Here is a 72089-nt window from a genome sequence, read left to right as displayed (position 1 = left end):
ATGTAACAAAAATGTATTTCATTAATTAATGAGAGAACCAACAGGATGGTTCAAAAAAGTACAGGAGATACTGAAATATTTATAATAACTGAAAGGAAGAATATTGAAAGGATTGCTAAATTACATTATATAAAATAAAACCTTAGCCGTTTGACTAAAATATTTTTATTTGCATCACTATATAACAGTCCTGTATTGCTATTAGTTTTCTACGCCTTCCTTATAAAGTTGTAAAATACCCTAATCAATAGTAAACAGCAAGTTAGACAAAGGTCTACTCGCCTAGAAAACCAGATAATCTGCCCAGGGCAGGCCTGTCAGGGGTCCCCAGCTCCGGGGGCCTCAGACCGCATATCGGTCTGTGGCCTGTTAGGAACCGGGCCGCGCAGCAGGAGGTGAGCGGCGGGCCAGTGAGTGAAACTTCATCTGCCGCTCCCCATCGCTCCCCATCGCCCCCATTACCGCCTGAACCATTCCCCCACCCCACCCCCGGTCCATGGAAAAATTGTTTTCCACGAAACCAGCCCTTGGTGCCAAAAAGATTGGGGACTACTGTGCTGGATGACTCCCAAGCCCGGAATGACTCCAGGGCTTTTTGGAACTCCTTTGGTCCCATCTGCTACTCTTGGACAATTTTTCCTAACTGTCGAGATGAAGGGAAGCAGGGGGATATCAGGCCCAAAGCTGGGCCAGGGAGGAAAGAGTAAGTGGTGCTATCAAAGAAGTGAGGGCCCAGAGATGCCCTGCCGCCCCAGCTGGTCCTCATCTTAGTAGAATATCAGTTTTCAGGAATATGGGCATTTAGAGAAAGGACGGTAGGGAAGAAAACCAGGAAGGGGTTGCTGGTTCCAAGAACCGCCAGATCATCCTTGGGCCCGCCAGGCTCATTCTGGCCCGGGACTCTAGACCCGTGACAGAGCGGCACCAGCACGGGCCTGGCCTCTCTCTTTCCAGGCTTCACAGGCACCATCTTATCTCCTTGACTTCAGGTGGATCCCTCTGCCTTTCTTCCCCAGGCACTGGAAGTGGGGCTCTTATGGGGGTTCCTTAACCCTAGCTGCTCAGAGGGGAACCCCAAAGCCCAGAACAGATCTGGGAGGAGGTCCGGCCTCCTCGGTACACCTCCAGCTGAATGGGGGTTGCGGGGCTCTTGCCAGCCAGCCCCAGGCTGACATCTGAGTGCAGGTGGACCCCTGGGCTCTGGAGACCATGGCTCCTGGGCGGCTGCAGGGCCTTCCTTTGCGGGGAAGGGAAGAAGCCAAGCTGCTTTGCGGGAAGGAGAATGTGGAAAATGTATGTGGCAGAGGTGAGCTGGAACCGGTAAACAAAAGGCCCTGAGAAACCTGGGGTGTGGGGACAGGAACAGCCTAGGCCAGGGTCCCTCCAAGACCAGCCAGATGTACTTTTACAGCTCTGGTCACACTGGGGCAGCCAGCACTGGAAGTAGCTGAATTCTTCACCTCCTGGGCAACTGTGAAGAGAGGGTGATCAGTTCCCCTTGACGCTGGTGCCAGCCGGCCTCTCTCCCAGGGCTTAATAATTCAGGCCTCTCAACCTAGTGGGCCCCAGGCCCGCACCCAGGCTGCGAGCTGAGGACGTGGTGTCTGTTTCCCTGGCTGCCTCTTGCACAAGATCCCGAAGGCTGCTTCCTCCAACTCTGAGCTTATGGGGGGCGGGTAGGTCTCAGGCCAACACTGTCACTGATAAGACCCTCCTGATAAGACCCACCCACCAGCCCGAGTTGTCCTGACTGACCTTCAGCCTTTGTCTCAGCTGCTGCCCTGCTGGCCCCTGGGGGCTGTCCCAGAGCTCTTGTTACCGGTCTCAGGCAGCCACTCAACCCCTCCCCTGGGAGGCTGGAATCACACCCCACTGGACACAGTTCAGAGAAGTGATGTTCTCATTATCCTCCCTCCTCCCTGCCCATCTCCTCAGCTTCCCCACCCCCCTTACTCCCCTGCACCAGCCTCAATCCCAGCCCCTCCATTACCAGACCCGAACTCACTGCTGTGCGGGGGGACCTGCATGGCAGACGGCAGGACTCTGGCCCTCCCCTCACTTGAGACCCCAGACTCTGTTCTGCAACTGTTGAGAAAGACCACAGACCACTGATGTGAGGGTGAGGGGTGATGGTTCTGTGGCCTGAGCCTGTGGGCCAGTAGGGAGGGACCCTGCGGACATCAATCCCTCCGCAGAGGGGTGAGGAAGGGGTGGGTTCCTGGAATTCCTGTCAGATGCCTGAGGCAGGAAAAGTGGCCACTGAAAGAGCTTCCACCCCAGACACAGGCTGGGGCAGAGGGTCCATTACCGACCCGGGTTCTGGGCCTCCCACCATGCACTAAGGACAAGCAGGGGTCTGAACAGAGCAGAGGGGGAGGATTCCTGGGGGTGGAACTTTTCACAGGGAGCTGAAATGGGGCTGTTGCTATAGCAGCAACAAAAACAACCAGCTCACGTGGACCGGGTAAGAAGCCTTCTGCCTCGGGCGGTGTAGTCACCAGCAGAGGTCCTGGCAGGGGCAGTTCAGGGCTTGCAGAGAAACCAGGAAAGGCCTAGAAGACAGCCAGGAGGAATGTGGGAATGCAGAGGAGACGGGGGTCCAGAGCGGACCCCAGAGAGCCTCGTCTCTCTCTCAGACAGCAGGAGCCATCTCAGTGGTGCTGAAAGTAGAAACTCTTTGGTGAGGGACAGCAGAGCACTGCTTTGCTGACTTCGGCATCCAGACAGAACCTGCTGGCTGAGAGGCAGGGAAAACACCTCTTGCACAACCTTAGTTCGTGGCTGAAGTTTTGGAACACCACAGCAGGCCACTGATTCTTAATAAGATCACTTTGATCTGAGGCTGCTCCACAGTTGATCTTATCACTAAGCCTCCTTTGCACTGAGCAGCGGGGTGCCAGGCCTGGGCTGGTCCTTCACATCCTCACCATAGCCTTGTAACCTGGGAATTAGCACCCTGAGACAACGGAGACTCCAAGGTCAAGTTACAATTCCCAAAATATCTGTGCCCATCTTGTGTTTCTGCCAAGCATGTTTTGGACCCAAATATAGGTTGTCACATTTCCATTCCATTCATATGAAAGGTCCAGAAAAGGCAAATCTATAGAGACAGAAAGTAGATTGGTGTTTGCGTAGGGCTGGGGGAGGACTGAAAGGATGGGGACCTAAAAGGTCCAGGATTTCTTTTTTGGATGAAAATGGTCTAAAATTGACTGTGAAGATGGTTGCACGACTCTGTGAATATAGTAAAAGCCATGAATTGTATAGTTTAGATGGGTGAGTTGTATGGTATGTGAATGATACCTCCATAAGCTGTCAGAAAAATATAATTTTGGCATATTTTGACTCACAAGATGATCTGTCATTTGGCAAATGGGGTCTGCATCCAGCCTCAGGTCAGCTGTCCCTTTGACCAGCACCCCTCCTCAAATGCATTTCAAAAGCTCCTGGTACAAAGGGCTGTTGTCACTCACCCTTTCCCTTCCTCCCTGTATTCATGGCTGTCACACGAGCCTCAGCTGTAGCAGGGCCCCACTGAGCTCCATCTGACGCTGCCGCTATGTTTACTCAGGTGGAGGTTACAAAGGCCCGACTGGCATCCGACCTTCCTGTGCTGCCTGCGAGCCTGGAAGGGGAGTGAGCTGTTTGGGCCGTCAAGAACATGACAGGAAGAGAGGAGCAGAGGCTCCAGATGGAGGGAGGACAAAACTGTGGAAGACTCCCTTGCACCCCACCCCAGACTCGACACCCAGAGCTGTGGGCTTGCGCTAGGCTGGTGGTAAAATAAGGCCTTCGTTTCCAAAGAAAAGTCAACAGAGGATCTCTCAACGCTGCACATGTTCCCATCTCAGGGTTGGTGCCAAGGCCTTTGCATGGTCTCCCTAGAGGATAGTGTGCCTTAAGATATTGATTCCCTTCACTTGCGGGGGCCTGGGATGGCCGCAGCTCCTGGGCAGGTGACTTCAGGTTGTCAACAATCTGGGCCAGGGCTCCAAATTTCCTCCAGTTCACGAGAGCGAGCCGGGTTGTACCAAGAGGTAAAGATGGTTGGGTGAAATGGTTGCCTAGATGGGGGATTCTCAAAGGCTGGTCCCAGGACCAGGCAGCATCAGCATCACCTGGGAACTTGTTAGGAATGCAAATTCTCAGGCCATCCCAGACCTATCGAATTGGAAACTCCAGGAATGGGGCCTGGCAATCTGTGTTTTAACATGCCATCCAGGGGAGTCTGATGTACATTAAAGTTTGAGAACCATGGTATAGATTCCAAGGTCCATGAGGCAGAGGCTGTGCCTTATTCTGGTGTGTATCTTCAGCTCCTAGCCAAGTCTGCTGGTATATAGTAAACAATCATGGACAGTTTATTGAATGAATGGTTTAGTTCCACTTGTCACTAACTGCTTCTCTCCAACCAGGTGCCAACCAGGACATTTGCATGCTGATAAAAAGAGAAGGGTGTGGGTATATCTGATAATTTGCTCCAGCTTCTTGTTGGCTCAGTTTGGTCTCTGAATTATTAAGCAGGATTCTCAGCCCATTTCACGTTTTCTTTTTACAGATAAGGCCTTGGCTCTTTGACAATTTTTTTTTCTAATCTCAAGAAACAAAAACACTTTCCATTTGATTTCAGAACCAAGCTCTCCCGCTACATTATCCTGACTCTGAAAGAAAAGGAGGATGCAGCTGGAAGGATGTTTTTACCTTTTCAAGTTAAAATGTACCCATATTATTATACATCTGGTCCCAGGAGAACCAAGAAATAGAGGCCAAGCATTTCTTAGAAATCCTGGAGTGGGCAGGTTACATACAAGGAACAGATCTGCTTCCCCTTAGTGCTCAGTTGGTGGCCAGAGGCCGGGTGGGGTTCCATGCCTTCCCTCATCTGATTCTGAATCACCAGCCGACTTTCCAATTCTCTGGTCCTGCTACCTCCCTCTAATGCTCCAAAGCCCAGATTTCTCTGGGTGCAGACCTCCTGAAACCACCCATTTTGTTACCCAACCCAGTTCCCTTTCTCCTAAACCACATGTATTTCAACTGGAAAGATGCTGGCCTCAGACAGGTCGGGCACAGTGCCAGGACGCTGAGATGCTGTCTATTTCCAGAGCTGTGGCTACCTGCCATTGGCCCTACCCTTACGAGGTTGCCACACTCAACTGACATACACTGACCACTGTCTGGGGCCATCTAACCTCCACCAGACATCCAGCACCTTCCCTTCTGTGTAGACAGGACCCCTGCAGCAGTGTGTAACAGAGCAACCAAGTTGAGAAACTAACTTGCCCTTGTTTTCTGTTGGCCAAAGGCTCATAATGAAAAAATAAAGCATCCCCCTTCCTCCTAATGGATAACCAGGGCTGAAGTCCTGGGCCTTGAGTTCCCCTTGCCCAGGGAGGTGAGCCTTTGTTCTTATCAAGTAGTTAAAGAGCTGGTGGGAGGACTTGGCAGGTAGCTGGGGAGGGGAACAGCCCAGAGTGCAGGAAAAGAAGAGGGGCCTGAGTCATCCACCCTCAAAGGTCTCCTGACTCATAGAGATCAGCACCCCAGGAGTGGTGGTGCCTTGAAGATGAGAGAGAGTGGCACTGGGGGTGGTGGCCTGAGACTAAGAGGAGGAGCCATAAGCCTAGAAGAGATGGTGACAGCTGTGGTAAGAGGGCACTAGGAGAAGCCACCAATGCTGGACTGAAGACAGGGACTCTTCCCAAGCCTGTGCAAGCCCACAGTTCCTCTGCATGCCCACAGGCTGTGGGGACTTGAGGGCAGTGGGATGGAGTAGGAGAAGAAGGAGGGAACCCCAACAAAGAAGAGAGTCTGTCTTGCCTACCAAGCCTAGTGGGCAGGGGCCGGGTGAGATATATTTGTCTTTCCTCACACTTTGGGGATCCTGAAGAGTATTTCATCTCTCCAACAGATAGTAAGCTCCTCGAGACAGGGGGCTGGTCTTGCACTTTTATATTCCCACCCCAGCACTTAACAGTGACAGGCACACATATGATCCAGCAATCCCACTCCTGGGCATATACCCAGACAAAACTATAATTCAAATAGTTACATGCACCCCTATGTTCACAACAGCACTATTTACAATTGCCAAGACATGGAAACAACATAAATGTCCATCGACTGATGAATAGATAAAGATGTGGTGTGTGTATGTATATATATATATATATATATATATATATATATATACACACATAGACACACACACACACAGTGGAATATTACTCAGCCACCAAAAAGAATGAAATAATGCCATTTGCAGCAACATGGATGGACCTAGAGATTATCATACTAAGTGAAGTAAGACAGAAAGAGAAAGACAAATACCATATGATATCACTTATATGTGGAATGTAAAATACTACATGAAAAGAATCTAAAAATAAAGAGTGGATATATGTATATGAATAACTGATACTTTGCTGTACACCTGAAGCTAACACAACATTGGAAATCAGCTATACTCCAATAAAAATTAAAAGAAAACTATGACACAAATGAACAAATCTACAAAACAGAAACAGACTCACAGACATAGAGAACAGACTTGTGGTTGCCAAGGGGGAGGGGTATAGGGGAGGGGAGGATTGGGAGTCTGGGATTAGCAGAGGCAAAGTATTATATATAGAATGGATAAGCAACAAGGTCCTACTATATAGCACAGGGAACAATATTCAATATCCTGTGACAAACCATAATGAAAAAAATATGAAAAAGAATATATATGTATAACTGAGTCACTTTGCTGTACAGAAGAAATTAATACAACATTGTAAATCAAATATACTTCCGTAAAATTAAAGAAACAAAACAAAACAGTGACAGGCACAAGGTAGGTGATGAGTGAGCTGGGAGTATGATCATTTCTATGTGCTAATTTTCTTCCTCCACCTCCTCCCTCTCCTCTCCATCCTCCTCATCCCCCTTCCCTCTTCCTTTTTTCCCTTTCCTTCTTCTTTTTCCTATTCCTCTTCTTCCTCCTCTTCTTCTACTTCTCTTTAAAGCAACTTGTTCAGGTGTAATATATACACATTGGAATGCACCCGTTTTAGTGTACCATTCTATTCCTTTTTATAGACCTATCACGATCAAGTTATAGAACATTTCCATCATCCCTAAACGTTCCCTTGTGCCCCTTCACAGTCAGTGCCTTCCCAAACATGCAGTATCGCTGTTTCTGTGACTGTTTGCTGGAAAACATTCGTGTATTTGGTGTACTTTGGTTTCAGACCTGTTTCTAGCGGAGCCAACAGCCTGGTAGGAGGTTGGTGTGAACTTTGAAGGATCCCAAACGAACCACAAGAACCTGAGGATTGCTGAATGGTCAAATCAGCTTCTCTGGGTTCCCACTGGAAGGAAAAGAAAGGAACCATTCCAGGCAAACTCTACAGAATTATTGTGTGGATATCTTCAAAATGAGAATTCTAACTGAAGGAAGGATGCCTTCTCTGTTTTGGAGAGTGTGACCCACATCAGGCCCCCAGGTTAGGCAGGAGCTCCGCATAGTTGGGACGGGGACCCTGACCCTCAGAACAACTTCTCTTCCATGGCCGTGCCCAGCCCGGCTGCTGAGACGCTCTCAGACCTGACTCTACTCCACCTGCCACCAAGAGCCCTGTCTCAGATTCAAATTTTCTCTCTATGTTCAGGACCCACCTCTGATTATTGTCTTTTCCTCCTGATAATGTGCCCCTCAGCCAGGGCCAGAGGGGTCTCTGCCACTCCAGGAGAATCATACCTGGCCAAGTGGGTGAATCCTGCCGGGAAGCCAGTGCCCAAGATAGTGGCTCTGCCTTCAAGGGGCTCTGAAGTGGCTGCTGTGCAGCCACATCCAGGCTTTATCTTGATTCTTTCATTCATTATTACACGAGCAGCCCTTGTCATTGCAGACAAATCAGAAATGTGGAAAAACAAAAAGAAAACAACCAAACTCCCACCAACTGGCAAAGGATGTGAACAGACATTTCTCCAAAGAAGATGCATAAATGACCAATAAGTATGTGAAAAGATGTTCAACATCATTAGTCATTCAGGAAATGCAATACAAAGCCACAGTGAGATACCACTTCACACCCATTAGGATGGTTATTAACAAAAAAAAAACCCAGAAATTAATGTGTTGGTGAGGATGTGGAGAAACTGGGAAATCTCATATATTGCTGGTAGAAATGTAAAATGGTACAACTGCTATGGAAAATAGTTTTGGCAGTTACTCAAAAAATTAAATATGAGTAAATATGCCCTGGTGGCGCAGTGGTTGAGAGTCTGCCTGCCGATGCAGGGGACACGGGTTCGTGCCCTGGTCCGGGAGGATCCCACATGCCGCGGAGCGGCTGGGCCCGTGAGCCATGGCCGCTGAGCCTGTGAATCCGGAGCCTGTGCTCCGCAACGGGAGAGCCCACAACAGTGAGAGGCCCGCGTACCGCCAAAAAAAAAAAAAGAAAAATTAAATATAGAATTACCATATGACCCAGCAATTCCACTCCTAAGTACATAACCAAAAGAATTGAAAATATATGTTCAGGGCTTCCCTGGTGGCGCAGTGGTTGAGAGTCCGCCTGCCGATGCAGGGGACACGGGTTCGTGACCCGGTCCGGGAAGATCCCACATGCGGCAGAGCAGCTAGGCCCGTGAGCCATGGCCGCTGAGCCTGCGCATCCGGAGCCTGTGCTCTGCAACGGGAGAGGCCACAACAGTGAGAGGCCCGCGTACTGCAAAAAAAAAAAAAAAGAAAAAAGAAAAAATATGTTCACGGAAGAATTGTACTCAAGTATTCATAGCATCAATATTCATGATAGCCAAAATGTGGAAACAACCCAAATTTCCATCAAGTGTCCAATAAACAAAATGTGGCATATCCACACAGCATAATCTTATTTGGCAATAAAAGGGAATGAAGTATTGACACATGCTACAATGTGGCTGAAACTTGAAGACATTACGCTAAGAAGCCAGACATAAAAGGTCACCTATTGTATGATTCCATTTATAGGAAATGTCCAGAATAGGCAAATCCATAGAGACAGAAGAGATGAGTTGTTGCCAAGGACTGGGGAGAGGAGTGACTGCTAGTAGATATAGGGTTTCTTTTTCAGGTAATGAAAATGTTCTGGAATTAGATAGTGGTGATGGTTGCACAACTCTGTGAATATACTAAAAGCCACTGAATTTTACACTTTAAAATGGTGAAGTTTTAGGGCTTCCCTGGTGGCGCAGTGGTTGAGAGTCCGCCTGCCGATGCAGGGGACACAGGTTCGTGCCCTGGTCCGGGAAGATTCTACATGCCGCGGAACAGCTGGGCCCGTGAGCCATGGCCGCTGAGCCTGCGCGTCCGGAGCCTCTGCTCCGCAACGGGAGAGGCCCGTGTACCGCAAAAAATAAAAAATAAAAATAATTTAAAAATTAAAAAAAAATAAAATGGTGAAGTTTTAAAGTGAATACTGAAGTTGATGGTATGTGAATTATATCTCAAACGAAAGCAATCATAAGCTTTCGTTTGAGATATAATAAGCAATCATAAGCACTGAATATTTAGATAGATATTTTTCCAGGTCTATATCACATATATACGTACTTTTTGCAGAGAGACTATATAATATTTACATTATTTGTTAACCTGCTTTTGTCACATAACATTTTTGGAATATCTGTATGTCAATAAATTGTCTACTTTTATGACAACATATATGTTGTCATATGGTTACAACAACCTCTTATTGTTAGATATTTAGGCTGTTTCCAGTTTTTTACAATTTATTGACAGCATCCTTGAATACACATCGTGATTTATATTTTTAGTTATTCTCTTAAGATAAATTTCTAGAGGGAGGACCACTGGATATTTAAGATGTTGAGAAAATAACCTGCCACCCAGAATTTTGTGTGATTTACATGCCCACCCAGAAAGCCCCCAAATCTTCAACACTAGGCACTTTTATTCATTTTCATCTTTGCTTATCTGTACGTGGGAAAGTGGTACCACATTCCTATTGGATTTCTAACCACTTTTGCTGCCTGCTCTTTCCTTTTGCACCAAGACAATTTGCTGCTAAGTTGTCACATTTCATTTTCTAGAGCCCTAACCCTCCTAAGCCATCTTCTCTGTGGTGGGATATCTGTATTTATCAAATATCTATTTATTGATTGAATACCTTTTTATTGGATATATATTTGCTTTATTTTCTTATTTATTGAATATTTTGATATTCACTTTAATATTAAATGTGTCTTTTGTTGTGTCCTAGTTTACTCTTCACAACACCCTGGGTGGTAAGTGTACACCTCCTTCACAGATGACTGAATCTCAGAGATCACTGACCCTACAAGTGGCAGAGCCAAGATTCAAACCCACCACTGTCTCATTCATCCACAAGTGTCCACGACTCAGGACATGGGATCATGCCCATCCTTCCCTGAACTTCTTTGAAATCTCTCCTCCTCAGGTCTAGGGTGCACTGACTATGTACATGTCACATGCTCTTCCCGAGATTTCATGCATAAGCTTGCTGCTCCTTTTTGGCCAGAATTCAATTCCCAGCAACAATTCGCTTGATGTCCCTACATCTGAGAGAGCAGGAGACTCACCCTCAGATGCCCAGGCCCTGAAGCGAGGCCTTATACCCCAAGTCCCTCTGGATGATCATCATTGGAAATCAGCTTCAGCAAAGAATGAAGCTCAGAGCTAAAGGCCCCACAGAAACCGAGCCCCAGGATACCCAGAAAAACAAGAAAGTTTTTGTAAGAGTGAGGTTTCATCTAAATTGTGCCAAAAATGTTGACTCTTCTGGTGCAGTGGGCAGTTTTCCAGAGCAACTCAATTCAAGACCAATGTGTATCTAATAAGAACTTGGCTCCTAAAACACAGAGTTCCTGTAAGTGAAACGAGAGCCGCTGTAGTCTGCAAAGCTCTGCAGAGCAGAGGACTGAGCAGGTAGATGAGGAATCCAGCTCAGCGTGAGGAGCGAACCATGTGCCTGATCCATTTGATCCTCCGACAACATGCTAAGCCAACCACAGTAGGTCATTTTAGTCCCACTTTACAGATTAAGAAGTCGAGGCTCCCAAGTTAAAAGTGACTTGGGATGTCAGGTAGAGCCTGGACAATGCACATCTTCAGTCCCTAGGCCTCATGCCTTTCTGGGACACCAGGAACTGAAGGACACTATTTAACTACGGATTGCTAATCCCCTACCCTGTTCCTGGGCCTTGGCTACAGTCCCTGGGCTGTTCTCTTCATTGACTGACTTCTGGGCACTGGGGCCTTTGGGTTTGGAACCCTACCCTAGCCTCCTCTTAGTATATTTCACTTTCTTCTGATTATCTATTGCTGCATAACAAACCACCCCAACTTCGCAACATAAAACAACCTTTTTATTATGCTTCTGGATTCTGTGGGTTAGGATTGTGGATTTGGTTAGAGCACTGTTAGGGTGTCTTTTCTCCGTAATACCTGGGGCCTTAGCTAGGAAGACTTGAACAGTTAGGGGTGACTCCAAGGGCTGAAATCATCTGGAACTGCAGAGTCCAATAGTAGTCCCTGTGACCACTTAAATGTACATTTAAATTAATTAAAGTCCAATAAAATTTAAAATTCAGTTACTCAGTGGCACGAGCCACATTTTAAGGCTCAAAAGCTACATGTGGCTGGTGGCTACCATATTGGACAGCATAGATATAGAACATTTCCATCATCATAGAAAGTTCTATTGGAAAGCCTGCTCTGGAGGCACCTTCCCTCACATGCTTGGCGCCTGGATTGGGATCTTTGAGTAGAGCATCTACCTACATGAGGCTTAGGCTTCCCACAGCATGGCTGCTGGTCTCCAAGAAGGTGCACCCTGAGGGACAGCATCTGCAGACCAAGTATTCTAAGAGCCCAAAGCAGAAGCTGCAAAGCTTCCTTCAACCTAGCCTTGGAAGTCACATGCATCCCTACTGTCACATTCTATTGGTCACATGAGAGTAGGGTTGCCAGATAAAATACAAATATTACATGGGACATACTTATAAAAAAAAATTCACTGTTTATCTGAAATTCAAATTTAATGGGCATCCTGCACTTTGATGTGCTAAACCTGGCAACCTTACATGGGAGTCACTAAGGCCAGCCAAGTTCAAGGGGAGGAGAGTTAGACCCACTTTTTGATGAGGGAGTGGCAAGGTCACGTTGCAGAGAGCATGTGGGTTGGGAGATATTGTCATGGCCTTCAGAAAATGCATTCTGCCACATGCTTCCAGGTGGGTCCTCATAGAGTTCAGTTCAGAGACTTTCATGGCTCTCCATCACCTAAAAGATGACATTCAAGTTTCGTGGCCTGGGTGGCTAGAATTGGGAGAAAGGATCCTCTTTTATCTATTTTCCCTTTTACTCTGAGCTTTGAGGCCAGCTATATTCAGATGGTAGCTCTAAGCCCTATTGACAATAGGCATTCGTCTCTGCTGACACCATGACCAAAGTTATAAATAATAACAGATACTCCATAGCACCACTGTAGATGATGTTTTTGCTAAAGTGAGGCCACCTGAGGTGACAATGTACTGTGGACACACTGAGTAATCAGGGAACTTTGTTAGGGACAAACGGCTTTCCATCTGGAGCTCCCAAAGGTCCAGCTCAGCAGGAGAGAGTCTCCTGTCCTCACTTCCCTAGAGCCAACATAATGACACACTTGGGCACGTTCTGGACATCCTCAGAATAAAGACAAGGCTGGAGCCTAATTTGTGTCCACCAGCTGTGCTTATTCCTTACACAACAGTTGGTGCTATCAGGTCCTATAGAAATACAAGTGTCCTGTGGAGGCCTGCAAGTGTGAGGCTGGGACTTTCCAGGAGAGGAAGGGCACTCCCAGTGTGAAGCCCTAGTCAGTCTGAAGAATGTATTCTCTCTCTCTCTCTCTCTCTCACCCTAAGTGTCCTGATGTCCTGGGAGTCTGACAGGGAGCCCCATGTGGAGAACAGTTAGGAGCTAGGAAGTCAGGACCTTCCCAAATCAGAAGTGAATTTTATCTCATTAAATCAATTCACGGAGACTCATCATGTATTCTGTGCTTCTTTGCCTTTCACTTGGACATGTGTAGGACCAAGAGGGGAACAGCAAGTTCATCATAAAATGGTAAGTGAAGACAGGATTCTAAACTAAATTATATATAATACAGTCTCAATTCTGTGTAATATCTATATAGGTACCCATACATATATATATATATATATATATATATATATATATATATATATATATATATATTTTTTTTTTTTTTATTTTCTTCTATGTATCCTATAGTCTCTCCAGTGAGCAATCAGTGTATATTACTTTTATAATAAGAAACACATAGACATTATTTTTAAACAAGAAAAAAGAGGAACGAACTATAGACAGAATTCCAATTTTAAAAGAACACCAACAAAAGAACTATGAGTGGCAGTCATAGCTGACTGCTTACTCAGCTGCCATTTCCTCTTCTTTTCTATTAACAAAAACCCCTTTTGATTCAGGGTAGGTATGCCCAATTGAAGAAGATTAATTATAATTTGTCCAAAGCTCTTCCTTTTTGTCAGCAATTGGCCTAAGGGTGGGTACAAAACCCAGTTCTGGCCAATAGAACATAAGTGGAAGTCTGCTGGTGGCTGTTAAGGAAGATTTTACTCTTTGTTTAAAAATAAGAGAGAGAGAGAATCACAAGAGGAAAAAAAACCCTATGTCCTCCTCCTTAACCTTCCTGTTAGGATGCTATCATATGAAGGCAATACTTGGTGCTACAGCAGCTATCTTGTGACCTAGAGGGGAGACACTGATGACATGCTGAGAAGGCAGAAAGAAAAGATGAGAAGACTCCAGGTCTTCAATGACATCACTGAGCCATCAAATTCACCCTTAAACTACCTACTACCAGACTTGCTATATAAAATAATTTCTGTATTGTCAAGGCTATTTTAGTTGATATTCTGTTATCTGCTGCTAACTAAATCCTAAATAATATTCACTATCAGGAGATAAGGTTAGAAACCAGGAGTTGAGGATATATTCAGATGGTTAAAGCTACTAGAAGAGCTAGGGTAAAGCCATGTTGAGTGGGGCAGGTCAGAGATGATATTCAAAATATTTGATAACTGGTCCATTATGGACACAAAACGAAAGAACACTGGCCCAGTCAGAATGGATGCCAGCCATAAATAATGATATGCCCATGCCAACGTGTCCCAGCTGAATATCAGCCCCAGCACAGTTACAAAAGGCAAATCAGGAGACTCAATCAAATCTATGTTTAGTGTTGAATTTGCTTAGACCGGACTCTGCCCACAATGTGCCTCTTTTGAAAGTCCTAGCTCTACCTTCTGAAGCTATGCCTTCTATCAGCTTAAACTGAATCAGTGGCTGGTTCAAGTCCAAAGACAGTGCCCGGAGTTGTCAGCTTATACACTGAAGTGCTATTAATGTGGCTGAGCTGGTGGTGGTTTTGAATTGTTCGTTGTTTTTTTTTAATTGAAAAAGTAATACATGATCTTGGTATAAAAATACAAACTCTTAATAATAATAAAAAGTGTGTTTCCCTTCCATCCTGCCACCCCCAGAGATACATTATTAACATTTTTTGCATACATTTGTATGAATTACACAAACACATATCTGTACTTATATATCTATGTCCATATATTTTTATTTTTAATTTTTTAATTTTTATTTTTTTGCGGTACGTGGGCCTCTCACTGTTGTGGCCTCTCCCGTTGTGGAGCACAGGCTCCGGAGGCACAGGCTCAGCGGCCATGGCTCACGGGCCCAGCCACTCCACGGCACGCAGGATCTTCCCGGACCAGGGCACAAACCCGCGTCCCCTGCATCGGCAGGTGGACTCCCAACCACTGCGCCACCAGGGAAGCCCTATGTCCATACATTTTTTTAACACAGACATGCATTTGGACTTTGTTATTCCCACTGTCTCTTAGAGCTTGTTCCATATCTGCATATAAATCCACTTCCTTTTTACAACTGTGTAGCATTCCATTGTATGGATGCTTTGTAACTTATTTAATGAATGCTCAATTGATTAACATTTAGGGTGTCTGCTATTACAAACAATGCTGCAATCCACACTGTATCAGAGTGTTTTAGGATGCAAGTAACCGAATACAGAACTAAAAGTAGTTTAAACCATAAGGATTTATTATTTTACATAGCAAGAGATCTAGAGCTAGGTGGTCCCAGGGTGGGTTAATTCAGAGGCCCAACAATGCCATTAAGGGACCAGATGCCTTCCGTATTCCTCTTGCCATCCTCAGAGTGTGGCATTTTGTGCCCTGGGTTTGGAAGTAAGAGGCCTGCCACGGGTCCAGACATCATATCATCTTCCTACTCTGTTCAAAGAGAAGAAGTCAATTTCTCCTTATACATCTCATTTTCTCCGGGAGGAAAACTTGTCCCAAAAGCCCTTCTGCAGACGCCTCCTCACACGTCATTGGCTGGAACATGCCCATCCAGAAACAATCATTGGCAAAGGGGAATAGAATGACTATTACTGGCTCATATCAATCGAGATTCATCCCCCAGTGCTGGGGAAGGACATGCCTTCCCTGAGTACAGTGCATCCTGGTACTTGAACCAACTCAAGGTCCTATTGGGAAACTAAAAGGCTGAAATGTTTACTGGGTAGCAAACCAGAGGGTTCTCCACTAACACTCTGGTATATACATCTATGTGTATATATGCAAGTATATTCACAGGTCAAAGTCCTTGCAATAGACTTGTTGGGTCAAAAAAGTTTGCTGAAAATGTGGATAGACATCAGTGGATAAGTAGATAAACAAAATGTGGTATATACAGAAAATGGAATATTATTCAGCCTTGAAAGGGACTGAAATTCCAACACATGATATGACACAGACAGACCTTAAAGACATTATGCTAAGTGAAATAAGCCAGATACAAAAAGACAAATATTGTACAATTCCACTTACATGAGGCACCTAGAGTAGTCAAATTTATAGAGACAGAAATGAGAATGGTGATTACCAGGAGCGGGGGGAGGGGAACAGGATGTTATTCTTAAAATTTCAGTTTTGGAAGATTAAAAGAATGCTGGAGTTGGATAGTGGTAATGGTTGCACAACAATGTGAATGGACTTAATAGCATTGAACTGTACACTTAAAAATGGTTAAAATGGTAAGTTACGTAATTTTATCACAATTTAAAAAAAAATGTCGATAGATAGATACTGCCAAATTGTCCTCAAAGAGGCTTTAGCATTTAAATCCCGCAGCCCTAGTACGTAGGGCAGTGCTTGGGTTACCCATAACGTGTTGAACCCAGTGCTAGGTCAAGGGTTCCCAAGTGGTGGCACAGAGGGTCTTGGTGGATATAAAGACCAGCGGTACTTTTATAGGATCAGTAGCAGAAAGGTCCAGTTTTAGAAATAAAAGAAGAATCCCCAGGAGGGGAGGGCTAAATAATCATTTCCTCATCTTCCTGGAGTTTCAGCCACCTCTGGACTTCCTTTCCTGAATCACTTCAACCCCATCATCATGGCACCAAGACTCTGCAGCTCCTCTTTAGTCATCTAAGTGAGGACAATGGTCTAGGGCCCTGCTTCCCCTAAAGAAAAATTATCCAAAAATTGGAAATTCAGCAGAATGATTACTGTATGACCTTTCAAAACCACATGACTCTTGTGTAACAACCTGCCTGTGAGTCATCTGATTTTCTAAGGGATGTTTGACCCACAACTTACAACTGATTAGGCCAGGCTCTGTGAAGTTACGCTTAATGTGTAAAAGAGTGATATGTTTTGCAAATGACTTTTTCCCCTGTAAAGATGTAAATGACATCTCTCTGGTAGAAAAGATAGGCCCAAAGGTGACAGTTTGATTGCCCTATAAGGACATTAACCTCTTTCATATCTAACTCAGCCATCTTATTTTAGCATTCTTCTTTTCACTGGCTGCATATACTTCAGTTTATTCTCCTTTGAACTAGCTTTGTCATCATGCTGGTTCCCTCCTTCGTGAGCTAGATAAATATTTGAGAAGGGCTCACTGTATGCTTGTATGAGAGCTATGTTTTTAACTTCTTGAAAATTATACTTTGACATTCTTAGCCCAGCTGTATCAGGCTTTCATAATGATTTTGCTAAACATGAAAGAAAGAGAATAAACAGAAGAAACTTAAGAAGTATCAAAACAGTCTGGCTTCTGATCTTATCACAGTTAAGATTTTATCTACTTCACGCCTTGCCTTGTCCCCAAAGATAACAAGTAGTTGCTGCAGAAGACCCCAGTGACCCACCTGTGTTTCCTTCCTACCTCCTCACCATCCACACAGACGGGATCATGTGACCAGCTGCCAACTCCAGGCTCTCTGGTACTTCCAATGTTAGACCACGAGAGTGTCAAAGTCTACCACTCAGGTTGGGACTCTGCTTTGAGATTTGGGGCTCGACTCTTCCTCAGACGGTGAGCAGGACTGTAAAAACTGGTCCTGGCTGTGTCCTCCCTCCTCTGGACTCTGGCTGGGATGCTCCCAGGGCCCAACAGTAAAACCACATCCTCACTACGCCTGACTCAGATGTGGGCTGGGAAGTCCTCCACCTCAGGGAGTGGCCCTGTCCTTAACCTTTGCACCTCAATGGTTCAGTCTGTGCCTTCCTAGAGTTTTCCCTCTCGTGGCCACCTCATTCTAGTTTCCTATTCCCACTGAATGCCTATGTCATGCACTGCGGCTGTCCCCTTCTCTGGGTCCTACACCTGGAACCCAGCTCCCTGCTGATTTTGCAGAGCCATCACTTGCCCAAGGCAGCTGGGTGTGGCACACCTTTATAAAGGCTGGAGAGGGGGCCACTTTGTAGCATTGCCAGCCACTATGTTCACATCTGCTATTTGAACCGTTGAGTATTCCTACCCTTTCGAGTGTTTCACTGGCTTCCCCTTCTCAGGCCTCACTCTGTGCTATCTGGACATTAAGTCCTCCATTTCCCTTTCTCTAAACCTCTCCGCCTTCCCTCCCTTCTCTCCCCTGCCCCTCAGCCCCTGCTCCAGGTCTGCCTCTAGGAATTCAAAATTCTTCCCGCCTCACTGGGGAAGACATAGCCCCGTGCATTTGGCCTGGATCTGAGTGAGTGCCCACCTTCAACACCGAGACCAGCCAGGGACTCACCCAGACTGAGAACCATTTCCCCTCAGACAAAATAAGACATTTCTCTAGAACGGGAAGGTGGCAGCAGTTGGTTCTTGTTCTAAAAAGCAAAATTTTCATCTCCCACCACACAAATAAATAGTAAAATGGAAGAAGGGAAGGGGAAATTTTTTCTGTCACATGGCTCTCAGGGAAATTACTCTTTAATTTACCATATTTATTATATATTCTCCCTCTCAGAGCCCAAAAAAGAGCTGAGTTAAGAACTGCCTTTAGGGGACTTCCCTAGTGGTCCAGTGGTTAAGACTCCACACTCCCAATGCAGGGGGCCCAGGTTCAATCCCTGGTCAGGGAACTAGATCCCGCATGCTGCAACTAAGACCCGGCACAGCCAAATAAATATTTTTAAAACAATAAATTAAAGGAAAAAAAAAGAATTGCCTTTAGGGAAGAACCTAGTTGTCCTCAAGGCCGAGGAAATCCTCAGGGCATAGGTCATTTGTGTCCTACCCCAGGCACATGGTCTAAGGGCTCTTAGCTGAACCATAAAATGACAGGGCCCTCAGGAGAAGCTCTGAGCAGCTGCTGAAGTGGTCAGTATCCAAACAGCAGCGTGAAACCTGCTGAGACAGCAGTATATCCTGTGCTGGGTATGAACTCATCATCTCCATCCTTTAGTCAGCAAAGAAATCAAGGAACATTTGAGCAGCCTATTGCAATTTCTTAAAATAAAACTAATTTTGAGTTTCATCAAGGCTTCATTTGCAATACAGGCACACCTCGTTTTATTGTGTTTTTCTTTATTGCACTTCGCAGATAGTGCGTTTTTTACAAATTGAAGGTTTGTGGCAACCCTGCATCAGGCAAGCCTGTCTGTGCCATTTTTCCAACAGCATTGGCTCACTTCGGGTCTCTATGTCACATTTTGGTAATTCTCTCAATCTTTCAAACTTTTTCATTATTATTATGTTTATTATGGTGATCCGTGATCAGTCATCTCTGATGTTACTACTACGACTCCCTGAAGGCTCAGATGATAGTCAACATTTATTAGTAATAAGAATTTCTAAATTAAGGTATGTACTTTTTAAAGACATAATGCTACTGCATGGTTAACAGACCACAGTATAGCTTAAACATAATTTTTTAATGCACTGGGAAACACAAAAAAATTCATGTGACTCACTTTATTGTGGTGGTTTATAGCCCAACCTGCAATATCTCTGAGATATGCCTGTGTTACATATATGTTCTTTAGTTCTTACATTGTCTCAACTTTCACAAAGAGACTTAATTCCCTTTGCTTGAAGAGACTGGCCTAAGAAAGCTCAGCGTTAACCTTTATGCTGACTTTGACTATGGGAGGATACCAGACTGTATTAGTTTACTTGGGCTGCCATAACAGAATACCATAGGATGGGTGGCTTAAACAAACAGAATTTTTCTCACAGTTCTGGAGGCTGGGAAGCTCAAGATCAAGGTGTTGGCAAGGTAGGGTTCATTCTGAGCTCCTTCTCTTGGCCTGTCGGCAGCCACCACCTCACTATGTGCTCTCTTGTTTTTGTGCACACAGGGAAAGAGAGCTCTCTGGTGTCTCTTACAAGAGCACTAATCCCATGATGAGGGTCCCACCCTCATGACCTCATCTAACCCTAATCACCTCCCAAAGGCCCCATCTCCAAATACCATTACACTGGGGGTTAGGGCTTTAACCTATGAATTTGGTGGGGGGCACAATTCAGTCTGTAGCAGGGTCTCAGCCTTTGAGGCAGTCTCTTCAATTCCCAATCACATGATGTGAAATGACAACCAAGACCACGGGTTGCATTTTAAACTCCATGACTAGAAATAGGAAAACATCTTAAAAATTATTACCCTAGTTTCTAAAGTTTTTTATAGACCTCTTCAGGTACTTCATTAGAACAGTAGGTAGTAGGGACTTCCCTGGTGGAACAGTGGTTAAGACTCCGCGTTCCCAACACAGGACCTGGGGTTCAATCCCTGGTCAGGGAACTAAATCCCACATGCATGCCACAACTGAGAGTTTGCATGCCACATCTAAGGAGCCTGCCTGACACAACTAAGAAGCCTGAGAGCCACAAGTAAAGGAGCCCTTGAGCCACAACTAAGACCCAGCACAACCAAATAAATAAATAAGTTTTTAAAAAAGAACAGTAGGTAGTAGTATTCCTTTGAATTTCAAAAGTGTCTGCCAAATGGCCTTCTTCTGAGAAAAAGAAACTCATGCTAGTTACAGGAAGATGACAGTAAGTTCCTCTCTGTGGTGATCTAAAAATATCATAGGATGCTACATGTTAAAATGCATTAAAAATGCAAAATCACTTTCTTTCTACCCTATTATATCTCCATGTATAGACTGTGATCCATAAGAATGCTCTGTCACTAGAAAAGCATAAAAGTCAAATTTCAGCATGGCATTTTTATGATCACTACCAGGAAAATATGTAATGGTAAGATAATGGGTGATTCTTTATCCTTTGGTCTTTTTTTCTTTTGTGTGTGGTTACAATGTTGATTATACAAGCATTTATAGAACAAGAGTAAATAATGATAGCTAACAATGATTGAATTATTAACACGTGCCAGCAACTTGCCAAGTGTTTACATTCTCTACCTCCTCTAATCCTCACAAAGCCTCATGAGGTAGATAGTATTATTATCTATGAAACCACACACCAAAAATTAAATGTTAAGTATTCATAATTGCCTCCTTGCTCTTCGCCTTCCAAGTAGGTAGATTACTTGGAGGACTCTTTCTTTTCCTTGATGAGGTGCTGTTGGGGATAGGAAATGGAGAAGCCAAGAGAGAGGGCTAAACTGGAATAAAGTGATGGAGACTCTGAGGGACTGTAGGGAGCTGGAGATTAAGGGGGGAAGGAGAGGGGAAGGAGAAAGTAAGGACAGGGATGAGGGGCTAGGAGAAGCCTGGGAGGGGCTGGTCGGTGGGAGAGATGGCTATAGCGATAAAAGAGGAAAGTGTCAGGTCACTACAGAGGGGAGGAGAATTTGGGGGAAAGAATAGGATATTTGGAGAGGATTTTTCAAAGTTCTGGTACATGAAATACAACCTATTCCTTTTTCCATAGCTCCAGGAAAACCTCAGTACAAAATCTGCAAGGTTTCTTCTAATCTAAGATACCACTGACTATAAGATGCAATCAATGGCAAGATACATCATTTATGTGCAAGGAATGAAGGAAGGAAAGCTATCAATTACAAGTTCCCATGGGTTGAAAATATGTCCTACTTTCAAAGAAACACAGTAGATTATTCTTTAATCCCTTTGTAGTCAGATTTATGGGGTTTTTTCCCCGTCTTTTTCTAATGTGTCATTATTTGGTGAGGCCAGATCTGAGCTGCCCGGGAAGGCTTGGTTATATTTTAGTTAGACCCATTTCTCAGATGAGAAAACTGAGCCTCAGAGAAGGTAAATTACATAACCCTGGGTTCACAACTAATAAATGGACAGCCAAGATTCCAACCCAAGTCAGCTTGATTCTGAAACCTGTGCTCTCTACTTTTTAAGATACACAGTCAATAGTTGGCCAGTATTTCATTAAATGTGTAGTTGGTAACAAAAATAACTCTTGAATGAAAAAATAATGGCTCTATATAACACCTTTTATATGTTGCTGTGATTCAGAACCTCCTGCCCTATCTGGAGCAAATTGTGAGAAACCATGATTTGGGTTTTGTGGCTCAAGAATTCCTTTCTCTTCTTTTCAAATTATCTTGAAACAAATAAGAGTAGAATGGTCAAATGTCCAAACAGCCATCAGGAGGGTCTAAAATCAAAGCAGATTCTGCACCTCTACTGAGCAAGCATTTTCTTTCCAAGACAATGAAAGGAAAGCCTTTTTGTGATTCACGGAAACAGAAGAACATTAGGCTCCGGGGCTAAGATCTAAGGACAAGTTCTAAATCCAAGACCAAATATATAAAATGTAAACAGATGAGCAGACCATGAACGTGGGAAAATCTGTTCAACCACACCAATAATTACAAAAATCCTGGAATCTCCAGTTCCATAGCAGGTACCTACAACGTGGTTTTCCAACGCTAACTGTTGCTTTTAATAATCTGTGGATCAAAAAAATAATCATCTGGGCTTCCCTGGTGGCGCAGTGGTTGAGAGTCTGCCTGCCGATGCAGGGGACACGGGTTCGTGCCCGGGTCCGGGAAGATCCCACATGACGCGGAGCGGCTAGGCCCGTGAGCCATGGCTGCTGGGCCTGTGTGTCCGGAGCCTGTGCTCCGCAGCGGGAGAGGCCACAACAGTGAGAGGCCCGCGTACCGAAAAAAAAAAAAAAATCATCTGTGGATCATTGCTCCCCCTCATCCTCCATCCAAGCATGCTGTACACCTGGCTTATCAAAATCCTTCAAGGTGGGATCAAAAGCTGCCTTTTTTGTCAATCCCTCCCAAATCCTCTGACAGGACTAATGGCTCTTTTTAGAATCTGCTGTCATAATTCTGATATTCTTCCTCTTTGTTTTATAGGGAGTTGAGGAAAGACCCGTCTCTCAGGCAGATTACTGGCTCTCTCAAGGCAGGTCTGAGGCATCATTTGCTTGTTTGTTGGCTTTTTTTTTAATGAAGTCATGTTTGTAAAGCTTGAGCACAGTGACTAGTGTATAATAGGGGAACTGACTGAGGTCCAGAACAAGGGCCACTGTGAGAGAGTAGAATATGCCACCCCAAATATGCCTCTTTGGTTTAAGGATTATTTTGAGCTCATTATTTTGAGAAAAAGCAGACAGAGGAGAAGCACTGAAAACAGAGTAGAAGTTACCCGTTCATAAGGGAAATTTACGTTTACAAAGGAACTCTCCATTTGTACGGGTGTCTCCCTCTCTGTACCAGGAAAGAGGGTGGACTATAGATCACAGGAGACTTATCAGTGACAAAGGAACAGACTTAAATCTGCATAATAAATCTTACCCTTATTTACTGTACCTTTCCTGGTCACTTCCCCATAACTTGCTTCTCCCACACTTTTCTTCCTTTGTTTTAGCTGAAAATGGTCCTTAAGATCAAGTTCTAGCCACCTCTTTGAGGTACTCTTTCCTGAGTTACTCTTCCTATACATATAAGGTACATGTTAAGAAACTTCTGATATGTTCTATCTTCATGTCCTATCAATTATTGAAGGAAGAGTATTGAAACCTCCAACCATAATGGTGGATTTGTCTGTTTCTCTTTGCTGTTCTACCTGCTTTTGCTTCATGTGTTTTGAAGATCTGTTAAGTACATAAATATTTAGGATTTTTACATCTTCTTGATGAATTGACCCCTTTGTCATTATGAAGTGACTTTATTTTTATGAAACCAACTTTGTCTAACATTAATTTAGCCACCCCAGCTTTTTTTTTTTTTTTTTTTTGCAGTACGCGGGCCTCTCGCTGTTGTGGCCTCTCCCGTTGCGGAGCACAGGCTCGGGACGCTTAGGCTCAGCGGCCATGGCTCACGGGCCTAGCTGCTCCGCAGCATGTGGGATCTTCCCAGACCGGGGCACGAACCAGTGTCCCCTGCATCGGCAGGCGGACTCTCAACCACTGCGCCACCAGGGAAGCCCCCCAGCTTTCTTTTGACTAGTGCTTGCATGTACATCTTTTTCCATCCATTTTTACTTTTACCCTATTATCTTGATATTTAAGAATGTTTCATGCAGGCAGCATATAGTTCGGTCTTGTTTTGATAATCAATCTGACATCCTTTATCTTTCAATTGGGGGCGTTTAGGCCATTTTCATTTAATGTGATTACTGATGTAATGAGGCCTTGAGTCTATCATTTTGCTATTTGTTTTCTATTGGTCCTATATGTCCTTTGTTTCCTTTTTCTGCCTACCTGTAGATTAATTGAGCATATTTTGTGATTCTATTTTATCTCCTTTATTGGCTTATTAGCTATAACTCTGTTTCTTTACTTTAATGGTTGCTAACTTATGACTATCTACCTTCAAGTGATATTATACCATTTCGTGTATCATATAAGTACTTTACAGTAGTATACTTCCATTTCCCCGCCCCCAGCCTTTATGCAATTGTTTTCATGCATTTTACTTTTACATATGTTATAAACCCCACAAAACATTGTTATTGTCTTTGTTTAGTCGATTTTCTTTTGAGATGTTAAGAAATACAGTCCTGCTAAGAGAGGCTTTCTCAACCTGTGATCTGCAATCTATGTTGGGCTGAGAGTCAGGAAATGACTGAGGACCCAAGCCTTTCTCAAGAGCTTCCTTTTGATATTTCTCAGCCAGCATAAAAAGCCTGAGAGGCAGCATAGTGACAAGGATCAGATTAAGGACATTGTCTTCCTCTTAAGTCTATTGTTTCTGATGGTCTCAAGTAGCTACCTTTACGTTAAGGAAGAGAGAACTGTAGAGCAGATCAACCAGTAAATGAGATTTCAGAATTTTGAGCAATATTTAAACGACGTATTATGAGATATTTCACTGTGGTTACTCGCTCGTGCAGCTGACAGGAGGCAAAGAGCTGGAAAGACTCCTAAGTGTCAGCAGATACTCCTATTGCCAACAAGACAAGTCAGGCCTGTGAGCTGATCTCGAACCAGGGGGTTCCATCTGATTCCCCCAGAGTCTGGCGTTTGATTTTGCTTCCTTCAGTACTATCCCCTCCCCCGGGCTGGCCTTCTGATTTGCCTGGAGTCCCAGGTCTGTCATAGTGACCTGCTCAGCCCTCCCCACGTTCCCATACCAGATTCCTGTTCCAAAGCTCCAAACACCCCTCCACCACTCCTAATAAGGTCTCCTTGACACCATTCATGGGCCCAGAGGTATACCTGCTGGACTAGACTTACAACAGGGCCTGTGCTCCAGGGTGCACCCTGCCCCAAAGCCAAGTCCAGTCTCCAGATACCAGCTCCCTTCGTCAGGCCTGAACTGCCACCCTCAGCATCCAGGTATTGAATGAGGAGACTTCAGGTGTCATGGAATCCACCTGCCTGTCCAGGTAGGGCTCTCAGTACATGGTCAACTATTAGAAAGGTGTTTCTCACAATTAACTGAAGTGTCCCTGAATATAACTTCCACCTGAGATTCTGATTCTGCCATCTTCTCAGTTTATAGAGAACTTCCCTAATTCCTGTTCCACCCGAGCACCTTTCGGACAGAAGACCCATTTAATCATGTGTTCCTTTTGCCTTTTCTTCTCAAAACAAAAGCATTTTTAGCTGAATTAAATTTAGAAAAAAAATATTGCTCTTCTAAGGATATGTAAGACACAGCTGGTCTCAGAGTGGGGGAAAGTAGGAAGAAGAAATCCCAATCTTTTTTTTTTTTTGGCTGCATTGGGTCTTCAGTGCTGCGTGCAAGCTTTCTCTAGTTATGGTGAGTGGGGGCTACTCTTCATTGCAGTGTGCAGGCTTCTCATTGCGGTGGCTTCCCTTTGTTGCAGAGCACGGGCTCTAGGCACGCGGGCTTCAGTAGTTGTGGCACGTGGGCTCAGTAGTTGTGGCACGTGGGCTCAGTAGTTGTGGCTCGTGGGCTCAATAGTTGTGGCTCTCAGGCTCTAGAGCACAGGCTCAGTAGTTGTGGTGCATGGGCTTAGTTGCTCCATGGCATGTGGGATCTTCCCAGAGCAGGGCTCAAATCCATGTCCCCTGCATTGGCAGGCAGATTCTTAACCACTGCACCGCCACCGGGGAAGTCCCTCACAATCTTTGCATCAAGGAATTTTCTCTCCTACTTGATAGGAACAGGAGTAGTCCCAGGCTTTCTGGACCCTGAAGCTGGTGCAATTTTGTGACCCTCTTAAAAGAGAGAACACAAAACACCAAATACACACAAAAAAATTTGTCTTGAAATAAGGAAGAAAATTGCAACAAATTAAAAATTTGTGTATAGCTTAGAAATAAAAGAATCCTAAACCCCCCAAATTAACATATTTTTATAAACTGCCTGAGACACCTCTATTGTACTTTTTCCCTATATTTTTTGGTCTGCACACTCTGATCGTAGTTCACAGAACAATTTTGTAAAATGATTTTTTACAGAGAGAACAGAAGGATCACTCAGGTTTTCTTCTAGCATGTTTGATCAAAACCGGCTTTTCATTGATGGTTTAGAAAAGTCTTTCAGCTTCACAATTCATTATTTGTAATACCATGTATATTGTTAGGATTTTTCCCAAATTTGGGGAAAACTATCAAGTTCCCTTTATGTAGGAGCTGTATCTAATTTCAGGGACTTTCAAGTTTTCTTGTACGGTGACTCATCTTATTCTTGGAATTGACTACACTCAACACCCATTTTGCCACCAATATCCTCACAGTGGCTTAATATGAGTTTTATGTTATGTCAGTATTTCATGTCAAGACAGCAAAAACTTAGGAAGACTCTATATAGGCGTGCTTGCGAGAAGCCATTTCAGACTGAGGGAGAAGTATGAGCACAGGCAGGCCCAGCAAAAAGAGAAGTTCCATGGATCAAGCAAAGGGCACCGGGATGGTGCCAATGGGTGATAAGACTAGGGTGTTAGACCAGGTGAGAAGGTGGAAAAAGTGTCAAATGTAGCACATATCTGAAGGCAGAGTCTCATGCCTTTAAGTTAAGAAATCAAAGCCACTAATGAATCACTGAGAAGATGAAAGTCAACCTAGTCTAGTGCTAAGTCCATGAGATGAACCTTGGATTGAATCCTAACTCTGCCAAGTACCAGCATGTGAAACTTTGCTAGCAACATGACTTGACACAGAAGCGACTGCAAGCCACACACATGGACAACCTCAAGTCCCACTAAATGTATCTCAAATCAACTTCCCCTTAGTCAAATCCTCAAAATGTCCTCCCCCATTGCCACACCACCAGACTCAAGAGGAAGGCTGAAGTAGCAAGAAGCACCAACCCTAACTAATTGCAGTTAAAATATTTCCTATAAACTTTACAAAGACATATGACCATGTGAACACATTGCTAAGGGCTCTCCCAGCGCTGCACAAAGGGATGATGCAAGTGAGGGGCCCAGAAATTTAAATTTCACTAGCTTCATAGTAAATTTATTTCTTGGTGGAGAGCATAAAACAAAACAGACACAATGTATTAGTTATCTCCAACTGAGTTACAAATTATACCAAATCTTAGTGCTTTCACATACACTTATTATCTCACAGTTTCTGAGGGTGAGGAGTCCATGCTGCAACCATGCTGAGGTGTTGGCCTCAGGTCTGCAGTCTCATCTGGAGGCTCAACCGGGGAATGAGCCAGTTCTAAGCCCATTCGTGTGGTTGTTGGCAGGATTCACTTCCTTCAGGGCTGATATACTTAAGGCCTCATTTCCCAGTTGGCAGATGGCCAGAGGCCACTCTCAGTTTCTTGCCACATAGGCCTGTCCAACTTGCTCCATTAAAACTACCAAAAGAGAGAGTTTGCTAACAGGAAATCATTTATAACCTAATCATGAAAGTGACACTCAGTATCTTTGCCGTATTCTACTGATTAGAAGCAAGTCACTAAGTTTAGACACTTGGAGTCTCCTCCAAGAAGAAGCTCATCTCCAGATTAATTTTCTATCTTCCTCCACTGGCAGGAACACTGGACAGGATACAACCTGGCTGGTTGGCCTACAGCGTAGGGCAGAAATTAGGAGTGTCTCATCCACTGTGACCATAGGCAGGGCTGGAGATTAAATGCCAGACTCCAGTCAGATGTCTCAGGCTGAGATTCAGGTCTCAAAATGAGTCATTAAATGCAGGACTGGGACAGATATCAAAGCTAAGAGCAGAGGCAAATGGGAGTTGGAGGACTGGACAAGAAGTGATCCAGGTAGTCCTTGAGGTAAGTGACTGCCACCTGTGGCCAGGTATTTACTATCTTCAGGTTATCCTTGTGTAGGCAGTCTGAGTCCACGTAAGGGGCCAGGATAGGACAGAGAGAAAGGACATAATAAAGAGTTAGCCAGAGGGGAGAGGAGTGAAATAGGTGAGGGAGATCAAGAAGTACAAATTTCCAATTACAAAAAAAATGAGTCATGGGGATGAAATGTATGGTGAGGGGAATACAGTCAATAATAATATAATAACTTTATATGGTGAAAGATGGTAACTAGACTTATGTAATGTATAGAAATAGTGAATCACTATGTTGTGCACCAGGAACAAATATAGTGCTGTACGTCAATTACACTTCAAAAAACAAACACACAAATAAACGCATAGAAAAAGAGATCAGATTTGTAGTTACCAGAGGCAGAGGATGGGGGAAGACAGAATTGGATAAAGATGTCAAAAGACATAAACTTCCAGGTATAAGATAAATAAGTACTAGGGATGTCATGTACAACATGATTTTTATAATTAACATTGCTGTATGTTACATATGAAAATTGTTAAGAGAGTAAATCCTAAGAGTTTTCATCACAAGGAACAAATATGTTTTTTCTTTTTTTTTTATTTTGTATACATATGAGGTGATGGATGTTCACTAAACTTATTGTGGTAGTCATTTCATGATGTATGTAAATCAAATCATTATGCTGTACACCTTAAACTTATACAGTGCTGTACATCAATTATATTTCAACAAAACTGGGGAAAAAAATCAGGTGACACCCCCCATCAAAATAAAATAAAATAAAAAATAGACTTAGCAACTGTGTGGAAAGAGAACAACAAATACCACCTGATATCACTTATAATGTGGAAGCTAAAATATGATACAAATGAACTTATTTACAAAACAGAAACAGACTCACAGACATAGAAAACAAATTTATGGTTACCAAAGGGGAAAGAGGGTGAGGGAGGGATAAATTAGGAGTTTGGGATTAGCAGATACAAACTACTATATATAAAACAGAGAAACAAAAGGTTTCTTACAGCACAGGGAACTATATTCAGTATCGTGTAATGAAACTAATGGAAAAGAATATGAAAAAGAATATATATATATATATATATATATATATATATAAAACTGAATCATTTTGCTGTACACCAGAAACTAACACAACATTGTAAATCAATTACGCTTCAATTAAAAAAATAAAAAAAAGAGTCAGCAACTGTGTGGAACAAACACTCTCCTGCTCTTTCTCCCTTTCCTCTCTGGGGACATTTTGCTTGTTATACTACCTTTTCTTCCTTCAACAAATATTACCTTGTTCATCTATTCATTCATTCAACAACTGTCTATTAAGCTCCTATTATGGACAAGATACAGAGGTAAACACAACAGATACCTGCCCTCAGAGGACTTTTCACCTACTTTCATGTGAAAACTGAGTGGAAGAGAACAAAGATTAAACTCAAATTAAATCAGTCAATCTGGTTAGTAAAAAAATCTTAGGAAAAACACTTGGGAAACTTATCTATTCACTCACATACATCTTCTATGGACAAATATTACTATGTTTCGCATATTCATTCATTCAACACCCACCCCTTGAGCTCCTGTCATGGGCAGGTACAGAGGTGAACAGGACAGACACACCTCTGCCCTGTGGGTGTGGATGGCAGACTACGTGCAAAGAAACCAGTGCTCTGGGCTTCCCTGGTGGTGCAGTGGTTAGGAATCCACCTGCCAGTGCAGGGGACACGGGTTCGAGCTCCTGGTCTGGGAAGATCCCATATGCCGTGGAGCAACTAGGCCCGTGAGCCACAACTACTGAGCCTGCGCGTCTGGAGCTTGTGCTCTCCAACAGGAGAGGCCGCAACAGCGAGAGGCCCGCGCACCGCGATGAAGAGTGGCCCCCGCTCGCCACAACTGGAGAAAGCCCTCGCACAGAAATGAAGAACCAACACAGCCAAAAATAATTAATTAATTAATTAATTAATTAAAAAATAAAAAGAAACCAGTGCTCTGAAGCCAATAAAGTGGAGGAACAGGACAGCAGGCACCAGGGACTCAGGGACGGACAAGACAGAACCAGCCTCATCCTGGGTGCACACCTTGTCTAACAGGGTGACTGATGGGAAAGCAGCAAAGTGACTGAGCCCAGAGACCGCCAGCCCTTTGCCCTGACTGCACCCCTGATTCCAAGCAACCAGCTCACGGCCAGGCAGGGGTCTCACAGCATCATGGAATCACAATTACAGAATTTCAACATTGGAAGAGGCCTTAGGCCTCTGTCTCCAGAACTGGGAAGGAGTGTATGGACAACTGGGGGGAAACATTAAAAGGACACGTCTAGTGGGCAGTAACCGTCGTAGAGCCCAATGTGTCTGTTACTGGTATTAGGGGAACAATGTGAGTCAACTGATTTGGTCTGTTTTGTGCAAGACTTGGAATTGAGGCCCTGCCTTACCCTTTTTCCCCCTTAAAATTTGGTGAAATTTATTTTTTTTAGTAGCAACTTTATTGAGATATAACTCACATACCACACAATTCACCTTTTTGAAGTGTACAATTCAATGGTTTTCATTATATTCGCAGAGTTGTACAACCATCACCACAATGAATTTTAGACCATTTTCATCTAAAGAAACCACATACTCCTTAATAGTCACTCCCCATTTCCCTCCTCCATCACCTCCAAGCCCTAGGCAATCACTAACCTGCCTTACCTTCTACTGCCTATTTGAAATGAAAAGGTCACATGCTCTGTGAGCCTCAGTTTTTTTCACCGACTAACACATCTTCTCGGTGGCCACACACATTCATCAACAAACACTGTGGGTCTGTGAGTAGAGCCCCAGGCTCTGCACAGTGGGGCACCAGGGTGGGGCTGGGGTCAGACTCTCGGAAGACAAACCCTGAGTTAGGTGGCCCATGGAGGGAAAAATATCTCTGGACAGTGGAGTCAGAGGCCAAAGGGCAAATACAAGCTCAGGGCCGGGGACCTGGGCAGAGATGCCACAGCGCTAGTGGCATTTCCTGGGACAGTGATGGCCTTGCACGTCCTCCTCTGGCAGGCCCAGGGAGACAGTCCCACAGCGAGGTAAAGCCCTTACACTTTCGAGTCAGACGCCCCAAGTATAAGTTCTGGGTCCTGACTTGCTGGTTGTGTGAACTTGAGTTGACATAACTTCTTAAGCCTCGCCTGCCTCATCTGTGAACTGAAGGAGGAAACCGGGACTGGGCTCAATGGATCACATCTCACAGACGCACTGAACTCCCCTCCCAGCAGCCAGAGCACTTTGCACCCAGCAGCAACGCAGTCACACCCTCCAACAGGCCCAGAGGTCTCGCCTCCCCACGCCTGCCAACACCAAGCACACTTTCAGGAATGGTCACATCGATTATGAAAGCAGGGGATGGTTCCAACCTCCGCAGCTGTATGCTGCCCAGCCTCAGCTCGCTCAGGCCCCGGAGAGCCCTGTGCAGCTTGGAGCACAGAACCTTCTAATGAGCACCCACCCACCTTCCCCTCACAGCTGGTACCAGCTGCTCGTTACCCCACTGCAGCTGCCAGCGTCTCCCTCACCTGACTGTGAGGCCCCTTGGGGGTACCCTCACCCCACACACTGGCTGTAGACGCAGCTAAGCACCTCCCCCTCCCCAATCTTCTCCCAGCCCACCAGCATCTTCTTCTCCCAAGGAACTGGATTTTACACACGCACACACTCACGTGAGCGTACACACGCCTCTTCCTTTTCTTTTTTTGGCTCTTCACAGGTCAACCAGAGCTAACACTTATAAACTGAGCCTATAAACTTGACCCTGAAAGAGAAGCTGTAAACTCTCTCATCCGGGGATCTCCAGACCGGCGCTGAACACACGCTGGGAGAAAGGAGATTACTTCCTACTCCCTGCTGCCTGCTTCCTAGATCTTTCCACCCAGATTCTTTGGCCTAAGACAAGTACATCAACTCCCATCCCCAGCTGCCTCCTGGGAGAAATCAACCTGAAATTGGGTGCCTTGGTGTAGGAATCTGGAGGCATCCACAGATGGGCTCAACCTAGAACTCAGGGAAGGAACTAGGCTTCTTGGCATCAGCCAGGACCAAGAAACCCAACCCTGGCGAGCTTGAGAGGAAAGGAACGCATTGACTCACATAGCTGGGAAGGGCAGACGGGGGACGTGGACCCAGGGCTCAAACGCTACCATGTGTCACCATCGCCCTCTCCACCCCCCGCTTCCTGCTTCCACACGAGTCGGCCTTGTTTGTTTCCTCTGCCGATGGGAAGCTTCATGAAGAGAGTCAGGGAGCTGGCCGGGCAATTCCATCAGCCCCGAAGAAGAGCACCCCTCTCCCAGCGCTGGGAGGACTCCTGCGGGTCCTGATTGGTCACATGCCCAACCCTCCAGTCCCGGGGCTCAGTCTGCTTCCAGAAGGAGGATGGAGAAAAGTGTGCTGCAGGCAAAAACAGTAGCTACAACAGTCCTCTGCATGGCAGCTATTTTCAAACATGCAAAACTTCATCTCTGTGTCAAAATAGAGCCCGAGTGCTCTGAAGTACAGGAAGAGTCTGGGAGGCTGAGAAGGCTGCCAAGAAAAGCCATTCTGCAAACAAAACTGTGTGTGCTAGAAGGACAAGGAACCTCCTGGAAAGCAGTTTGTAGCAGGCTTCCTTGAGAGCACTGGCATCTCCTGACCTTGGCTGAGGAGCCCCTGCTCTCATCTAGCTGGAGCCAGGGTTGCTTTACTTGGGCATTGTGCAGGAAGGGAGGGCTCAAGGCTCCCTCCACCCCGACCCTCCCCCTTAGAATGACCCCTGAAGGTGGCTCAGAGCAGCAACCCACCGCCTCGCTGGAGAAAACTCCACCACCTTCTATAGAAGGAGGTCTGCCTCTGGCTCATTCCTGCTTCAAGGTCTCAGCCAGGTGGGCTCTCCTTCATCCTGTCCCTGCAGGTCCACCAGGAGTGTGACCATGGGTCCTTAGGTTCTGGTCCAGACTTCCACCGTGAATGATATGGGCCAGCCGGCCTCCCCAGCCAAGGCCCCCTCTAAAGTAAGCACATCCCACAGAGACATGAGCACTCCTCCTGTTAGCAGGCTTCCCCCTCACCCTGGAGTAACAATAGGCTCCTGCCCCGCCCCGACCCCCATGTGCCGAGACGCCTCCAGCTCTTCTGTGCCTTTCCTGAGGCCACAGACAGGAATGAATGTCTTTTGAATGAGAAAGCCAACCCCAATGTGAGGAAGTGACCAGTGCAGGTTGGATCAGCAGGGTATGCAGAGGATAATGAAGGGAACAGTAAAGGTAGCCAACACCAGAGGAAAACCAGGGACAGAACTGGGATGGAGGCAGCAATAAAAGTGATGACGAGAAAAACAACAGCTATATTCCTTGAGCACTTACTACACGCCAGGCCTTAAGTGCTTTAGATGCATTAACTCAGTCATTTGTTAGTTTTAAATGTACAAATGCCCTCCAAGATATTTCTTAACTACAAAGAGAAAGTACCTTACAGAGGAGAAACCAGGTTAAACAAAGGTTAAAATTGCCAGGAATGGGACATATTGACACCAGGAGCCCCCAAGAGGATGCACTGAGGACAAAACACCACCTCTGTGGTATTCTTGCCAAAAATACAAAACCTCCAACAGGCCCAGAGGTCTGCAAATCGTGAGAAAACATCAGACAAGCCCAAGTTGAAGGACATTGTACAAATAACGAGTACACTTCAAAAAGATTAAAGTCAGGAAAGGCAAGGAAAGGTTTAGAAACTAATAGATTGCAGAAGGCCAAGGAAAAATAACTACATGTAATGTGGGACCTTGAACAGGAGCCTAATGGACATTAGTGGAAAAAACTAGTAAAATCCCCATAAGGTCTGTAGTGTAGGTAATAGAATTAGAGCAGTACTGATTTCCTGTTGTTGGTTGGTTGATATTCATTTTGATCGTGATGTGGTTATGTAAGACGTTAACGTTAGGGAAAGTTGGGTGGCATATATGGGTACTCTCTGCTCTACAACTTTTCTGGAAACAAAAAATTAATTCAAAATTAAAATTTTAAAATTATTTTTGAATTTCAAATTTTCTAAGTGCAAGATTCCCCAAACAAATCAATCCCATCTCAGAAGAATAACTTACAGGGTTGGTCTACCAGCAACGAAAAGTGCCCAGACTTTGAGTAAAGCAGAAAATATTTTGTTTGCCATATTATTAAAACTCTGCCACAGCCGAGTTTTTTAAATTGTTATAATACCTCCTATTTGTTGAGCAGGTACTCAGTTGCAGGGACCGTGCCAGCTCATTCCAATAAGCACCTCTGCGATTTCTGGAAGTGTGACTAGCAAGACAGGCCATGAAACGCCTCTCCCCCGCCTCATGGGCCAGCGGGCTCTCCATGGGGTTGTGCTGCATCTTCTGTTCATCTTGTTCTCCAATCCAGCAGGACGCCATGAGTGAGAAGTTTCTCTAGCTTTTCTGACCATGCATCACAGCCCCTCCCCTCTTCTTCATTCCTTCCACAGTGACTCACTCTGGGAGGCTTTCTGAAATCAAATAAATAAAGGCATTTCCCACCAACTCTAAGCCCGACAACTTTAGCCCTCAATACTCATTTCTTACATCCCACAAGAGGAAAAATACATGTGAGATTATTGCTATTTAAGAGGTTTGGGATTGCCCAGGTCTGATCATTTTCTTGGTTCTTTTCTCCTTGTGCCTCTCTGGGGTTCTCCCATCTCACCAGCCAGGAGGATAAGAGCAGACCAGAGGCCACACAATTTGCAATTCTGGCTCCTGACTGACTGTCGCTCCGGTGTGCTGGGCCTCAGGGTTCTGACGGGCAGAACAGACAGGACTTGAGCCTTGTTGCCATTCTGGACCGTGGCACCTGTTGTCTGACCCTGGGTCTCTGCACAGTGAGGTTTCCTGCTAGGCCCCTCCAAGCCTGCCCCTTGGCTAACTTTGCGATGTGCCAACAAAATTCTGTTTCCATCCTCTTCTCTACCCACAGACTGGAAATAAATCATCCAATGACTGGTTAACGTGTCATGACCGTATCCCATTTTGCAATGAGGTGGGGCAAGTGGGAAAAGGCATTCTGAGCCCAGAGCCTTGAACCCTTGAAAGAGAGGAGAAGAGTCCGGAGGGCCACTGATTCAAAGGAGGCGGGCGCCGGGCCTTTGTCCAGGGAGAGCTTGGGTAGGACCGGACCGAGGCGAGGAAGGCCTGGCCACCTCCCTCCCTCCCACTCAGGAATTTTGGGCAGCTGAAGGGGTGCTGCCTGGGCAGGGCTGGGTGTCTGTGAACAAGCCCCAGAGCCCCCTTCCCTGGGCCAGCCCTCACTCCCACCCCACCCGTCAGTAGCTGCTGCACAGGGGACAGCGTGGAGGACAGGGCAGGGAGAGACAGCTCTGGCCCAGGCCCTTTCAGGCCAGTTCCCATTGTCACCACCAGGATAATAAAGACAAACAACGGAGGGAAGGAGAGGCCTCGTGCCAAGGCAGTCAGAGGAGGGTTGAGGGTGCTTTGAGGGGGAGCACAGGGCAGATATCGACAAGGACAAGGCAAGGTAGCAAGTGCTCTGCCCCGACAGCAAAGGAACTGACCTTGAATACTAATCTTCTTCCTTGATCAGAGGGGCATTCACACATCCACCACGCTCCTGGGCAACCCAGAGCCACTTGGAGGGGAACTGAAGGTCTGCACCCGACCCCTACCTGCCCCAGAGGTAAAAGCATTCAAAGAGACCAGGAGCCAAGGGACAGTCCTTTTAAGTCAGGGGAAAATTTACCGTAGAAACCATAAAATGGAACCCCTCCCCCAGACCTGGGGCCTCAGAGACCCATTTCACCAGGATGGGGGGTGGGGGCAGGGGGGACATCTGGGAGGTCTGACTGTGACCCTAAGTCTATAAAGTGGACAAGTGTGACCCCGAGAGTGTGCTCGGCTTCAAGGCAGATCTGTCCCTACAGGGAGAAGCCAGGTAGGCAGGTCCTGCAGAGGAGGAACTGAGTGAAGGGCAGGAGGGTGGCAGAGGAGGAGAGGTGGGCAAGAAATGAACTTGGAAGGTTTCCCACTGGTTTCTTCACTGGAGGTAGACTGAAGAGTGGGGTTCAGTGGTGGGAATACTGGGGAGCGGTGCAGCAGGAGGACCCTAAGGGAGAGGCCCAGCAGGAGGCTGTGGGAGCAGCGTGGGCAGCTCAGAACCAGGGAGCTGACAGGATGAAGGAGCAGAGGATTTTGCGGTGGCGCATATGGGTGAGGAGTGCCTGTCGCACAGGGTGGGCAGGAGAGCGTGGGGTGAAACGCCGCAGAGGTCAGGGGCTAGGAGGAACAGCCTGGGGACCCCAGTTCAGAATAGAGCGCGGTCAGAAGTGCTGGCCTCCTCCCACTACTAAAATCACCTTGAAATGACAATAAGGGAGACAAAAATGAAGAAACCCAAGGCAGCGCTGGCAACGAACATGGTACCAGCAACAGAAAGATTTCCTCTCGGAAAGATGGAAAACACACGGAATTGTATTAACGGACAAACAAGAAGGAAAGCACAGTCCAGAACATGAATGAGAAAACGCTGCAGGGGATACGTGGCCGGCCTTCCCATGGGAGCCCCACAGAAGCTCCCAGGTTCGAGGAAGCAATGGGGGTGATTTGACTGAGGGCCTGGCTGCACACCATCTGGACCAGTACTGCCCCCCACCAAACACACACACACGCACACACGCACGCACGTGCACACACATATATACACAAGTTGGGTGAGCATGAGCTCAGATGCTTACATGCTAGGAAATGTTCCCTAAACTGAGCAGAGAGATGCAGTATGCGGGTTGGGAGAAGCTAAGCAGAACACCCCAAACAAGCCCAGAGCAAAAAACGGAAAGGCAGCTCCAGCTTCTGGGGTCAAATCTACCTGTTCCCCACCTGCTCAGCCCCTGAAAGGACATCGGCCTAAACCAAGACACACACGCATACAAACCCTCACTCCAAATGCAGGGAAGTGGCCTTTTGGGTGAATAGCCTTGAAAAAGAAATCTTTCTCAGGAACTTATAAAGTCAGTTCAATCCTTCGTTCACAAAAATGGCAAATAATCACTTAATATTCTCTTCATAACCAAGCCCTTAGAAAATCTGTGGATTATCAAAATAAAAGTCTAATTTATTTTCTTATAGGAAGTCATTGCATCCATAAAGAACAGGTGGCTATGGAAAGAGGAGCATTCAGAGAACAAGATATTGCTTTGGAAATTTTTTTAAAAAGTAAAAGACATAGCCAAAAATAAATAATTTCTGTAAAGGGCTAAGTAATAGAACAGTTATGACTGAAAACTAAATTGTTTCTGTCATGGACTGTAATGATAGTTACAGCACAACCCTAATCTACTCAAAATCGTAGCACACTTGAATGTCTCAATAGAACTGTTACAAAAAATAGCCCAGCCCCTCTACCCCCCGCCAGGGATGGAGGAGGGGTCCTTCTGACGCAAGTTTTCTGGACTGTTCTTCAGAGATGCCCCAGGGGCTGAGCTCCAGTTCCATGGTGCCTGTTGGCTTAACACACACTCCTATTGGCTGTCTGCCTTCCCAACACCACTTCACCATGGACCATGCACCTGCATTTCCCAAAACACTAACTTGACCTAGAATCCTCCTCTTTAAGATCTGTTTCTGGAAGAACCCCAACCAAGGGTAGGATAATATCTTTTTATTTTGATATAATTATTTTAAAAGAAGAGGTGGTTGAAGTTGGTACCAAGATCAGAGTTACTGATGGCCTTTCAATAGAATGGTTAGGAAAGCCAATTTGGGGAAGGGCTTGGATGATGAGGTAGAAGAGAGTGTTAGTTGAAGACAGGCTAGCGATGGGCTGTATACAGGATGGTAGGATTCCAGAGCAATGAGTGAGCCCATGCTGACACTGAGGATGCAAGTTCTTCATGTGGCCGGCTTACTGCTTGCGTAGGATGAAAGAGCATTTCCCTGATACAGGGCAGCTGTCGGGAAGCTGCAAGCACCATTGTTCAACCGCCTGGCCCCTGACTTCGAAATAAGCCCTTGGATTACAATCAAATTAAAAACTCTACTTCTGCTGCTTCAGCGCAATCAATACATTCCCTTTCACAATGCACAACAGACAGGAAGAAAACAACTGCCAAAGCTCAGAAGCCACTACTATGGTTGCTTGGGTGAAAATTCCTAAACACAGATTAAAGTGAGAGAAGCAGGAAATAAACCCAAACAGGGCTCCATCTTTCAAATAAACCTAAATGAGGCTTCATCTTTCAATTTAAGGGCATACACACACACACACACACACACACACACTAATGCAGTACTTCAATTATTCTAAGATGTAATATTTCATTTTTTAACACCCCCGCAATTGAGGCATATTGTACAATTGATACAAATCATATTGGGCTTTTTAGTGGTATATAAAAAGTACTGAATCTTACAATTAATAAATATGGAATTTCATATGTGATGTGAACAAACAAGATTTTAGGGCCTCCTTAAAGACAAAAATGCCTCATTCTTGGCCTCCACCTTTCAAGATATTAAGGGCGGGCTTCCCTGGTGGCACAGTGGTTAAGAATCCACCTGCCAATGCAGTGGACACGGGTTCGAGCCCTGGTCCGGGAAGATCCCACATGCCATGGAGCAACTAAGCCTGTGCACCACAACTACTGAGCCTGCGCTCTAGATCCTGCGAGCCACAACGACAGAGCCTGCGAGCTACAACTACTGAAGCCCGCGCGCCTAGAGCTTGTGCTCCACAACAAGAGAAGCCACCGCAATGAGAAGCCCGTGCACCGCAGTGAAGAGTAGCCCCCACTCGCCGCAACCAGAGAAAGCCCGCGCACAGCAATGAAGACCCAACGCAGCCAAAAATAAATAAATAAATACATTTATAAAAAAAAAAGAAGATACTAAGGGCAAAAAAACTTTCAAGTGTATTGAAACCTAAATAAATCATGATAAATATTTTAATTTTTCAGATTGTTAACCCTAATTAGGTAAAGCTCAGTTTCAAAATTACTTGGCAGATGACCCTAGCATGTAAAAAATAAAACTAATATAGAATTAACATAAAGGAAAAATGAATTTGTCCTATAATCTAGACAGCCCAGCACATGAAGTATTTACTTTCCTGTTCTAAACAAGAATTTTTACTTCATCTGACATTTTTCTTAAGGCAAATCACAGAAAAGTTAACTTTTGGCCCAAGTAAAGGCTTCTTTCATTTCAGCTTTCCTGGAAGTGAAAATAAGCCATGCTTTACCTTCATAAATGCTTTCTCCCTTCCTGCATCTAAGGGAAACAAGATAACTCAGAACATCAGACTTCCAGACCATACCAATCAGGAGTAGAAAAGTAGGAGGTGGTCACCCTTTGGGTGCCTTTAATTCTGGATTCAACTTCAAGTGAGACTCAAACTTCCTGCCCTTCTTTTCCATTCTCTCTCAACTAACTCAAGAAAGGAAAGCAGGGTCAGGGATGGAAATGAGCCATTCTGGTCTCTCTCATCCTTTTCCTCTTAAGGTGTGGTTGGGTTTATGAAAAGTCCAAACTCTGGCAATGCTCATTTAGCCTTTTTGACCCTCAAACTCAAAAACCCTCAAACTCAAAAACAACATGACTTGGGACTAACCATGAAAAAAGGTCCAAAAAGCAGTTTCCACTGCGGCCTCAGTTATTGAACAGTTCTCCAAGAATGAATTAGGCTGTGATGCTTATATCCAAGAGATGGAAGCTCAGGTGAGAATCCAGCTCATGGGCACCAAAAGCCCTTGCACGGGATCAGTCAGTACCAACACTGAGCCCAAGCATGTGGAAAGCTGTAACATCTAGTATCCCTTTGCTGAAAAGGGTCATCCCATGAGGTCGATGACCAGTGTTGTGGGCTCAGGTGACAACTGCATGAGAGCTTCTGTCAAATAAAGAAGAGCCAGAGAGCATCTCACCCACCAGACATTGTCAGCACCAAGGACTGATGTTCGAATAATGGCACATGTCAAGAAGAGGCTCACCAAAGGCCCTCAGTGGTCCTCCAAACATGTTTCAAAACCTGCTACATCTCTTCTTTCTCTGTAGACTTGAAATCTCAGTGAAGGAGACTCCCTAAAAGAAAAAAATTAAATCTTCCTCAGAGGAGAAATCTATTACTTAAGAACACATGGTCAAGTTACATGGACACAAGCAATTTGTGAACCAAATGCCTATGAATGCTCTGAGAGCTTCATTACTCGTCTCTAAACCTGATGTGGTGATGTGGCCACCACCCTCTACTCACAACCACTGGAGCAGAGAGATCAGATGCAGGCACATGAACCCTTTAGAAGGACCAAGCTTACAAATCTTCAAACCCATATCAAGTATCTGTGCCCTCATACTCGCTCACATGTATGGCCTCAACATTCCCACTAGGAGAGGACAGTGTGCTACATACATGTTCTCACAACACTAATCCTTCTGTTTTTGGAGTTTCATCCAATGCCTACTTGTTTTTAATTGAGCTTTAGCAGTTTCTTCTCAACAAAAGTCTAGGAAAGAAACTTGAGTGGTCAAAGCTGCTCCATGTTTCATCACCGTGGATACAAACCCCAAAATGGACATGGTTTAGGATGATAGAATCTTTAAGACGCTGCTCCATTCCACTCACTCCATTTTCAGTGAGTATAAAGAGTTAAATCCTTTATACTCACTGAAAGTGGAAGCATAAATAAGTATTCATACTCCTCCCTAAAGATTCTACATGGGAAAGCACTTTTAAGAATTTTAAATACAAAGACAGATGAAAAGGTATAGTTCAATATTACTGTAATAGTTTCTGGGGGAAAAAAATGGCCTCTTTGGGGAAATTGTAATTAAATGCTGGAAACAGAGATTATAGGTTACACATTACACGTGACAATTAAAAATATGGTGACTTTATTTCCATCTTCTTACAGTCCCCAGTATCACATCTGGTAAGAATCTTCATATCTATAACACAAAAATGTCTCAAGAAAGCATGTTACAAGACAGTATATATAAGCAACAGTTTGGCAGAATTCTAGTTCATATCCCCCCCCAAATTTTTTAATTCAAAAATAACAATTAACTTTATTTAACATATGTTATACTTACTACTTAAAATACCATGCTCTAGTTAAATAATTAATCAACAACACTGTATACAAATAAAATATTACACAAAATATATTTAAGAAAATGTTTTGGTATTTGATCTGAACAATAAATAAAAACACAGGCACTTCTACACTGAAACAGGAAAGCAGTCACTACTCAGGATAATAATTTTGTATAAGCAACACGTAATCATGTGGCAAGAACAGAATTCTGCAGTTTTAAACTGAAAAACCACTGATAAAAAGGTCTGCAACTTCAATCTTTTCACTTAAAGTTCAAAAGTTACATACGCTTTCCTGGTCCACAATGAAAAATCATAAACACAATATGGTTACCAGGGTCAATTCAATCTTCAGTTTGAAGATTATGGAATCATACTCATTATTTTCAAATACTAAAAAAGAGAGAACTATCACGATACCACCCAGCAAATGAAATACAAGATAGTTAAGCTTCCTCCTTATTATGACCAAAAGACCATAACAAGATAAACTGGATGAATGTCACACGGTGATTCTCATTTTGCAAAACTGATTAGATTAACCCAAGGAAATGTTGGGGCAGCAGGAAATTTCAACAGAAGTTAACTTTTCCAGACTATTTAAAAAAATTCATCCAAATTTCATGAATAAATGTAATTCCATTTCACAAAAAGCATTGAGTCATATATAACAGTGTCTTTGTAGCCAGTAGGTTTATGAATACCTAAATTGCAGATAATTCACTCATTATAATGGGAAATAGGATTACCATCATATGAGGGCAAAACAAAAATAACTTAACACGATCAGATTCCAGAAACATGATTTCAGATGACAAGGGGGACAAGTTAGAAAATAATGACCACTAGCCAGCAGGATGGGTCAGAACCATTCGTCCTGTCATATCCTACATAAAAATTAGGATCTTTTGCTTTCCCTCTTCAGAAAGTACTACACTGAAAGGTTTAGAGGCCCTCATATGGATACTACTCATAAAGGCAGTTTTGATGGTTTTACATAGAAATTACCTCTAATGTGAGAGAACACAACATGGGAACTATTCGAGATACATCTTTCTATGCAAAATTTAGTTTTGTACATAATTTAGCAACTTAAATGAGCATTTTGCAACCGAGACCAAATATCAATCATCTCTTGAGGTTTTCTACTATGTACCAACATCAAACCTACATAGGAACAAATGTTATTCCTGTTTTTCTCTTCTATATCAAATGTCCTGAAGCCTTTGTGTTTCTCTGGAACGAGGCCAAGTTTCTGAAGGCACATTCCAGTATAAACGTCATCGATGGGGTAGAGAAGGACCTGGTCAGTTACATTGTATAGCCTCAGGGCCAGGTGGCCGGAGTACAGGAATCCACCTCCCCCTGCATAAGGTGGGTAGACGCCAGTGTAAACAACTTCCGGGATGTAGTACTTGAGTTTCTTATCCCGATGAGGTCCAGCATTGTGAATCACATCACCTATAAACAAATCTTTGGCTTTGTTCTTGGATAAGCTATTCAAGTAATTCAGGATGTGATGGGTGTTCACAAAAACATCATCATCACCCTTGAACACGAACTCAGCATTTGGGCAGGAAGTGCTCACCCACCTGAGAAAGAGTACTTCTTTCAGAGATAAGTTGAAGAAGGTGTCTCTGTAGTTCCACATAAGAATGTCTTGGTGTTTCTCACTCTCAAATTTCAGCATATCTGAAAGGTCAGGATGGTTGTCCTCTGGGGAGGTCTGGCCCAGTAAGAAGACTCGCACCACTGTTTGGTTCCCCATATTGGTTTCTTTGCCCCAAGATTCCCGAATTGCTTGCCTTCTGTCGAAATGTGAAGTAAGGGACTTAATCGCCAGCAATAAGAAGGGCTTCTTTGCACACTTATCAGGTTGATCTATAAGCAGTGAATAATTTCGACATCTCAAATACAACAGAAAGTCTTTAAATCTGTCTGGCAAACTGTCGAAACCTGAAACTACTGATGTGACCCTCAGGTCAGGTTCACAATAATTCAGATGGCTTATGTTGGAAAATCCGTATGCTTCCCCTGTCTGGTTGGCTAACATGTTCAAAATGGGATTGTACTTCCTGTTCAGCTTTTCTTGTTCCCTGTTCCAATATGCCTTGGGAGGGTCAGATATCTTCCAGAACTTGTCTTTGGGTATTATTACTTCCCCTTTTCCATTTTTTTCTTGGCTACTGCTTTTGGAGACTTCCACAATCAAATAAATGAAGACATTTACCATCATCAGGATTCCCAACAACTTTATTCTTCGACGTCCAACACTCATTTCTCATATCTGAAATAAAAGAGAGGAGCATTGTATTGATTAGATTATTATTAATTGCATTTGCTCACATGCCACTTGCCTCTTTTATGTCCCCCGGAATAGCGGTTTAGAGCACAGATTCTGGACTTGCACTGCCTGGGTTCAAATCATGGCCCTATCATCCTAGACTCAAGCTCTGTGACCTTGGGCAAGTTGTATAACCAATGTCTCAGCTTCTCCATCTGTAAAATGGGGATAAATAACCCATTTCATAGGACGGTTTTGAGAGCTATATGCCTTTATATGTAAGCTTTTAAAACAGTGGCTGGCCTATAGCTACCTGTGTATAAATGACCCTTAACGCTGTGGCTGTTTTGGACACCGGAGGGCAAAGATATGCATTAACTAGATAATTCACAGGTGCTTCAACTTCCTTGCTTACACAAGGACATATACAAATCAGTGTGCTGCAAACGGATGTGCTCACAATTCATAATAACAAATACAGTTTATATTTGTTATTATGGACATACCTGCACACACACGTAACTGTATTTATGTGAGCTGCAACATGTGCAGTTCCATGTCATTTACTTTGATCCCCTATTTTACTCTATTTTTTTTTAAATGGTGGCCACAACCTTGAATTGTTTCCTGACCTTCCATTTTACAGATGAGGAAACCAAGGCAGAAAGATTAAGACACTTGCCCAGGGCTGCAGGGTTAGGAGGTGGAGGAGACACTAACCACACTGAATGTTCAGAGAGATGAAACCAGCTTCATACCAGCTTCATCCAAATCGCCCACAACTGAGACCAACCAAAATGTCATCAACAGAAGAATGGATTATGAAACTGTGCTATATTCATACACTGGAACAACCCCTAGCAATAAAGAGGAAAACTACTGCTACAAGCAACAACAGTGTAGTGAGGGAGAGAGAGACCTCAAACTCCATTTATGTTAGGTTCAAGAAGGCAAAATTAATCTAGGCCCTAGAAATCTGAAAGTGATAGGGGTAGGGGTTTTGAATGGAGAGAGTCAGAAGGGGCCTTCTTGGGTATAGAAATATACTGTGTATGTCTTGATCTGGATGAGGTTTCATGAGTGTATACATTTGTCAAAAGTCAAACTGTATTCTTAAGATCCCTGCTGTTTATAGCAAGAAGGAAAAGAGAAATGAAAATGACATTTTAGTGAAATATCAAAGGCCAAGAATAGATTTCAGGCTGTAGGCAACAGAACAAAGAAAGAGTAATGAGATGGTCTGCTGGGGTTGTAACTGCAGAGTTCTAACACTAGTGAGACAGATGGCCCAAGCACAACCAGTTAGATAAGCTTGACATTAAAAGACAACCCCAAAAAGTGGAATGGCAATACTCGGTAAAGAATTTTCTTATCAGGTTAGGACCTCCCTGGTGGCACAGTTGTTAAGAATCTGCCTGCCAATGCAGGGGACACAGGTTTGAGCCCTGGTCCGGGAAGATCCCACATGCCACAGAGCAACTATGCCTGGGCACCACAACTACTGAGCCCACGTGCCACAACTACTGAAGCCCGCGAGCTCTAGGGCCCACATGCCGCAACTACTGAGCCCACGTGCTGCAACTACTGAAGCCCAGGCGCCTAGAGCCCGTGCTCCATAGCAAGAGAAGCCACCGCAATGAGAAGCCCACGCACTGCAACGAAGAGTAGCCCCCGCTCGCCACAACTAGAGAAAAACCCGTGCACAGCAACGAAGACCCAATGCAGCCAAAAACAAATTAAAAAAAAAAAAAAGAATTTTCTTATCAGGTTAATTCTACAGCTGAGAATTCATCCTCAGAAAAGAATCCCAAAGAAGTATTGCTTCTCAGGCAGGGTGCATTATCTTGATACAGGGAGTCTCTGAAGAAGGTATTGTTACTTTTATTCCCATTTTATACCTGAGGAAACAGATTTAAAGAAGTAACTGTGTTAAGGGCAGAGCTGGAATCCTAGCCAAGGTGATGGGGGTTCTAAGACCACCATGTCAAATGGTAGCCACCCTTCTCTGACCTCTAGAACAAAATGGGTTTCTTTTTGGGGGGGAGGGCTGCAGTTAATAAACACTGATTCTTCTAAAATTTCAATACAAAATGTGAAAGTTCAAAAAGGATGGTGTGAAGGAAACAGTTTGGTATCACTGGAGAAGCATGGGTTTTTTTTTTTTAATTTATTTATTTTTGGCTGCGTTGGGTCTTCGTTGCGTTGCTGCGCGTGGGCTTTCTCTAGTTGCAGTGAGCAGGGGCCACTCTTTGTTGTGGTGCGCAGGCTTCTCATTGCAGTGGCTTCTCCTGCCGTGCAGCACGGGCTCTAGGCACGTGGGCCTCAGTAGTTGCGGCACATGGGCTCAGCAGTTGTGGTTCGCAGCCTCTAGAGCGCAGGCTCAGTAGTTGTGGCACACGGGCTTAGCTGCTCTGCAGCATGTGGGATCCTCCCAGATCAGGGCTTGAACCCGCGTCCCCCGCATTGGCAGGTGGACTCCCAACCACTGCGCCACCAGGGAAGCCCTGTTTGTGTTTTTAAAATTGAAGCATAGTTGACTTACAACATTATATTAGTTTCAGGTATACAATATTGTGATTTGCTACTTATATAGATTATACTCCATACAAAGTTATGATAAAATATTGACTATATTCCCTGTGCTGTCCATTACATCCTTGTAACTTATTGATTATATATTTTAATCAAGGGTAGTTTTTATTTGTTTATTTGTTACTATAAGATTTAAAAATTCACTGGGTTCTAACAAATAGTCTCAAGGCAGAAGTATTTGTCACGCTGAGAATGCTGTGAAGTTATCACTATGTTGAACAGCCCAGATTAGATCAATGGGAATTCACAAACTGTTTTGCGTCTCTTAAAATCTGTCCAGTAGATCCAAATCTAGTTGCTTGTATTTATCACTGCTAAATAGTTTCGGTTAAGGACATATAAGTAAAAGATGTTTTTATAAAACCAGTCCCTACACCATACCTTCCACTCCCCAAAGCCTCTACACAGCTAGAGAACATGGCAGATGATAAAGTTATGTGGGTGCTCTCAGCTCACCCAGGTAAGCAGCCTCCCATCACCACTCCATTCTCCCCTCACTTCTCAACCACTACCCACCCTCCAACCCTCAAGAATCCCACTACTAAGGTACCAAGAAAGGGCCTTCTTAAACTTCCTCCAAAGAAGGCGGTAAAAAAACAAAACAAAACCCACAAGATATTCCCTACTCCTTAATTATAGGTTTAAAGGGCCCCAAGTCACACACAACCTGAATAATCCATAAGTCTATGGTCCATGCCCTCCTTAGGTCAGCTCCTTTCAAGTGAGCCTCTGAGCACACCTTTTATGCAAACTGAAGGCCAGTACATCTTCGGCACCCTAAACCTCTTTGTTATGGGTCTGACTTGCCAGGACAGGAGAGCTCAAGTGGACACTTGGAATGTATTTGTGTGGGTATCTGATGCAATTAAAGAATTAGTCATCTTATTAGCAAATAAATCATGGATAGTTTTAAGTTGGTTTTTTTTTTTGGCCTCCAGATTCGAGACAAAACACTTTCCAAAAACAAACCATTCTCTCTAAATTAGGATAACTTTCCTAAAGCTGAAGTAGCACTTGACCCAGTATCACTGGTCTTGCCCTTCATGTGAACAGGCTGAAAAGAGGACAAGGAAAAGTATGAGGGTGAACAGAGAAAGACTACAATGAGCAAGAAGATCTGGGAGGAAGAACAGCACACGCTATGAACAGCTAACTTGGCAGAAATTTTCAACTCAGAAAAGGAGTATGGATCAGTAGACTATTCCTGAAATTTCTACAGTAAAACAGGACAGCTTAAGGGCGAAAAAGAGAGGCACAGTACTTTTACATAACGGGTCGTGAAACTGTAAGTTAATTTTCCTAGGAAAAGATTCAGGGTGAATAATATAATTCCAGATAAATGAGCCAGTTATGCATCCAGACCTATGGATACTTGCAATCCAGACAGAACCATCTGAAATGATGGTGTGACGTTTCGTATCACGAAAAGCAACAATCCTTTCAGGAATATTTTGAAGAGTGCATTAAGCTTGCTGACCCTGGCCAAGGTTTCCAGCTTTATCACGGCAATTCAGGCTTTTATTTCTGCCATCAAGACCCAGCCAGGACCTCCCATATTCTCGGCCAAGATAGGGCTTTGTGGCTCTCAAAGGGACACCATCCTCACCTTGTTTCAAGGATTCAAGTCCTTGATTCAAGGATTCCAGAACATTTCCTGTCCATTTCTCATTTGTGCCCCCTCAGGGAAGCTGAGAGGATACCACTTTACCAGGGAGAAAAACAAAGGCTCCAAGAGGGTTATAACTGGGCTGCCTAAATGTCACCACAGAGTTAAGAGGTAAGGGCAAGATGACAGAGTCTTCTGGCTCCTAATCCAGGGCTTTTGGGATCTCCTTTTTCTACAAGCCGTGGCCACATTCTTTTAACCTGGTCCAGGTCAACAGTGAAGTCTCAAGGGCTGGCTCAAGGCTGAAAAGACCCAAGGCACTGGGTCATGGTACATTTGGTTGTTACAAAGACTTTCCAAAGAAAGGGAAATTGGAGCCTAGAAGCTCCCAGCCCCACTTTTGACAAGGGGCCAGCCTTCCTTTTCTAAATTCCCAAACGTGCAGCTTGGGCTAAACTCTTACCACTATTTCTAAAGGGCATTTCTTCCAAACCAACCTGAGAAGGAAGGGTGGGAAAACCACCCAGATTCTCAATTATACATTTCCATCGAGTATAAATGTCAACTTTCATTTGTGACCGAGGCACAGTCCCTCGCATGAGAACTAGACTCTTACAATAAACCAAAGTTCATGGAAAGGAGGATAAAGCAGTGACCTCCATAAAAATATCTGTGGGAAAAAGCTCTCTGAATATTTGACTAAATATTCCCATTACAGACATAAAACCAATTCCGTGTCCTTTTTTGAGCAGGAAGTTACATTGCTCAAAAAGAATTTTGAGTAAGAAAACCTACCCTGAAGCTAGAGAAGATGTTATACAACCCTCACTGTGAAACACAGAATTTTTATTGTAACAGAAATAGAAAATCCCATATGCAGACAAAGAACAACCTTAGCTTTCACTTTGTACTTGGGAGTAGACTCTCCCCAACAGAGACTGAACAGTCTTAAAATTTCTAAAACACTTCAGTTAATTTTGTTTAACAACAACTTCCTTCTTTATTTTGCAATTAAAATATTTAGAAAGGTAGAGACACACACAAAAAAATTTGTGTTAGCTGAAAATGGATTATAAAATAGTACAGATGCCATGCTTAAACTATGTGAAAATCCAGATAAGATACCACACAAAAACAAAACCGGGTTAATCAGGGTGGTAGGATTATAGGTTATTTTCATATTCTTTAGTGCTGCCACACCATCTTCCCCCTTCAGCAGCCTCTACCACTCACATCTAGACTGCCTGGGATGGGGGCTGGGGCACGTCACACACAAATCCTAATGCCAGGTCCCCATTTCTAGAACCCACATCACTAGTCTGGGCCATGGCCCCCCAGTCCCAGACACTCCAGCCCTGTACTGGACGCTGCGGTGTTCAGCACAGGCTCTGTCACAACATCCATCCCTAGATCACTGCACACCTTTCCGTGGGCCCGTGCTCTCTGCCTGAAGCCATCTATCAAGAGGACTCCTCAAAATAATAGTAAAATATGAACACTTAGGCTTTATTTTAATAAATACTTAGGTACCACTGGCTATGTGCCAGGCACCAGTGATGCTATGAGGCAGATACTCAGAGAGGAGATTTAACTTGTCCAAGGTCACACAGCTGGCAGATGGCAGAGCCGGGATTCAAACCTAAGCAGCTCGTCCTAAAACTCCAGCATCTGAGTTTTAAACCATGATACAAGTGAACACTGCAGCACAGGCTTAGGACGTAAGGAACTAAAAGGATGATGGTCTGATTTTCAATGGTTAATCTTCTTAAAAGATTATTTTAAAAACTGTTTTTATTTAAAATTTTAAAATATTTATACATCTGAACCCTCAAAACTGCCATCAGTCAAAGTCAGATATGAGAGGTAGGGCAGGGTCATAAGTAACATTTACTGAATGGCTCTTCTGTAGTCATTTCGTTTCCCAATACGCAATCTAAACAATCCCAATGTTTCATTCCTGGACACTAGACTGGGAACCACTAAAGAGGATGGTCCTAAAAGGTTCCCTCCAGTTCTGAAAGTGAAGCGCTGGCCAGAAGACATTTGAATGTAGCCACTGACAGCCACAAAGACCCATTCTCACAAAGCTCTGAGTCAGAGCCTGACTCCTCCACCCCAAGGGACTCCGGCATGCTAGGCAGACAGCCACGAGTAGCTGGTCAGGGACAGAACAGCAACCACACCCGGACCCAGTCCAAAACCTGTGCCCAGGACTGCCTTTGCTGCCCGCACCCCCAGTACCAAAGTGAAAGATAAAAGAAAGGCAGCACCTTCCTGTAATCAGGAAATGAAATGACCAGCCACCCCATCTAGTCACGCTGAGGCTTGGAGGCGAGAAATCCAAGTTCCTGATTCGGTCACGGGAGTCTGAGCAGGCGGCCTCCGTGTCTAGGGGTGTCCTGCTTCCTGCTCACTCTCCTGCGCAAACGGGACCCACAAATCCTCCAGGAGACAAAGAGCCCAAGCCCACTGCCATACCACGGGAGCAGGGGACGTGTACGTCATTCTGCCTGCCCAACCTCCCCCATCCTCCCTCCAGAAGCCTGGTGAGAGTGGCTAAATCCTTACTTCCCAGGCTTTTAACATCTGTTGCCTGGTCCTTGCCAGACTTTTCCAGATTCTGCTCAGATAAAGAGACAGGGAGAGCTTGCAGCTAAGTGGGGCCACCTCCCAGCGCTCAGGGCAGACAGTGGGGTGGTGATAAGGGTGTGAGTGCAGCAGCTCAGTGGGACCAGAAGAGCTGGGCCATACCTAGAGCTCGTTCCTTAATGGGAGCAGGAAGCCTGGCCTCGGTTCTTGCCTGGGCTGGTGCTGGGGAACCCCAGGATTCCCCCCACAAGCTCACCTAGAAGCTGGCATGAAGCGAGAACATGCGTCTGACTGCTTTCTGGTCTGTAAGTCCTAGAACAACTATCAGCTAAATTCAAGGAATTTGTTTCATAGTCATTAGCAGTACCCTTCATGTTCAAAATTTAAAGGGAAAAGTACATATGATGAATCTATTTACCTACATTCCCCCACAGGTGACATTATACATCAAAGTGTCTATAGGACGTGTTTTGGTCCCCATTGATTATAGTTCCCCCAAAACCCAATGTGGCTGATTTTCTCAAATGGTATTTATCATTTAAAATAAAATCAATCACTAAGTTCATTCTTTAAATAAACATGCATAGAATTTTCAGAAAAGGAGAAAGGAAAATTTAGTAAACAATGACAGGGAATTAACCCTCCCAGAGGCCATCCTGCCCCTGCCTTTAGTAAAACTGGTAAGAATTTCAGATCTTCAGTGTATAAGATTATGTCATTATAAAACAAGGCTCGTAGATGTTTTGAGGATGGAAATGTTCCAGATCCATAGTTAGTCTGGTACCTGGAGTCAGAGAGCCCAGAATTAAATTCTGGTTATGCTACCTACTACTAGCTGTGTGACCTTATGCAAGTTGCTTGACTTCTCTGAGCCCCAGTTCCCTCATTTGTAAAATGGGGATGATATAACCTGCCACACCAGGTGCTGTCTATTGTGCACTGGGCTTTCAATAGTTTTCCTTCACAGGTTCTGATTTCTCCTCCAAACACTAAGCATACTTCTCAAGTTTTATCATTCATTGCCTCTTTTACAAATATTCTCTCTCTAGAAACCCATCTATCCATTGTCTTAAACATTACCTCCAGAAGAAGTATCACAAGTTGACCCAGCTAACTCCACATAGTAAATGCCGTGTGGAGTTTCTCTTCCTGGGTCCCCCATCTGCAATGGATCAACTTCCCATGTGCACTCCCCAGCAGGACCTTGAATTGCTTCTTCCCCCTGCTTTACACATCCAGCACATCTGTGTTCCCACCTCTGTAACATCACTTGCACCTCCTCCTCACCTGTCCTCTATCCCATTCAGGCTCTGCCACTGGCTACTGCAGGAGCCCAATGCCTTACTTCCCACAGCTCCCAAATATGCCCTGTTCCCCAGCTACTCAGTCTTCAGCCACTGTACATACATTCCCTTCTCACGCTATTCCCTGGTTTGGTCACCACCACCAACATGGCACCGCTCCCTCATAGCCTACTGTAACTGTGTTGTCTTCTAAAACTCCTCTCTGCTCCATTCTTGGAGCTTAGGACCTCATGGCCTCTTCCCCTCTTCTGTGAGTTCTCCTGCCCAAGGATAGGCCCCAGCCTAAATACCAGCCTCATTCCTCCAATCTTCTCACTCACATGCCCTTCTGGTCCCTTTATGATGACCTGTGCTTCCTGTCACACCACCTCCTGCCAACAGCCTCCATCTCCATACCATATACACTTGAACCTCCACCAGAGCAAACACATTTCTCTTCCAGAAAAATCGCAGCTTCACTCTGCCACCTGAGGAGTGCCCTCTGTCTGCCATGCCTTCCTGAAGAGCTTCTACTCCTAAATTAGGTCAAGTGTCACTCCTGAAGAGCCCACCTCCCAGGAGTTAGGGCATCCTCTGTGATCAAGGTCTTCACCCTGCACCACCATTACCCCAGCACATGGCATCTGAGAGTCATTCAGCATTTGCTGAATAGAAAGGTATTTGGGTCATCTGGCCAAGTTCACTGAATACAGATGTTCAGTAGAAATTAGATTACATATACATGCCCTTTCTCCAAAGAGATGACACAGGAAAAATCACTTATATGTGTGCTAGTCAACGACACATATGTATTTATAGAAATCTGTCTCACCTGGGCGGGTGCGGGCAGGATTTGAAGAGGTAAACTATGGTGAAAAGCCCAGTCCAGCCCCTCATTTCCCACAGGCAGCCCAGGCCCTCCAGTGTGGGAATGCAGGAGCGTGGATTCAGCAGTGCTTTTAGGTGAGGGCTCCATCCCTCCTCTGACAGCACACCCAAGCCAACTCTCCTTCATTCCATCCCCACAGAGAGGAGCCTCCACATTCCTTCCTGGTGAGGGGAGAACCTCCAGCAAGCGTTACCCCCACCAAGGCCATGATAGCAGAGGGAGAGGGTGAACGTGCGTAAAGGGAGGCAGGCCCCGGTACAGACTGGAAGCTTGGAGGCATCTATTTACCTAGGTGGGAAACCATTTTAGAAAAGAAATGCTGCAATGCAGGCAGTCACTTCTTGGGGAGCTTCATGTGCTTTGGAAGCCCTTGTTAAGACCCTGTACATGGCTATGGTTTGGTAAGTGTTTCCCCTCCAAGCTCCAGGACCTATGTACAAACCAGTATAGTCTGGCAGGCTCTCAACAAGCCCTCAGAGAAATCCCTAGAAGATTTCTCTTTGATTCATCCTTCCGTTTGCTTAGTTGGGTTACATGGAATGTATTTCAGTCTGGGTCCAATCAGGAGGCAGAAACCACAGAGTAATTCAAGCAGGGGAAGTTTAAAAATATAATAATTGAGTAACTATAAAGATGGAATAGAACTCTAATGCCCTGCACCAGACAAAAAGTACCCAAGAAAGGACAAGCGTGGAAGAAAAGTTCAGAGCTTGTTGAAGTAGGTATAGGTGGCAGTTCCTGGGTGCCCAGGCCAGAGATGGTCCAGTCACCAGGAGAGCAGGAACAACCCTCTGGGATGCAGGCACAAAGCCTGGAACACGCAAGAGTCCCCATCAGGAGGGTTTCAGGAAACAAACCTTGCAGACTGCTGGGACGGTGTGCAGAGAGAACGAGGGTGCGGAAGGAGTCATGCACACACAGGGAGTCCAGCTGCCGCTGGAAAAGGAACTGGAAAGGCCTCCCTCTGCACGAGCTTAGCACGTCAATGCATGGCTTGGACAGGAACAGCTCAGGGCCACTGCTCAGGACAAAGATCAGGTGGCCAGCTCACTAGACAGCCAGGATCACAGGGCTCCCAGTGTGTATACATGTGGGGGCTGAAGAGAAGCAGCGACCTGGGCTGGGCACAGGCTCCCCCTTCTACCACGGCTGCCAGAGCCAGAGAGAGGACACAGCAGCCACATGCTAGAGAGCTGTGGCCTGCAGACCCGCAGGAAAAACAGGAGGCTCTACAGGAAGCCTGGTTCTAGACTCTGGGAACCAGGAAGGAAAAGCTCTTTCTCCTGCAACATCCTCTTCAGAGCCCTCAACTTAGAGAAGGCAAAGGAAAAATTGAAGGCTCTGATCCATTTTCACAGATCAGGCAACAAAGGGTGAATTTGGAGCTGACAAGCAATAGTTAAAAACTGATACAAGTTAGAGATCTCTATATCACCAACCTGAAGTCATATTCCAACCATGAACACCATTACTCAAGTCTGGAGTTAGGGGAAAAGTGTATAAAACATGGGTCCTGTACAGTGAATTGACAGACAAGCAATAAATACGAGATAGTCCATTTGTCAACAGCAGAGGACAAGGCAGGGACCTGAGCGGGGCTTGAAATAGGGTAGATTTCAGATATGTGAGGAGAAGCAAGGCAGGCAAGAGGTGGGGGGCTGGGTGGGTAGAGGGTGTCTGCATGCAGAGACCACCACAACCAGTTTGTGGCAGATGGGTGCTGAGACCACTAGAGAGAATAGATAAGCGCTGTTGAGCCCAAGGGCTCTCCACGGGATGGGAGTGTACCATGCCTACAACTAACGTTAACAAATGCTGCTGCCAGAGGGATTGTAAGAATGTGTTTTCTTTCACAGCCCCTCTATTAAAAACAAACAAACAGAAGACTGACTAAATCACACAAGAATATGAAATAGGGAAAAATGAAGAACTTCCAAATTGGATGTCCATGTTGATTACAAATACAGTTGTATACTGTGTTCAGAGATTTAACTTCTATAAAGCAGATTAGGTTCACAAGCGGAAGACAGCATGATCTGAGGGGTCCATCTTCTATCATCAGATCTCTAATGCACCTCTGACAGAGTACAGGCATTTGGCCTGGCTTACTAATCACTAACCCATGAGTCGGGGACTTCCCTGGTGGTCCAGTGGGTAAGACTCCACACTCCCAATGCAGCGGGCCTGGGTTGATCCCTGGTTGGGGAACTAGATTCCGCGTGTCACAACTAAGAGTTTGCATGCCACAACTAAGAGTTCGTGTGCTGCAACTAAGAGCCCACGTGCCTCAACTAAGACCCAGCACAGCCTAATACTAAAAAAAAAAAAAAAAAAAAAACCAACACAAGTTGTTTCTGATTTTCCCTATAATCGAAAAAGAAAAACTGATGAACAACCTCATATGTGCATCTTTGTCCATTGTCTTATTATTTCCTTTGGAAAAATTACAAAGAGAACATACATTTTAAAAGTCATTTAGAATATAATCAAATTATTCCCCGTCCCACCCATCCCCCACCAAAAACCATCCCACCAAAAACAAAAGCCAGATTGATTTATCCTTTCACTGTACACACCCAAGAGCACAGCACTCTCCATGTTGACTGTGGACACTGTCCTTCTTTTTAATCTTCACAAAAAAAGGACTTCTGCTTGTTTTAACTGACCCATCGTCATTCATGTGCTTCCTTCCTGACTTCCCACTCCTCCTGCCCTTTGCCCATTTTCCACACCGGGATATTCTCACCTCATTTAATCTTTTTTTTTTTTTAATTTATTTCTGGCCGCATTGGGTCTTCGTTGCTGTGCACGGGCTTTCTCTAGTTGTGGTGAGGGGGGGCTACTCTTTGTTGCAGTGCACGGGCTTCTCAATGCAGTGGTTTCTGTTGCAAGGCACAGGCTCTAGGCACGCAGGCTTCAGTAGTTGTGGCACACAGGCTCAGTAGCTTCACAGCATGTGGGATCTTCCCAAACCAGGGCTCGAACCCGTGTCCCCTGCATTGGCAGGCGGATTCTTAACCACTGCGCCACCAGGGAAGTCCTCATTTAATCTTTACAAACTCAAATATGTGAAGCAGTTACTACTCTGAGGTCACAAAGCTAATCTGGGTGGAGCCAGAACTTGGACCCTGGACCCTGCCCCCAAGTCTAAACTCTTTCTACCACACAACCTCGTTGCTCAAAGAAGATTTCAAGAATCCTCAAATAAAGTTGCACTTTAAAAAAAAATTACTTAGGAAGTGAAATCATTGCATCTGTGGATACCCAGAAGATGTAGGCCGTTTCAAAGAAAGCCAGGCAGTTGCGTTTTGTTTTTAAGCAACACGAGAAAGGAATAATGTAGACAGAATCTCCAGAAGGGAACCAGTCGGTAGTCTTAAGGTGCCCAGAGGTCCTGGTCTGGTAAGGCGGGCCCCGTCCCTGCTTTGGGCGGAGTCCCTGCAGGTCTGTGGTAGGTGTTCATCCACACTGAGGAATGAGAGATTGGCAGCAGTTTCAACCAGCCCAATCTAACAAACCTGTTGGGCAAACCCTTTTGGCAAGAGCTTTTACACAGAAAAAGCCCCGCCTCTCCTCTCCCCCTCCCTTCCCGGGGGCACCACAGCCTGAGGCTGAAGGGACCCCAGGACGATCCTCCCACCTGCTAGAGGTTAGATCCGAGTGGGCCTGCAGCCCAGCTCTCCAGGCTCTGAGAGGAAGGGACACTGGCCGTGTCAGAAAAGGTGATGGAAGAGCAAGTGTTGGCCACAAACTGTACCCTCTCACCCTTTTACTTGTTTTCTCCAGAACATGCACATGCATTCCACACACAGACCATATCCCGAGTTCATTACCAAAAAGAAGCTACAAGAATTTCTTTTCCAGGGCCTTATAGCTCAGCTACTCCAACCACCTCCCGTACGGAAGAAGAAACCAAGATGCAGAGAGGCACAGAGGCTTGCCCAGGGTCAGCATAGGTAGGAGTCACACAGTGAGAATCATCATCACGGACAAAGTCGCATTCTCATAGCTTCTTGTGAGCCATCAACATAAAATACAAGGCCAGCAAGGCGGACTGCAGCAGCACCACCGTGAAACCACCCCGCCCCCAGACAGTGGTTTTATTACTTCCTTTATGCTGTCTTTAACACTTCACACACATTTATCTGACTTGCCACACCTCTTCGGTAACAAGTCTTACACAACCCACAGGGCACGTGGCCATCAAGACCAGGGGCTGGGCCATTTCATTTCAGTCTCTCTAGCGTCTGCCACTCTGACAACATATTGACAGTCAAGACATTTGAGGACAAGAAGGACATAAATGGGGAGGGGCAGTAAAGGAACGAGGATTAAATAAAGGAAAAATTTCTATTCCTTGACCTTCTTCATCTTTTGCTCCACACAAATCATTGTTGAATAATTACACACACAGGCCCTGCATTTCCAGGCCCCCCAGAGACCCTCCCTGGCCCCTGGCTGTCTATGTGTCAGGCCAGGACACTCCTCTTCACAACTGTCATAAGCCTTTTCCAATTCCTGTGCTTTCCCCTCCATGCCTCACCCTCAACCATCAGGACAGCATCACTGGGTGTCATCTCAATGCAGGACATCACCTAAAAAAATCCCAGGAAACAGTCTCATATGATTAAACAAATCTGTAAACAAACTAAGGCCCAAGGGATGGGAGGAGTGGAGGAAGAAGGCAATTAAAAATTAATAAAAATGCTCAAGCATAAATTACAGTACTGGACTAGAAACTAAGTTATCATTATATAATATAAACTATATTACATAAACTAAGTTATCAAACTGACCTTGTATAAGTGCTTCTGGAAACAAGCAGGCCATCAGCCATGGCTTGGCAATCTTGGTGGACAGAGATGGGGCGGGGAGGAGGTAACTTGGGGCTTGCTATGTGGGCTACTTCTGCCTACAGTCACACATAGAGAAAAGCTGGTGAAACCAATTAAGAAAGAATATTTTCACATAGGTACTGGAAAAGAGATTATTGTCATTTTACACAGTAAATGCATGAAATACTCAATTAAAGACTAATTTAACGGGACTTCCCTGGTGGCACAGTGGTTAAGAATCCACCTGCCAATGCAGGGGACATGGGTTCAAGCCCTGATCTGGGAAGATCCCACGTGCGGTGGAGAAACGAAGCCTATGCACCACAACTACTGAACCTGCGCTCTAGAGCCCGCGAGCCACAACTACCGAGCCCGTGTGCTGCAACCACTGAAGCCCACACGGCACAAGAGAAGCCACTGCAATGAGAAGCCCGCGCACGGCAACAAAGACCAGCCCCCACTCACCGCAACTAGAGAAAGTCCGTGAGCAGCAATGAAGACCCAATGCAGCCAAAAATAAATAAATAAATCTATTTAAGAAAAAGACTAATTTAACAAAATCAAAAGTTGACTCTCCTCAAAGTTTTAGGATTGACTTTCAGAATCACATCACTCCTCACCACTTAATTCCATGGGCTATAATATATGACCATAAAGAGAAGTAAAATTTTTTAGATTTTAAAACAATCACTTTAATGTTAAGCACGTGGGCAGCCAAATTCAATCTGCCATTTTCCCCGACAGAGATTCACCTACGTCACTTCCGAAAGGTACTCTACAAACTCTTTCAAATCACCAATGCCCTTCCCAATTCTATTAAATTTGGTAATCCTTGTCCCCATGAAATGTAGGGTTCGAGAGCACCTCCATCAACTCTTGCAAAATAAAAGTTTACGTTTGTTTACATTTATTTCCAAAATAAAAATATATCTCCCCAAATAAACATTGTTTGAACATGCTGCAAGCTGGGATTGCATTAATACCCGTGACATTCACTGTGTTTTTCTTAAATAATTTAATAAATTGCCTTGGGAAGTTTCAATTTCTTGGCTATTTGGATGCAGGTTTCCAGTGACAAATTTCCTTAAAGAGCATTTGCCCTTGGGTACAACAAAGGGTACAACAAAGGGGACACAAGGGGACACCAAGGAGCATAAAGTGCCATGCCTCGGGCTCCAGGACTCCCTGCTTAGCCATTTGGAGTCTCTTAGAGAAGCAGCTCTGAGATAACTACCTGACTCACTCTTTCAAAAACATGCATGAAAATCACAGAGTTGTACAGAATTGGCATGTGCAGAAATGTAAATAATGCTGTATTAAAATAAAAGGAATCAACAGGTGTGACATCTTGAGAGAGGAGGAAAAAAGAAATGAAATGAAGAAATGGGGTGGAGGTACCAAGGACACTCCTTACAACAAGAAAAATTAACAACTGCACACCAGCCTCTACCCCCTCACCAGCGGCTTTTGTAATAGGGAAGAAGAAACATGACTCCATATTGAATGTTTCTTTTACTTTAAACTTTGCGTTCTATTGCTTTTGCTACAAGTTAAGAACGTTGCCTATAAGCCTCCAATATACAGGACAGTCCATTCTCAAGGCTCTGACCTTTAAAGGTACAACACTTTCCCATTCATATAAAAAGCTGCAGAACAGAGAATAACGTTTGTCTTGTTGGAGGTTTACAGGAGTATCATGACCTTTAGACACCTACATGCACAGCTGCAAGAACAAAGGATTCTGACACCAAGAAGTGTGCAACAACCAGCCACATCCCCTCCCCTTCTAGCATAAAAGCAGCCTGAATCCTAACCCAGGTAAGATGGTTCTTTTGGACTCCAGTCCACCATCTTCTCAGTCTGCTGGCTTTCCGAATATAGCCCCTACTCCTTGCCAACAATTCATCTCTCGATTTACTGGCCTGTAATGCAGTGAGCTGTCCAAGCTTGAACTCGGTAACATTTGTCCATGTGCCAGGAATTGTGCCAAAGGCCCAAGGGAATACACAGTGGTTACTGAGGTATCCTCATTTTACAGATAAGTGAACTGCTTCCAGAAACTTGTCTGAGGTTCCCAAGATGGAGAGTGGAAGGAGGGGGCAGGAACTGGGAACCCAAATGGGCAGCTCCCGGCCTGCAAGTCCATCTCAGCTGCTGCCAAACTTGAAGACAGGCAGAGGGCTGCATGGATGGCACAGCTGGGATGGAGGAGCACTTGGCACCCTGTCCTCATTAAGTGCTCTCACAAAGACCCCATCCTAGATCCAAGTATGCCACCCTCAAAACCCCCTCCTGGGACCCAACAGCCCTTAAGAACAACTGCTGTCCTCACTCACACCATCGCTCATGCTGGCTCTCCCAGCCTGAGACATCCATTCTCTTGCTTCTCAATCCTGCCCCCACGCTTTAAGGTACAGGTTCAAATCCCACTGCCTTCTCCATAAGGACACCCTTGGTTCCCCTAGTGCACTGTATCTAATCCTCTCCTCCTAGCACCTGGGACTCCCCAAACTGAAGCCCCTCAAAAGGACTGCCAAGAGCTAGTTACCCAGAACCTCCCTACCCCCAGCAATGCTTCCCAGACTGAACAGTTCCAGGTGAGCTAAGATCCACTCTCCTCACCCTGGAGGGAGGCAGGACCAAGAGGCTCCCCAGCCCACAGGCTGTAACTGTGAGGTGAAAGCACCCCAACTGCTGAGCGCCAGGCTCTGCTCTTCACACACAGAGTATCCAATGAAAATACGTGCCCCTGGGAGACCACCTCTTCTTCAGAGTCAGAGGCCATCCTCCTCCCAGAAGACAACCTCTCTAGTGACAAGTGACCCTGGGGTGACAACTTCAGGACAGGGTACCAAACAAGCAGAGTGGCTCCCCTCTCTCCCAGCCTCCATCTCCCAGATTCCTTTCCTGCCCCTTCTCCCTTTCTCAAATGTTGTTAAATTTCACCAAGTTACCGATGGGTGCTTGAGGACTATTCTTAGATTTTTTTTAATATCAAAATTAATCACATGGATTTAAAATATATATACATCCTCAAAACAGTGACCTTTTGGCTTTTTGTCCAAATGTTCTATTAAAGGGGAAGCTGTTCAACCAAGACTTATGTCTACATATTTAAAGAAGGGATGAAATAGTAACATCGCTTTCTCTGGCCACCTGCCAAGAAAAATTTATGTTGTCAAAATAAAAGAGAACATGTTGTTTGCTCAATATATGAGCACACTGCTGAGTAGCTTAGAAATTGGGCCTCTTTTACCAAGCAGTTTAAATCACCTAATTTTATTTACTTTTAAAATTTTTTATCGGAGTATAGTTGATTTACAATGTTGTGTTACGTTTCAGGTGTACAGCAAAGAGAATCAGTTATACGTATACATATATCCGCTCTTTTTTTAGATTCTTTTTCCATATAGGCCATTACAGAGTACTGAGCAGAGTTCCCTGTGCTATATGGTAGGTCCTTATTTGTTATCTATTTTATATATAGTAGTGTGCATATGTCAATCCCAATCTCCCAATTTATCCCTCCTCCCCCTTACCCCCTGGTAACCCTAAATTTGTTTTCTTAAATCACCTAATTTTAAGTGTCTCTGTGAATGTCACCTTCATATATCATAGATTATCACCTCCTTGGAAATATCGGGGACCACAGCAATCTGTGTCTCTCAGTGTCATTTGCACGCTGTGCCCACTCCTTCCTCGGGGACCTCGGGGGGTCCAATCACTCCCAGAACTTCTGTCACCTCTACACTGATGACTCCCACACCCACACCTGGAGGTCCAGCATGAGCTTGCCCTCCCACTCTGGGTGGTGCTCACATAGCATCTTAGTCACATGTGGGGCAGGGACAAAAAAAAAAAAAAAAAAAGAGAGGCCATCATGCTGAAACCAGAGATGGCTGCCTGAGGCTTCATTATATCACTCTCTGTTATCTGCACTTGTTTAAAAATTTCCATTATAAAGAGGCTTTTTTTTCTAACAAGGATCCATCAGAACCTTGAGGAAAAAAAATTCAAAAGAGAGAAACAGTCAGTTAAAAATAGGAGTATTCATGAGAGATATTTTAAGTTCATCTGAAGGAAATAATTCCTTTTGTGGTGAAGGGAGAAGAAAAATAAAAGGGTTGTATCTCATTTACTTAAAGAATAAAAGCTACATAAGTTCCTTATAAACAAGCATTAAATTTAGCTATAAAATAATAAATGTAAAATACATGTCATGAGTCCCAAAGGTTAAATGTTTATAGAGGATGGTATTTGTAACAAACCCACTTTGACCCTTTCACTGTTAAGACAAATAGATTTGATTCTGAAAACATCACCAGGCTTTTCACTGAACAATCTATACCCAGACTTGAAGTTGGTTTTTGTTTTTTTTAAACAACTGTGTTACTCCCTGATCAGGACTCAAAAAAACAAGAAGCACTTCAAGAAGCACTTGGATGTTAAGTGCTTTTCAAAGAAAATAAACAACAACAGAATTCTAAAGCACAAATTATAAGCCTTAGCAAGTTAATGGTCCATGGACCGTAAATATGGTCCATATTCATGACTGCAGTGGATTCAAACAATCAACATATGAGCCTGGCTGTGCAGGTTTTTTCCTATTATGCAGGGGGTGGGGATGAGGAGGGAACAAGCTAAGTGGGTTGCCATGGTTACAAAGATATTTAATGTCAGCTCAGGGACCAAAATCTACTTCAAGTTCTCCACATGGACCAGGCTCCCTTTTCAGTAAGTCAATCCCCAGCCCCCACAAGATTACTGTCCCCTGGGACAGTCCTTGCTGCTGCTCCCCTGGGGTCCTGTATCAATGTCATCGTCCACCTCAAAGCTCTCCCTCTCCAGTAGCTCCAGGCACAGGCTGCTCTTTCCCTATCAGACAACTTCCTGAAAAGGTTCCATGTCTTGTCACGGCCCTTTGTTGTGCCTTGACCTTCCCAATCCCCTTCACCCCTCTAGAATCTTCACAGTCCGCTGCCTCTCCTGACTTCCCAGAGCACCTAACACTGCTGGCCACCATCCCTACCCCCACCCCAAGTTCAAGACCATCCATCCCCTAACCCCAATTCTCTACTGGTTCTCTTGCATCTTGGCAGCCTTTGCTCCTGGCCCCATCCCCCAAAATGGGCACTCTCCACAGTTCTGGGTTCAAGCCTATGGTGGGTCTTCCTTCACCCTACACTCCTGTCCTCTGGACCCTCCTTCCACACCACTACAGCCTCCGAGTCCCGAGGTTAAGAAATGTCCCAACGTACCCCTATCTGTAGCTCATTTACTTCACACCTCCCTGGATTGGTTTCCAAATCTCATCCCATCCACTATCTTTTTCTCTCTCACTCCCTTTCAAATAAATCACACACACAGGCACACATACACTTTATTTTTTTTATGTACCACATCCTCTTTATTTTATTTTTTTTAACGTCTTTATTGGAGTATAATTGCTTTACTATGGTGTGTTAGTTTCTGCTGTATAACAAAGTGAATCAGCTATACATATACATATATCCCCAATCTCCTCCCTCTTGCGTCTCCGTCCCTCCCACCCTCCCTATCCCACCCCTCTAGGTGGTCACAAAGCACCCAGCTGATCTCCCTCTGCTATGCGGCTGCTTCCCACTACCTATCTATTTTACGTTTGGTAGTGTATATATATCCATGCCACTCTCTTTGTCCCAGCTTACCCTTCCCACTCCCCGTGTCCTCAAGTCCATTCTCTACGTCTGCATCTTTATTCCTGTACTGCCCCTAGGTTCTTCAGAACCATTTTTTTTTTTTTAAGATTCCATTTTAATCCTGTACCGTCCTTGACCTGGTTTGGGCCCTCAGTTTTCCCCCAACAAGACTGATGAAGTGACCTAATTCAACAAATATCAAGCACCTACTTAAACCAAGCAATGTTTCAAACAGACCACAAATAATGAAGTTATATGGTCAATTATCATAAGGTTGATAAGGGCTTAGACGAAATATAAAGCACAGTACAGGGGATAAGGATGGGGACAGTCAGAGAAAGCCTTTCTTCTCAGAAGGAAGGTGGAGGGAAAGGGGCAAGACAATTACAGGAAGAGGGAACAGCCAGTGTAAAGGCCAAAGGCTGGATAGGTCAAAGGCCAGTGTGGCTGCAGAGACTTGAGCTAGGGGCGAGGTAGGAGAGCCAGTGAACTGAGCCAAGGGCCTGACAGGTGACAGAGAACTTTGGCTTTACCATGAGGGAGACTAGGGGCCAGTGGAGGATTCTAAGTAGAAAAGTATGTAAAGCAATTTCAGTTTTTAAATATCCCCCCAGCTTCCTTCTGAGAATAGACTGCTGTGGGGCAAATAGGAAGCAGAGAGCCCCGTTAGGAGGACATAAAATGACCTGGAGCCATGATTACACCCACCTCACGTCCACCTCTCTGGCTCAAGTCATCCTCCTCAACACAAGCCTGACCATGATATGTCACCACATCCTCTCCACAAGAACTTTCCATGGCTCCCCATCACCTCCATAACTATCAAGTGTCACTTCTTCACATGGTCATCAAGGCTGCTCTGTGTCCTATTACCCATCCCTAAGCACCATGCCCTCCAAACCCACAGGATCACCTGCTGTTCCCCTGACACATCGCTACAAGCCTGCAATCCGCAATTGCCTCTGCTCTCCTTTCTCTACCCCTAAGTTATTTATTCATCCATCAGGGCTAAGCCCAAACACAACTTCCTCAGGAGCCTTTCCTAGCTGACTCCAACACTGCACTCTTCTTGCACCTCTACCAGACCGCTGTTTCATCAGTTCCTGGTTAGAGTTCCCACCAGATTGCTAACTCCTTGACAGCAAGAACTGTGCCTGACTCATCTAGGAATACACAAGGGGCCAAGCACAGTGCAAGGCTTCCACTAAGCGCTCAATCAACGCATGCTGGCTAAATGAACAAATTGGCCGTTTTGTTACATATCTTTTTGAGGTCTTGGGGGGTGGAGGGGTGGGCGGAGTTGTCCAAGGACAGGTTTTCCTGCTTGGCTACTGTAATCTGGAGGACAGGGGTCCCTCTGATGGAGCCCCTGGGGACTCCATGGTACAGTCACAAGTAGGGATGTGGGGATGGATCTGAACCCAGACCTTCAAAGTCTTCTGTCCTCTCAGCCAGGTATCTCTAGGAAGGCCCGTACAATTTGCTTTACATCTGCCCAAAGCGTTGGCAACATGTTTTTCCTAGTCTCATTCTAGAAGTATACAGATGTGCACAGAAGCACCTAGAAGGATCTCAACCCAGTTAACAGTAATTACAGTATTAAGAGATGGAATTAACTTTATTTTCTTTTACTTTATCTTGATATTTCCCTAAATAAACATAAGAAAAAAATCTCTTAGAAAGAATGCCATTGTAACATCAAGTTACATTTAAAAAATGGTTCCAAAGGGCTTCCCTGGTGGTGCAGTGGTTGAGAGTCCTCCTGTCAATGCAGGGGACACGGGTTTGTGCCCCGGTCCGGGAAGATCCCACATGCCGCGGAGCGGCTGGGCCTGTGAGCCATGGCCGCTGAGCCTGCGCGTCCGGAGCCTGTGCTCCGCAACGGGAGAGGCCACAACAGTGAGAGGTCCACATACCGGAAAAAAAAAAAAAAATGCTTCCAAAAATAAAAAGTATTAAAAAAAACGAAAACAAAAACCACATACACTGGAGACATGAGACCACTGAATATACAATACCATTTACAGAGGAAGACTGTAAAAACTGAAAACATTTTAAATGGGTTGTATGAAGCATGCAATTAACAACTGACCCTGTGTTTTCACTTCTGAAATAATTATTTTACAAAACATAAAGTAGTAAAACATTGTTCTGGGCATCCTGGGCACTTACTGATGCCGCTTATCTAAATTAAACTCTTCCATGGGTTTCATAAACACGTGTAAACTAGCTGTCATCACTGCACCTTAGCTCACATCACACAGGTGACCAATCAGCTCTAAATGGAACATTTCAATGACTGTCATTGTATGACTTACAGAGGAAATGTCAATTAAAAATAATAGGGGATCGGGCTTCCCTGGTGGCACAGTGGTTGAGAGTCCGCCTGCCGATGTAGGGGACACGGGTTTGTGCCCTGGTCCGGGAAGATTCCACATGCCGCGGAGCGGCTGAGCCCGTGAGCCATGGCTGCTGAGCCTTCGCGTCTGGAGCCTGTGCTCCACAGCGGGAGAGACCACAACAGTGAGAGGCCCGTGTACCGAAAAAAAAAAACAAAAACAAAAACAGGGGATCAACTATCAACAAATAATATGTCTTATTTAAGCTGATGCTACATCAACAAAGCGTTGACTCAACAAAGATTTGGCTTCTAACTTTCAATAAAAGACCTACACAACTTTTATAGTGAAATAGCATATTAAAACACAGAAGATACAGTTGCTTTAGTTACCATTTTTTAAAGAAATAAAAGGGGGACAAAGGCACTGTGTGTATGTCAGGCACAGTGCTAGGTATTTTAGGTGCATGATCAAATTAATTTTCTTAGCAAATCTGAGCTAGATTATCTCCCCTATTTCACTAATGAGGAAACGGGCTTAGAGTAATTTATCACACAGTAGCCACCGTCACACAGTAAGTGGCCAAAATGGAACTCAAATCCAGGTCTGTTTCACAAAAGATTACACATTCTATGATTCTGGAAATGCCACTTACATGAAGTTCAAGAACAGGCAAAACCAATCTATGACGATATGCAGCACATCTAAGATGATATACCAAGTCAGAATAATGGTTCCCTTCAGGGGCTGGAGACTGACTGGAAAGGGGCACAGGGACCTTCTGGGGTACTGAAAACGTTTTCTTCTTGATCTGGTGCTGGACACATATTCATGAGCTGCACGCTTAATATTAGTGCACTTTACACACTTTACGGTATGCTATACCTCAAGTTTTAAAAAAAAAATCCTCATTTGATTGACTCCAAGTTCATGTTCTTTAACCACTAAACCATCATACCACTATTTGACAGAACCTGACCACACTCTAGAATTGATTCTCTTGGATAATCCATTTTTTTAAAACATTCTGGTTAAGTGAAGTACACCCTAATCACATCAGAGTGAAGGCATCTGAACAATAAGCTTATTTTTAAATGCCACAGAATGAAAAGTAGAAAGTATCAATTTCCTTGCTACTGGGAATTTCCTGTCTGTAGCCACATCAAAATAAAAATAATTTTAAACCTTGCTCTAAAGGAATGTTCATAGATGTACAGAAAATAATTTGTAACAAAATTCTTAATGGGCTTCCCTGGTGGCGCAGTGGTTGAGAGTCCGCCTGCCCATGCTGGGGACACGGGTTCGTGCCCTGGTCCGGGAAGATCCCACATGCCGCGGAGCGGCTGGGCCCGTGAGCCATGGCTGCTGAGCCTGCATGTCCAGAGCCTGTGCTCCACAACGGGAGAGACCATAACAGTGAGAGGCCCCCGTACCGGGGAAAAAAAAAAATTCTTAAGAGTTATCTATGGAAGTACCTAAATAAAACTACACAAAATATTTCAAGACATACATTATAATTTTATCAACAATGTTGACCCTCAAAGGAAGTTTGAATTTTGTTACAAAAACTAAGAAAAGGCAAGACAAAACTGGTGGGCAAAGTGCATAAATCTCACAGTAGAGGCAACACAGTGACTGTAAAAATCTCAAAGCAGTTATAACAAACCGAAAACTCAAATAACTTTTCCCAGCAGTAAGGTGATTGTGCCACATATGCCCTGATAACAAATTCTCCATCGAGTAGAAAGTTCTTCCCATCAAAGCTTTGTTCAGACTAGCAAAGCCTCATCATCAGCTGGTGATGATGAAATCATTACATCAATTCGCTCAAAGCCTCACCCCACACATACATATACCTCTTAGTCAAGCGGTAATTGCCTCTCCTGAGAGAGGAATTTATTCATCCACAATTTGGAGACCTATTTGGCAAGCACCTAGTTACAGTTTTACCACCTTTGGAGAAGTGGGGAGGGACAGCTGGATCCACACCTGTTGGATGTATGGTCTTTACTGGGTGCTTTTGAGTATGCAAGCCAAGAAATCCAACCTTCAAACTCAGAGCCCAGTTTAATTCATGTTTTAACATTCTGTACACACCAAAAGTGCCAGGCAGGGCTTCCCTGGTGGCGCAGTGGTTGAGAGTCTGCCTGCTAATGCAGGGGACACGGGTTCGAGCCCTGGTCTGGGAGGATCCCACATGCCGGGGAGCAACTAGGCCCGTGAGCCACAACTACTGAGCCTGCGCGTCTGGAGCCTGTGCTCCGCAACGAGAGGCGATAGTGAAAGGCCCGCACACCGCGATGAAGAGTGGCCCCCGCTTGCCACAACTGGAGATAGCCCTCGCACAGAAACGAACACCCAACACAGCAAAAATAAATTAATTAATTAATAAACTCCTACTCCCAACAACAACAACAAAAAAGTGCCAGGCAATTGACTGAAATGATTTTAGTTTCTCCTGAGCATTTGCATATAAGACCAAAAGGCCTTTATGAGAATTTTTCAGTATCGATAACTTATGCACCACCATGGGGCATGCGCAAGATTACATAACCAAATATTATCCCAGATGCAAGAATTTCAATGTTTATAAAAGTAACCATTTATATTTATTAATTTTTAAAGTCCTTAACAAACTGCTCAATAAAACTGTCAAAAAAAAAAAAAAAACAAACCTGAGTCAAATATTGTAGCTATTAAGCAAGCTAGAATGAATGAAAAGCACTGACCCGGTATGTTAGGAACAGAGTGTGTTTTAAGTACATTCACAGCCCTGGTTCAGCATTCCTAAATTATGGTTGGAGGGGAAAACAAAACAAAACAAAACAAAACAAAAAACAGCATTGTCAGAAAACATTAAAAGGGGAGCAGAATATGCCACCCCAAGATATGTCACTTTGACACAATGATTATTTTGAATTAAAGTTACTTGAGAAAACAGCCGTGTAAGGACATTCTGATTCCCCTTTGTCCCCCTGAAAACAGGAGATAAATCTTCCGTAGGAAGGTACCCTCCCCTGCACCAGGAGGGTAGAAGGCATTCTTATCACCAGAGATAGGGAATTCAGGGCTGAGAAGCCTGCACAAACCTTGTTACTTCTTCACTCATCAGTCACCCTAAACCCAAACCCCTTTGTTTTGTCAATTCTTCACAAATGTATTTGTTTCCTTGTCTCTTTAAAAGGTACGAAAGCTGCCTGCTTTGGTCACTTCTTTGAGTCACATATTTTTATCCTTGTACATATGAAATTTGTTTTTCTCCAATTAATCTGTCTTATGTCAACTTAATTATTAGATCAGCCAAAGAACTTGGAGGGGAAAAAGAGAAAAGTTTTCCTCTCCTACAGTTTCAAAGTTTGAGAAACAAAGGATTCACTTATCCCTGCATCAGCTGAAAAAGCCCCACACATTTGTATCCAGAACATCTTAGCTTTATACCAACAATGCACTGGGTAAAGCAAAACGATTAACTTTGTTGGGTTCTCATTTATTTCCTAATGTAACTCTTTTTTTTTTTTTAAAGCCATGCATCTGGGCAAACTGTACAGTGAAAAATCCACCACGAATTATCAGTTCCACTTTCCTATTTTTAGCAAACCTTTAGTATCTTAGAATTAGAGAAATCTAAATTGTGGGTTTTTTTTAAAACAAGGAAATTTTCAAAATTATAAGCCACCTATATATACTCAACTCTCCATCCAGGAAACCCAGGAAAAAAAACCAATTCATAATTTTTACAAGCATATTATGTTTATTTTCCTCAAAAGATTACCTCATTCCCTGGATTTTAAAAACTATCTGCCATCTGCCAAATTTGGCTGATTTCAGTCTCCAACAAATCTAAATGGTTGCTGTTGTTGGTAAGGGGAAGTTGGTGCCTGGAGGAACTTCTATATTGATTACACAATGACCATCACTTATTAAGCACTTCTTAAACCCCACCCCCCATGATGCACAGCTAGGAGTTTGGCAAACATTATCCTATTTGTCCTCAAAAACAATCCTGTAGACCAGACACTACCATCCCAAAACCAGACATGGAAAATGAGGCAGGGATGATAAACAACTTGTCCAAGGTCATGGAACAGTATGTGGCAGAATCAAGACCAGTGAACAGTGAAGGTGGGAACTCAGAACTCTTACGGAGAATTAGGCCTGCATCATACACATGCCATCTGCACAAAAACTAAATGAAGAGCAGTGAGCCCCTATTGCAGGAAGATTCCCAAGGGAAAAAGCAGTATCCCAAACTGAAAAAGTACTTCCTAATGGCAGATCTAAAGATAAACACATTTGTAAAGGCTTGGCAGTAGGAAAAGGTTTACTCAAGTATAGGGCTCCCGAACTTCCCTGGTCTTAAAATCCAATCTGGTTTAAGAGCACAGGGACTCTGTGTAACATTCTCCCAAATTCCACCAGTCTTAATAACCTCTATTTAAAAGAAACAGAAAGGACTTCCCTGGTGGCGTAGTGGTTGGGAATCCGCCTGCCAGTGAGAGGAACCTGGGTTCGAACCCTGGTCTGGAAGGATCCCACATGCCGTAGAGCAACTAAGCCCCTGCGCCACAACTACTGAGCCTGCGCTCTAGAGCCCGCAAGCCACAGCTACGGAGCGCACGTGCCACAACTACTGAGCCTGCGAGTCTAGAGCTCGTGCTCCGAAAGAAGTCACCTCAATGTGAAGCCGGCGCACCCCAACAAAAACCCAACGCAGCCAAAAGTATAAATAAAAATTTTAAATAAAGAAACAGAAGAGGGAACTAGGGCAGTGGGAAGAAAGGACCGCCCAGCCCTATCCTCCCTCTGGGGCAGCTGTCAGATAACACCTGGGGGAGACCACGCAATGGCTTGGGTTGAGAGCCCTAGGATTGGGCTGGGTCCCCGCCTTCCTAGTCCCATTCTTGGCCCTGTCGGCCACCTCTTTAACCAACCCATTACCTCCCCGGAGCAAAATTACACTGGAAGGATCTGTTTTAACAAGTAGAAGCCCATATTCACCAACTGGCTTTGCAATCTGAAATCTACAGCAAGGCTCCAACAGGGGAGCGGCAAGAGAATATGGTATAATTGTTCCAAACTACCGTTCTACGAAGTTGGGGAAGTTCAGGAGGCCATGGGGGGCAGGAGAGAAAAGACAAACATACCACCCCTACGTTTTAAGAAGGAGAGGGAGCCTCCTCAACAACCCAGGTTTAAAACGTATATATTATTTTCAGAGATGAGCTTTCACGCTCTGACACTTGTGGGGAGTATCTCGGCTGCTCCTCCCCACTTGATGGGGAGCCAGTAGGTTCTGCGGCTCCCCAGCCCTGAGTGGAAAGCACTGTGGCCTAGAAATTAAGGTGACTTAGTTTTATTGCCTCCAGAAGGGTCCGCCTGCCGTCCCGGGGCAGCCGTCAGGACCCGCGCCCGCAGCCCTAGAGGAGTCCGCCCCGAGCAGCCCCCCACGTCCACCCTCCACTCCAGGTGTTTCGCAGAGGCCGGCTAGGCACGCTCCCGCAGCACCCACCCTTCCCCCTCCCCAGGTTTCGGTCAAGTAGCCGGGTTAATCATTCAACGCGGGCGGTGTGGAATATTTTTGTAGAGGTCAAAGCAAAAGGTTCTTTCTAAGTTTCACAGAAACCAGCCTTTAGGGACCCTGAGGTGGCATTGGCAGGCGGATGGGGCTGGGGAGCGACTGCTGGCGGCCCTGTAGCTCACAGAACACCTGATCTCCCCATGCGGCACGGCAGGCAGCGCAGTGCGAGGGTGGGGTGCGGGGGTGTAACGCGAAATCCAGCAGGGCCCCCTCCCCAAAACGTCTGTGCAACCCAGATGAGGACGCCAGGCCTCAGACGCCCCTTCCCAACGCCTGCATCACCCCGACGCGCGCTCCCCCGGAAGTTGGGGTGCAGCGGGGAGGCGGAGATGTTCCCAGTTCCCGGGTCCCGGGGGGGGGGGGAATGTGGAGTGGGGCAGGAAGCTCAAAAGACAGGCTGCCGCGGGTTGCGTTATCCTCTTCCTCTAGGGTAAGGAAGGTGGCGGGGGGGCCGAGGGGGAGGACCGGGACGCCTAAACGCCGCAAGAGCCACCTAGAGACTGTTTCCTGCTCTGGGGCGCCAGTACGAAGCCGGAACCGGCGAGGAACGGGGCTGTGGAGGGAAAGAGGATGGGCCAGTGGAGGGGGAGCCGGGGACCAGAGAGCTAAGAGGGCGCAGAGCCTGCCTGGGGAGGAGGGAGGCGGCGGGAGTGCACACCCGCCCGGCCCTACCTTGTCCGGGAGCAGCTCCTGCTCAGCGGGGCGGGGGCGGGAGATCGCGGCTGCATCCACGTCCCGGCCGCTCCGCGCGGCTCAGCCCGGCGACCGCCGCCGCTCTCGCTCCATGCGTTGCGCCCGCGATGGGCGGCCGGGTGGTGTCCGCGGCAGGACGGCTCCGCCTCGGCTTGGCCCCGGCTCGGCTCAGCTCCGGCACTTGTTGCCGCCTCAGCCGCTGCGCCTCACTCCCGGCTCCGGCTCCGGCTCCGGCTCCCGGCGCCGCCGTCGCCGCCTCGGGGCTCCCTGGCCCGGGCCCGCCCCCGCCCCCGCCCCACCGGCCAATCAGGCCCGGCACCGCCCCTTACGTCACCGCCCCGCCCGGCCCGCCGCCTCGCGCCCCAAGTTCGGGGCAAGCACAGCTCCAGTTTGTCGGGCGGTGGACGCGCGGGACCGGCGCAGGCTGGTGCTCCTCTTGGCATCCGGGGACCCTCCGGGCCCTCACCTGGAAAGCAAAGGCTTAAACTGGGGGAAGGGAACCCCGAGAACTAGACCGTCGGGGGAAAAGGGCGGCTTGAAGTTCAAAAGAACTATTTTCCAACTCCAGTCTAAACTTAATCCCTCTTGTCGCCCCTCCTGCAGTACATCTGATGTTGGGAAACTAAGCACATGGCCTGGTGAGG

At 45.1% G+C, this 72089-nt stretch overlaps 1 protein-coding gene across 1 annotated transcript; it reads right to left on the bottom strand.

Moving 5' to 3' along the window:
• Window positions 1-41721: 41721 nt before the first annotated feature.
• B3GNT2 (UDP-GlcNAc:betaGal beta-1,3-N-acetylglucosaminyltransferase 2) lies at window positions 41722-71694 on the bottom strand. Its single transcript, XM_082851654.1, has 2 exons — window positions 71425-71694; window positions 41722-43366 (listed from the first exon to the last, which is right to left on the bottom strand). Exon 2 carries the CDS (start codon window positions 43355-43357, stop codon window positions 42164-42166), a length of 1194 nt encoding a protein of 397 aa, XP_082707780.1. The 5' UTR covers window positions 43358-43366; window positions 71425-71694; the 3' UTR covers window positions 41722-42163.
• Window positions 71695-72089: the final 395 nt, after the last annotated feature.

The sequence above is a fragment of the Leucopleurus acutus genome (genome assembly GCF_964270905.1).
Source record: "Leucopleurus acutus genome assembly, chromosome: 12".
Classification (NCBI taxonomy): Eukaryota; Metazoa; Chordata; class Mammalia; order Artiodactyla; family Delphinidae; genus Leucopleurus; species Leucopleurus acutus.
This window is presented reverse-complemented; position numbering and strand designations above follow the sequence as displayed.

Coding starts and splice junctions, on each gene's coding strand:
- B3GNT2 (XM_082851654.1), bottom strand. CDS start 43,357: ATGAGTGTTGGACGTCGAAGAATAAAGTTGTTGGGAATCCTGATGATG.